This window comes from Mustela nivalis (assembly GCF_964662115.1).
Source record: "Mustela nivalis genome assembly, chromosome: 3".
Lineage (NCBI taxonomy): Eukaryota > Metazoa > Chordata > Mammalia > Carnivora > Mustelidae > Mustela > Mustela nivalis.
Genome location: NC_139022.1, coordinates 54,412,173 through 54,484,261, shown reverse-complemented (window position 1 = coordinate 54,484,261; position 72,089 = coordinate 54,412,173).

Here is a 72,089-nt window from a genome sequence, read left to right as displayed (position 1 = left end):
AGTACATCAATAAAGCTGAAGTAAGGATCAATATGCTGGAAGTTACAAAAATTAATCAAATTGAAATGCAAAGAGAGAAAAGAGTGAAGAAAAACAAAGGATATCATCCAAGAAATAGGAGACAACATAAAGTTGTCTGAATCCATGAAACTGAAACTCCTGACTGGAATATGATTGTGAATACCTTTAAGAAATATTTGAAGAAATAATGTCTAAAAATTTCCCCAAATTAATGACATTCCAAATCAGAGATAAAATAAATTCAGAGAACTCCCCACACTCTAAAGAGCACAAAATCACAACTAGCAAAATCTTTAAAACTGCTGAAAAATAAGAATAAAAAATTCCTCAGAGCTAGAAAAAAAAACTTAAATAAAATGAAACTGGAATAAAATTACATCTTGAAAAGATTTTTTTGCCATTGTTTTCCACTGTGCATAATCCCTAGTTTTTCACATTGCTTGTTTATCTCTACAAATTTTTTAAGCATTATATATCATTTCTTCAGGTAAGGAATATGAATATTTGACATTATATCACAATTTGAAATGCTATCTCTACTAAACTCTGATTTCTAGTTTTTTTAAGACTTTTTTTTTTTTTTTTTTTTAACTTTAGAGAGAGCATGTGCATGCTCACACAGTCTGGGAAGGGCAAAGGGAAAGGGGGAGAGAGAGTCTGGAGCAGACCAGGCTGAACACAAAGCCAGACACGGTGCTGGATCTCGTGACCCTGAGATCACGACCCAAGGCAAAAATCAAGAGTTGGATGCTTAACTGACTGAGCCAGCCACGCACCCTGATTACTAATTTCTAAACTTGGTAGCAACATTATTTAACTTCACAAGAGAATTTAAAAATATTTGAAATTTCTAAAATGTTACATATCTGATAGATGATCGTAACACAGAGTGAGGCTCCTTACTATGGAGAACCATGGATTGTCTCACCAAGAGGGTATTAGAATTTATTCAGTTTGTTCTTTGGTTAGGCAATATTGGAGAGAGTGTAAGAAAGCAGAGATTTACTCTATACTGGGTGTTATCACAAAGGGGAACAATTTCCTGAATGGATACCTCAATAAATCTTATCTGTGGAATGAGCACACTGAACGAAAGATACAACTACTACTAGTAAATGAGTAGAAGTATTTTTAGCAGAGAGCGTATATTTGCTATTTTGTGATTGCACAGTAATGTCTTTGTTCCATTTTATCATGTTTAGGGTGACTGTGTCTGATGTTGATTGTTCTGGGAGAAAATTTTTGTCTATCAGGGAAAAACATGGCCTGTGTTTCAGGCCAATGTGAAATAACACTGAGGCCTTAGCTTTGTGTTAGACAAGCTCCTAATAAGATTAAGGCCTAACTGGGACTGTTATACTGGTTCCCAGATATGAGGGGCTGGTTATTTATTACTCACCAAGAATAACACACTCCATGAAAATAGAAAAAGCTTTTTAATTTCAGCCAAGAGATGCCAATCAAACCTTTTCTGCTTCTTTCCTACCCTCCGCCCATACCCTCTAAATCATTCTTTTAAAAGAAGTCACAACAAGTGTGGTTGGGAGGAAAGGAAGATAGTGAACATGGGCCCTGTCTCTTCCACTCAGGTTTTCATGTTTGAAGCACTCTGGACTTGGGGAGAAGAGTTTTAATGAAATTTGAGTTTTTGGTATTATATGAAACAGTTCCTATTAATTACAGGGGTGCATGGAAAAGACAAAGTTATTTTTAAAAAGATTTTATTTATTCATTTGACAGACAGAGATCACAAGTAGGCAGAGAGGCAGGCAGAGAGAGAGGGGGAAGCAGGTTCCCTGCTGAGCAGAGAGCCCCATGTGGGGCTCAATCCCAGGACCCTGGGATCATGACCTGAGCCGAAGGCAGAGGCTTAACCCACTGAGCCACCCAGGTGCCTCTGGAGAAGATAAAGTTATAATTGCATGTTCCTTTTTAAATAAAATTAGTTCATACATAAGAAATAAAGCAGAAGTAGTAACGATTACCTGGCTTTGTTACTAGGATCAAAGTTCAACTGAGTAGCTTTGCTCCTTTTGGAAGGCAGAAATCATTTTTATTTCATTTGTGCATGGTCTCAATCATCCATGAAAAACAATGAATAGCTCTTTAAAAACATGATTTTCAGAGAAAACTGCAAAAGATTTCTATCCCTAAATCATATTGTCTTTTTAGTGTTCTCTTAAAAACATAGTACCTAACTTTATTGGGGGTTAAGGAAACATTATGGAGTATTCTTGCTTGTCAGTCTAAAGGCATCCTATTTGGATATTAGGTCCCTTTATTATTAGATCACTGTAGGAACAAATTTCTGTTAATTTATTAACAGTCCTCAATAAACACAATTTATGATGGTAGGTAGAATAATTAATTTTTCTTGCCTTTAATAGGTTTATGGAAGTCTATTTCACCTCTGACATGTTTGTGGGGCTATTCAAAAATGGTCAAAGCATAATAGTGCCCTTACCCTTAAGGAGTTGAATTCAAAATGATAGAAACAAATAGCTAAAATATTATGTGGTAAAGAGATTAATAGAACAAAGTGTTAAGGGAGTGCTGAAGAAAGAATGACAGTTAACATTTAAAAGCAAAGTTTTAAAATTAAAACAAAAGCAAGGATTTGAGAATTATTCTCCAACAAATCCAATTTCAAAAACTTTTCTGTAAGAATAACCAGTCTAACGTATCAGAAATGTGTTCAGCAAAAACTAAAAATTCCTAAAATAGTCTGCCTGCACTTTAATCAGATTGAACGCTGAAATGAAGTGGCACAATATGCCAGCACACCTGGTCATTACCCCCTGTGGCTTACACATTTTCCAAAAGGTTGGCATTGATGTGTCAAAGTAAGTAGCAGGTGGTCTCAAAGTCTTAGTTCCCTCTGGTGATGGATGTCAGTTGGTTCTTAATTTTTCCAAAGAAGGTGCCCTAAGCAAATTAGCAAGCAAAACCTACAAACCTTTTTGACCACATTTATGCAAAAGAAAGGCAAGAGAGCATTTTCACTCATCATAAGACGTATCAACTCATTAAAAAGTGCTTCAGTTCCTCACTGGCAGGTCAAGGGACAATACCCGGGAACTCTACAACTTCTAGGCTACTTTATATGCTGTGTTAAACAATTTTTGGCTTCGTACTTCCTAATATTCAAAATTTAATCATACTTCTATTACAGATTAGGTTGTTCATTCCTCAATGTCTAAGACCAGTTCTGTTGTATTTTGATTTAACAGTTATGCAGCACTTACAATATACCAACGACTTAAGGGTTTTACAACTATGAACTCAATCTACTTAACCACATTATGAAAAAGGAATGGCCCTTATTCCCATTCACAAATCAGGAGACTCTGGCATAGAGAGGTTAACTAGCTATTCCACGGTCACAGAGCTGCTAAGTAACAGAGCTGGGAATTGAACTTAGGCATACTGACTGACATCAGGTGAATGTCAACAACTTATTGTAGGGGTTTTTTTGGTTTTGTTTTTTTGTTTGTTTGTTTTACCTTCAATGTATTTTACTAATTTAATTAGTCTCTTAGCAATTGGGTAACTTGTCATTAAAGATCTTCACAAGCTAAAGGTAGACTTTGGATGAGTATGTGGCTAATGATCTTTGTCTCACATCTAATGATCATATATATTGATTTAATGTTGCCTAAGGGTATCCTGATGAACTGGTTCAGAACCTTCATTACAGATTTAAACTGAAATTATATGAGTATAGATGGTGATAAAGTTAATGTTGATTTTGATATTCTATTAATGCCATATTCTTTTTCCAAATATGAATCATAGGATAGCTTTAATAAATTTTCTTGCCTTTATGTGATAATTTAGCACACATAAAAAATTCATAAGCTATACAACTCATAAGCTACATCCTTATGAATACCAGGAAAGCTTCCGGATATAATATTGTAAAGATGCCTCCTACTCAGAATACTTGCAATTCCAATGCCATGATACAATTATGGTTATTTTCATTTTACTACTTTTACTTTTATTATGCACATTTCTACTTTTTAACATAATGTTTTAACTGTATTGCTTAATTTCACTGAGGTCTTCATTAAGCCAGTTCTGATAGCACTTGTCTATGTTACCTGGAGCATTGATGGCAGCTTAATAGTAAGAGATGATCATAAAACACCTATCATCAATGACACTGTTAGCTCATTTATATCTACTTATTGCTGCATTTTTTTCCCTTAATCAAATTCAATGTCCCTTGGTAATAGAAAGGGAGCCCTGGAGTTAAAATGACAGGAACTAAAAAGTAAGTGTTATCTATCAAGAAACCCTGATTTGTATTTTCCTAAACTTAATGAAATCACAAAATATTATTTTCTTGTGCTATTTATTCTTTATCACATAAAATACTACCTTTAATAATTTATTATCCTATAAAAACAAATGACTAAAGTGTATGTGGTTTTATTCTTCAATGCCTGACTTATTCAGTAATAAGGAATTACAATGCAAATATCAAATACTTTTTAAAAATAACTTGAGAGCTATAGTCAATGCTGATGGTTATCCCAAAATGAATTAAAGACACACTTTTTGGCTTATAAGTTAATAAAAAAGATAGACCTACAAATATAAATTGTCAATATCTTAACTTTTTATTTTTGTTTATTTTTTTAAAAGATTTTATTTATTTATTTGACAGAGAGAGAAATCACAAGTAGGCAGAGAGGCAGGCAGAGAGAGAATAAGAGGAGCAGGCTCCCTGCTGAGCAGAGAGCCTGATGTGTGGCTCAATCCAGAACCCTGGGATCATGACCTGGGCCAAAGCCAGAGACTTTAAGCCACTGAGTTACCCAGGTGCCCCTGTCTTAATTTTTTAAAAAAAATTTTCCTACAACTCAATATTCCACATTGTGTTACAAAAAACCTGCAATACTACTTTCCCATTAGAATTTTCTGAAGGACCCAGTTGATCTTAACAGATAAGAAAACTTGTGGATTTTATACTAGTTATCAACACGACTCAAATTACTCTCTTTTGTTAATTTTTCATTGTACATTATCCTTATGAAGAAGCATTTAGGGAAACTTTCTAGCCAGTGGCTGTCCTTGCTCTTTTTGCACTACTAATTTGGAGACCAGAAAACAAAGTTACTATTTATTTCCTTGTATGATCTTCTAGATTCTCTGTATGAGATGAAACCTAAATGAATAGTTTCATGAAAGGCAATTATTCCAGCATAATACATTTCTATGGAAGAAATTCACTTAACAGATGTGCATAATATACTTCCGGCTCTTATCATGATAGTAAGTTGCAGAGTAATACTGAAGATGCAGTTCAAAATTAGAAGAGAATTAGTACTATGTCTTATATAGGTTTCTTGATCAATGTATATTTAAAAGATCAGGTTGATTTCAAAGCATGGTCCAATTACTCTACTGTTAAAACTGAAAGCAAAACAACTATCACAGAGTTATTGGCGAAGAAGAAAAGTGCTAATGAATTAAGATTTTTTTGTTTGATTTTTATCATATTGACTTTGATGTGACTTACTCCTAGATGATTCATATCCTTAACTTTTTAGCTACCTCTGATATGACACTTTAACATTTCATACCAACTCAGTGTCTGCCTGAGCATTTGCAGATCTAGAATCTGGCCTTATGAACAAGTATCACAAACTGATTTTATACAAATGACTTTGAGTATTTTTTCACCACTACAGAAATGTAACAGTTTGATTTTTGGCATAATCCTGAGAACTCAGAAAACTTAATTCTGTAAGAATCCTTCAGTTATTATGGGCTAAACTACAAAGTCCAGCATTTTTTATAACTTGAGATTTAAATTTTAGTTTATATCTTCCAAATATAATTAAAATTATACTGAGATTATAAAGTCAAAATTTTCCTTCACATGGATACAATGTGTATATATACATATGCATCTATCCTACCTATATGTATTACACTGCTGTTTAATATTTTCATTAAACCACCTCACATTCGGAGCATGCCATTTCCAGGATTTTTAAGCACTGAATTGCAGGCAGCTGGTATTTTGTAAAGTGTGGGCAGCAGTAAAAATACTCCTTTTTAGAAATATTGAAAAATAATACTCAATGTTCTCAGCCCTTGTCATTGACTACCAGATTTTAGTTTAATATTCCACAATGAGGCAAGTATTCAAAGTGTAAAGTCTCCCATGATTTTAATTATTGTTGCTAATTATGGATTTCAAAGATTAAGGAAAAAAAGGTAAGACTGATGGCCAGCTCCAAATGTGGATTATAAACATAATATTTATTTATTTATTTATTTATTTTATATTTCATTTATTTTTAAGTGCTGATTTTATTTAATCATGACACTGGCTTAGAAATAGTTGATAAGCTCTGGAGAAACAGATATTGGAGCTTTGAAAGACAATGATCTACATTGTAGAATGACAGATTTCATTGAAATGCTAACTGTGATAACACTGAAGAGAGGCCCTAAACTTAATAATCATGCAGCCCGAGGTAAAATGGCTGGAAAACAGATTATCAATAGCATGGATCAGTTACATCCACCTGTGTTTGTTGAAGAAGTGGGGCGGGGGGGGGGGGGGAAGAGAAGGAGAAGGAGAGAAAAGAAAGGGAAAAGGAGAGGAGAAGTTGGAAGCAGAGTGGGAAGGGGAAAAGAGAATGAATGGACTTTGCAAAACAACTGGAGACTAAATAGGGTCCACAAATTAAGAAACTAGCAGTATAGTTTAAAGCAACAACCTGCAAAAAAATAAATGAAAAGCCTTCGATAACAGTGCAATCCAAAAATCAGCCTGATATCAGCCTTGATGACTATCACCATTTTTTAAATACCTAACTAGATTAAGATATTAAGCAATAACTGCTTTGCAAGAGTATAACACTCTAGTAAATCATTTCAGTTCAACAAAATATCCTAGGTAGGTCACTGAATATTTTTCTATTCCACTACAATCTGAAAGGACAAAATGCTTACAATTGAACCAAGAACGAGAACCATATTATAAAGGTGTAGAAAAGTAAAAGAATATAGTAAATCTAAAATAAATAGCCAAAAAATAATTATGAATTTATTTACTGATATATGGTGCTGTCTGAATTTAAATTAGTGATAAGCCAATTTTTGAGTTACATTTGCAACATACTGATTTTTATGCATCTATACCTCTATCTTAATATATGCATTAATTCACACAATGTCACAGATATTTTGGTATGATGAAGAAATAGATGTATTTCCAGATCAAATGAAGACTAAAGAAATTTATACAGTAATAAAAGAATATTGAAGTGTCAAAATTAAGAAATTTTTGTAAAGGAGAATATTAGTATCAATGTATTTCAAATAATTTAATATATATTCATAGGATATTGCTCTGATAATTTAAGGTACTATTTGGAATACTCTTTTGCCAGGCAAGTTTTACTAACCTTCATGCATTTTTCTTTACCATAAATATGTTGCCAATTGTAACAAATATTAGTTTTCTATAGTGTGATCTCCCTGGATAGTAGAGCAAGATGAATGTGAGCAATGTAGAGTAAAATAGTTCTGATGAGAAGAGCAGCTACTGATAAAATGTCAACCTGATTTTCTACTTTCTAATATATCTACCAATCTAACACATAATCTAATTCAGGGTTTGATTATCATATTTAGGCTCTACAGTCTGATATTGAGAACTTGAAATATCATCTTTCATTTTCTACCTAAATTTAATTGTAATCCAATAGCTGTCCACTCCTTCAAAGTAATAGAGAAATTTTTGCAAAGGTTTCTAGGGTTGAGAGTCCATGCCAGGAGTCCTGATTGTGTTGTCTATATGAAAGAATAATGCAAAAGCTCATTGTATTGTGAAAATAGTCTATGAAAAATACCCTAATAATTTTGATACTATACATGAATGTGTTTATATATTTTATATGATGTATGTATTTATATATATTTATGCATACATATATACATATGCCTATGTGTTTTGTTCTGAAGCAAACTGGGTAGTTTCATTCTTGGATTATAATTTGTTAGCTTGATATTGTCTAAGTGGTCACTTGAAAGTAGCAGACAATAAATTCAATTATATAATTAGATAGAAAATGTCATAAATTCTGCAAAGATCTCTAACTGAAAATACAATAATCTCAAAGGAAAATAGACACTTATTTTACTAATTTCCCTACATTTTAAGCAATAAAGAACACTCACCTTAGCACATACCCTACCCAATCTTTCAGGACCACAAAGTGGTTTTAAAGACAAGGTTAATTTTAAGTATTTTTAAATTGAAGTGAAAAAAACTTGGAAGGAGACAAAAATTTGAAAGTAATGTTATCAAACTCTGTCAGTAATAAGAAATAAACAACCTATTATGGGCAGAGTATATATATATTTTTTAATGCTAGTCACCATATAGTATATCATTATTTTTTGGTGTAGTGTCCCATGATTCACTGTGTATGATGCCCAGTGCTCCATGAAATATGTGCCTTCCTTAATACTTATCACTTGCCCAGCTGATCCCCTTGCCCCTCACCCCTCTAAAACTCTCACTTTGTTTTCCAGAGTCCATGGGCTCTAAATCCCCCTGATTTCCACCCCCTTCATTTTTCCCTTCTTTCTCCTAATGTTCTCTGTGCTATTCCTTATGTTTCCACACATGAGTGAAACCATAGGACAATTGTCATTCTCTGCTTGACTTATTTCACTTAGTATAATCCCCTCCAATTCCATCCATGTTGATGCAAATGGTGGGTATTCATCCTTTCTGATGGCTGAGTAATATTCCATTTTATATATGGACCACATCTTCTTTATCCATTCATCTGTTGAAGGCCATCTCAGCTCTTTCCACAGTTTAGCTATCTTGGACACCACTTCTGTGAACATTGGGGTGCATGAGGTCCTTCTTTCCACTACATCTGTTTCTTTGGGGTAAATGCCCAGTAGTGCAATTGCTGGGTCATAGGGTAGCTCTATTATTAACTTTTTGAGGTATCTCCACACTGTTTTCCAAAGTGGCTGCACCAACTTGCATTCCCACCAACAATGTAAGAGGATTCCCCTTTCTCCACATCTCGTCCAATATTTGTTGTTTCTTGTCTTGTCAAGATTTGCCATTCTATGTGGTGTAAGGTGGTATCTCAATGTGGTTTTAATTTGAATTTCCCTGATGGGTAGTGATGATGAATATATTTCATGTGTCTGCTAGCTATTTGTATGTCTTCTTTGGAGAAGTGTCTGTTAATGTTTTCTGCCCATTTGTTGACATGATTATCTGTTTTGTGTTTGTTGAGTTTGAGGAGTTCTTTATAGATCTTGGATATCAGTCCTTTGTCTGTACTGTCATTTGCAAATATCTTCTCCCATTCCGTGGGTTGCCTTTTTTGTTTTGTTGACTGTTTCCTTTGCTGCACAGGTTTTTATCTTGATGAAGTCCAGAAAGTTCATTTTCACTTTTGTTTCCCTGGTCTTTGGAGATGTGTCTTGATAGGAGATGGCTGTGGACAATGTCAAAGAGGTTACTGCCTATGTTCTCCTCTAGGATTTTGATGGATTCCTGTCTCACATTGAGATCTTTCATTCATTTAGAGTTTCTTTGTGTATGGTATAGATGAATGGTTGAACTTCATTTTTCTGTATATAGCTGTCCAATTTTCCCAGCATCCTTTATTGGAGAAATTGTCTTTTTTCCACTGGCATTTTTCCTGCTTTGTTGAAGATTATTTGACCATGGAGTTGAAGGTCCATATCTGGGCTCCCAATTCTGTTCCATTGATCTACGTGTCTGTTTTCCTGCTGGTACCATGCTGTCTCGGTGATCACAGCTTTGTGATTTGAAATTAGGCATCCTGATGCCCCCAGCTTTTTCTTTTTCAATATTGCCTTGGTGATTCAGGGTCTTTTCTGGATCCATTCAAATTTTAGGATTGTTTGTTCCAGCACTTTTAAAAATGCCATAGTTATTTTGATCAAGATGGCGTCGATTGTATAGATGGTTCTGGGCAGCAGACATTTTAAAAATGTTTATTATTTCAATCCATGAGCAATGGAATTCTTTTTCATCTTTTTGTGTCTTCTTCAACTTCTTTTGTAAGTGTTCTATATTTTCTAGAGTATAGATCCTTCACCTCTTTGGTTAGGTTTATTACAAGATATCTTATGGGTTTTGGTGCTATTGTAAATGGAATTAATCCCTTAATTTCTCTTTCTACAGTTACATTGTTAGTGTATAGGAAAGCATCTTAATTATGTGGGCCTAAATTAATAAAATTGTGAAAGAAAGGGGAGATATCATGACTAAGACTAAGGAAATAGAAACAATTATCAGAAATTATCAAATAACATATGCCAATAAATTAAGCAACCTGGAAGAAATGGATGCATTACTGGAAAACTATAAACTATGAAGACTGAAGCAGGAATAAATTGACAACCTGAATAGACCAAAAACCAGTAATGATTTTGAAGCAGTGATCAAACACCTCCCCAAAACAAGAGTCCAGGACCTGATGGATTCCCTGTGGAATTCTACTGAATATTCAAAGAGGAAATAATACCTATTTTCCTGAAGCTGTTTCAAAAAAATAGAAACAGAAGGAAAACTTCCAAACTCGTTCTTTGAGGCCAGCATTACCTTGATCCCCAAATCAGGAAACAGTCCTATCAAAAAGAATTTCAGACCAATATCTCTGATAAGTATGGATGCCAAAATTCTCAACAAGATCCTAACTAATAGGATCCAACAGTACTAAGGATTATCCATCATGACTAAGTGGGATTTATCCCTGGGATGCAAAGGTGGTTGAACATTTACAAATCAATCAATGTGATAGAAAACATTAATAAGAGGATAGAGAGGAACCGTATGGCCCATTCAATTGATGCAGAAAAAGAATGACAACTATAGCATCCTTTCCTGATTAAGACTCCTTAGGCACAATACCTTTAAAATTACACTTAAAATATTTGGGTACAAAATTATGTAAGAATTTTCCATTACTCACTCTTCTGTTTTGAGGTCTCATTTCTTACTAACTATGACAATTAAGCCAGCAGAATGAAATTCTGCTTCATGTCTGAATAAAGGGTCAAGGAATTTACAGTTTAAAAAGCTGATTAGTATTTTGAATGTTTTATAGACTTTATATTTATAGACTTTATATTTGGATATAGATAGATTTGAAAAAGTTATAACAGTAGGAATGGAAATAACAAGCCCCCCAATATGGAAACATGTTTACTGAAGAAGTGAACAAAACATGAACTAAATCCATTTGTAAACAGGGGCTCCCAAAATGCAATTTAAAGCTAGTTTATTCTTTTATATTTATTTATGCTTTTAAATGAACATTTTTATGTCTACAAATAAATGAAAATGGAGGTAAATATCTAGCTGGAATTATGATAGGTCTGTCATCTCTCTCCCTTCAAAAACAATTAAACAGACATACCTAACTGGTCATGATGCTTTGCGTTGACAGCAGCTGCAGAATCCATTCCCACACCATACGTTTTTGTTGTTGTTGTTGTTGTTGTTGTTGTTGTTGTTGTTTTAAAGTACAAGTTGAATGAATTAGCAAAGAAAATAAGGAAAATCTCTTGTTCTTACACTTCAGGAAATCCACACACATCAGTATTACATGCTCATGGTCACACTACAAACTGGTCACAAAACTAGGTCTAAAATGGAACCAACATAAAATTATGTAAATGTTTAGGGTAGGCCCAAAATCTTTTGTGATCAAGAAAAGGCTCTATTAATTAAGCATGGCACTTTAATTGGGTCAATCAACACATATCAAACAAAAAAACAAGTGTTTTGGTACCAGCACTAAGTTTGGTTTCTCTCTCCTTCCTCTCTAAATCCTCTTCTTACACTCTCATTCTGAGAGAAAAGCCAAGTAAATATACCAAAATTCAAGTAATTCTCCATATGTATTAAAAAAAAACTTTGAAATTTCACAATTTTAAGTTACTTTCTGGTATCTTACTGAAGCAGGAATTTAGCACACATTTTGAGCATCCTTGGATGGCCATATAAACACATGACTAGCAACATTATGTATACTTCCGTAATTAGCTGAAATGCATTTGCATTTATCAGAAAATATATTCAGAATGTGAACACACAGGTCAATGAGAGACATTTTGTACGGAGAAAAACCATCTTGAGAATTTACATTTTAAAGTGCTTCACTTGGCAAATTGGTGGAGGAAGGGCAGTGACAGGAGTAGAGGACAGACCTCATTCTAAACTTGCTTTTTGATACAGCTGGAGTTTTGTTTTTCCTTCTATAAAATAAGCAGGATGGTTTTGTAAATCTTCAAAAATATTTCTAGACCTATGATTCATCAATTGTGAATTTATAATTTATCTAAAATATAATTGTGTTTATTATAATACAATATTCATATAGAATGTATTATAATATTCATATAGAATGCATTAACTAAATAATTTTGAAAAATGCACATCTATATTTAGAACAGATCTCTAAATTTCCTTTTCACATCTGAACTGTTTATTTTATTAAATTATAAAAGTTTAGTGAATCTATCAAAGCAAGAGCTTAAAAATACAGAGAAAACTGTCAAAGCAAGTTTCATTAAATGTCAGTAGGGAATCAAGTGTTAATGTGGTTAAAGCATTTTTCCATCCCTGACATGACTCTGTCTGGATTATGCATTGTGAGGAAAAAGTGTATAGGAGACGTGTTCACCACAGTGGAACAGGAAAGTCTGCCTAAGGACAGTGGAGTGGAAAATAAAGGGCAGAGGAGTGTGGTAGACCAGACAAAATGACAAAGTCTTTGGTGTATTAGTAAATAAAGGTGTTGAAAAAAGAGAAAGCAAAAAGTAGATTTCATTCCTTATTTTAAAAATCTATAAAATAGTTTCAGGATTCTAATGTACTCTAATGTCAGAGTTTTCATAGAGTTGTATTTGCAAGCAAACATTAGCTGCATTTTCAAAGTACAAACTAAAACAATGGGAAAGTATCTTTTGGGATCCTCTTAGTGCAAATAACCTGACCAAATGAACTAGGAAAAACACACATACCAATTTTTTTTATTCTATTATTCTTCTCATATTATTTTTCATTGTCCCCCTGAAAATTAAGACTTTACTTTAGTCAATTTGATGCCAATATGTGAAAATATAGTTAAATTATAGACATTTCCAGATTAAATAACTAGAATTCTTCTGAATTTTCATCATGAAGATTTACTTCCCTGTTTTTTCTTAAGAGTCTTATAGTATTAGCTGTATGTTTAGATCTTTAATCCATTTTGAGTTAACTTTTATATTTGGTGTTAAGTAAGGGCTTAACTTCAATCTTTCACATGTGGTATCCAGTTTCTCTAGCAGTATATATTGACAAGACTGTCCTTTACCAATTGTGGCACCCTTGTCAAAAGTCACTTGACCAAAAATGTGAGTGTTTCTTTTTGAGCACTATTCCATTGGTCTATGTAGCTGCCTTTATGATAGTACCACATTGTTTTGATTACATCATACTCAATGGTGAATACTAAAAACATTTCTTCTAAGATCAAGAATAAGGCAAGAATACCTGCTTTTGCCACTTCTTTTGAAAATAGTACTGGATATTCTAGCCAGAACAATAATCTCTGTTCACAGATCATGTAATCTTATATGTAGTCCTAAAGATTCCACAAAAAAGTTAGAAATAAATAAATTCAGCAAAGTTACAGAATATAAAGTTAATATTAATATCTGTTGCATTTCTATATACTATGACAATCTGAAAATAAAATTAAGGAAACCATTTCTCTTATAATGTCATCAAAAAGAATAAAGTACTTAAGCAGTAACTAAGGGAATAAAAGATTTGTAACGTTGAAATCTATATAACAATGCTGAAAGATGTTAAGATCTGGAAACACATTCCAGGCCCATGGACTGGAAAGCTTATATTTTTAAAATGTCAATATTACATAATAGTACAGATGCACTGTGAACCCTATCAAAATCTTGATTTTTTTTTCCTGACAGAAAATCCATCTAAAATTCATACAGAACCTCAAGGGACCCTAAAAATTGAAATGATCTTGATAAAAAATAAACAGCTGGAGAAGTTATACTTACTCATTTCAAAACTTACAAAGCTACAATATAATTGTTTTTGTGTTTTGCACCAACTGTCTAAGAAATATAGAAATCATTAAAAGAAGATGCAGGAGTGAGGTGCCTGGGTGGCTCAGCTGGTTAAGCATCAGACTCTTGGTTTCGGCTTAGGTCATCATCTCGGGGTCAGGAGCTGGAGCTCCTCATGGGGCTCCCTGCTCAGCCAGGGGTCTGCTTGAGACTCTTCTTCCTCTCCCTCTGCCCCCTCCACACCCCACATGCTCTATCAAAAGAAATCTTTTCTTTTAGGAAAAGAATGGATTCAAGAGTAATGGTCTTATCTTTTTATTATATCCTCCTTTCTTCCTACAATAGTACACAAGTATATATTATAGCACTTTGCAGATTCTGCAGACACTTCCCCCCACCCCACTTGGAGGGAGGCAGAGAAGTTGAGGACAGAGGGAGAGAGAGAATCTTAAGCAGGCTCTGTGCCCAGCAGGGAGCCTGACTTCTGGGCTTGATCTCACAACCATGAGATCATAAGCTGAGCCAAAAATCAAGGGTCAGATGCTTAGCTGACTGAGACACACAGGCACCCCAAAGACACTCTTATTAAAAAAGAAAAGAAGAAAAAAAAAACAGAGAAAAGAAAAGCAATCAGGAATGGTTTTAGATTGCTGGGCTACAAAATTTATTTTATCTAGAACTAATTACTACTGACTTATTCATTTACAAAATGTTTAGGCAATACAAAATATAAAGGCTTAGTGGTGATGATAAAAAATATTTATTTATATCATTTTATTTATGGGTTTTTAGATAATTTTCATCATTCGATTGATAGTACATATTTTATCTAACAATGAAAATTAGATTTACACAAACAATTCCCAAATGCATTAAGTAAACTTGGATAAGTTAATGTATTGAAAATGTTTTTCCCTTCACTTCTATAAAATCTTTTATTATGAAGTCTGACTACACATAATCAAACCAGAGTGACTCTTCCCCACAAAATGACTTTGTTAGTGTTCTATGTTTAACATTTTCCACATAATAATTCATTGCAATTTTACATTTATTCATATTCTCTTCTCCCTCCTTCTGAACCCAGAGAAAAATACTTTTCAGGATGGAAGTACAGTTTTTGATACTTCATTTTGCCACAGTATCTGGGAGAATTACTCATAGCTTTCATAGACCTTTAAAATTCTTATTCAACATATTTAATGTTACAAATTTGGACCCACAATTTGGTCATGCAGTAAACATAAGTGTTAGTGAAACAAAGTAGCTTAAGTGAATCAAGGACTGAATACAATAAAAAGAGCAATAAGAAAATTATCCCTGCCCCAGGAGTTATTTGTATAATTAAAAAACATGAGCCAATGTCTAACTTTGCTAATTTTGTTAATTATGTTAGTTCATATTGAATCATGGATGTATATTGAATGGACTTACCAGAAACCTATTTATTGTGTTGTTCTCCTCTATGAAAAATATAAAACAAGCCTGTGTTAGGTTCTTATATATGATGTATTTGGCCAGTACCATCATTAACAGGCGCTAAAACAAACAACCCACAGTCCAGTGTACTTAGCTTACTCAATCCAGAAATGAAATCAAGTACAGAAATTGTCAAATGCCTTGGATTTCAAGATATCAATATAAACTTTTTAAAAGACTCTGCATCTGTTTCTTCAGCCCCAATGTGGAACCTTCCAATTGTTTATCAGAATAATTGCCTTATGGGTACAAAATGTCAAATGTCAAATTCAGGAGGATACCATTACTAGACACAGGACAATCAGGTTATCAGGGGGATTTAGTAAGCTCTCTCTTATTCTGCCCTCTTCAAAAAGCTGATTCCTCATGCATCAATTTCAGACTCTAACTTTTCCTTGTGGTGCTTACCGTCAGAGTTCTAAATGGTATGTTTGTGTCCATGGGCAATACTGATAATATTTAACAATGCAAATATCACAGGCACTGAACCATCACAAAGAATGCCCATACTGCCATTGTGTTCCAGTTCAACAGTTGTTCTAATTTACTAAAATTTTTTACCCCAATTTTTAGAAATATTTGGTGAATATACTTGGTGGATAAATGACTTGGCTTTATATATTGTATTTTATAATGAACTATTAACTTTATGTCTCAAAATTATAAAATAACTATCCTATAAATGGTCAAATACAGACACCATGGTTAAACATTTTCTTGTTTTCCTTACATCAAGGCTTAATGTCAAATTTAAGTTTTCTTTCAAAGTTTAATAATGTACCTCTAATAACTTTTTTCATTAATATATTTTTAATTGCCTTTCCTCTTCCTTGATGACAGTAGCAATACTTATATTCTGTCTCATTGTTAAATATTCTAGTTCATATTTAACTTTTTTCCTGCAAAGCTCTCATTTCACAACATATTTTACTACACTTTCATTTGCCTTAGATACCACGCCTTTTTTTCTGAGAGCCTCAAATATGTGCCTTCATGATTTGGTGGGAAAAATACCTCAACCTGTGATATTCTGCCAATCTCTTTATTATGATTTCTACTCTAATATTTGTTTGATAATTAATAGATTACATATTCTTAGATTCAAAATCATTTGTCCTTAAAGTTTAAAGGCTTTACTCATCTTCCAGTACCAGTGATACTGAAAATACTGCTGTTAATAATAAAATAAGATTGGGGGGGACAAGATGGAGGAGAAGTAGGAGGAGGCATCATTTCACCCTGTACCCTAAAGTGAGCTGATTACCTACCAAAGAACTCTGATCACCCATGAAATCAGCCTAAGATTAAAATTATACACTTCTGGATCTCTACAGGGGCAGAAGACGCCTGTGGGCAGGTAAAGCAGGGTGGGAATGTTGGACTGATATTGGAAGATAAACAAAAGGGGGAGGGAACCACCAGAAGTGACCCATTGGAAAATAATACCCCAATATGAGAGTGCCCTGTGATTGGGGACCAGCATTAACTTGGAGTCTGGTTGAAAGCACTCAAAAAGAGCAAAGGGTCATGAGGGGAATTTGTCGGAATCGGGGTGGTTATAGACAGGGGCTTAAGTCCCCAGACCCAGGAAAACCACCCCAAGCACAGAGCCAAAGAGTGTGTGGTGCAGGAGCCAGGTCTTGGTCCCTGAGCTGCCAGAGCACCTGAGAGCATCTGGGTGGTGGCTCCCGTGAGAGGCAAGGAGCCTCGCCAGCTGGCAGAACCGCAGCCTTTTACACTATCCACGTGCACCCATGCTACCAGAGTCTGAGTCGCGCCCCACACCACTCCCTGAGAGAGGTGTGTACAGGCACTAGCCAGCGCTCTCTCAGATCCAGAGAGTCAGAGCACTCCAAGCTTGGGCCAGTGGGAAAATCTCAGTGCCCTATAGCTGCTTGGGACCTCTCTGGCAGTCTAGAGCTGCCCAGACAGCCTTGGCTATCATGGTTTTGGGTACAGGCAGGAGTTCCAGTGACCCCAGAGACTGTGACTGGGAACATGCTTTGCCAGCGGCCGAGGGGGAATTTATGTGCTCTGGAGCACCCAGAGGGAACAGACTGAGGCTTCTCTCTAAGAGGGAGGTCTAAGGGTAGTTTGCTTTCTCTAAACCTCCAAAACCACCAAAAGCTGCCAAGGAGAGAGAAAACAAAGAAAGAAAAAAATCTCCAGAGAGCAAAAACCTGAAAAAAGTTTCCTCAGAGCCCACCCCCTTGATGGGGCAGGAGGACTTAACTCTAGAGACATTGCCTGAAAACCCACATGACAGGCCCCTCCCCCATAAAACCACCCCCCCCCCCAAAAGACAAGAGGACAACCACCACTACTTCATAGATACAACTTTTATTATTAATTTGTTCCCACTATTCTGGTTCATTTTTTTATAGATAATTTTTTAACCTATTTACCATCACAGTGAGATGTCCAGTACGTCAAATTCCATAATAACCTTTTAATCTAAACTTTTTGATACATATACTCATGTTTTCTTTTGCTTCTCTATTTTTTAATTCTTTTAATTTTATTTTAGTTTAGCTTATTATTTTTTATTTTTTAATTTATTTTTATTTATTTATTTATTTTACTTTTAATTTTTTATTTTTTATAAACATATATTTTTATCCCCAGGGGTACAGGTCTGTGAATCACCAGGTTTACACACTTCACAGCACTCACCAAAGCACATACCCTCCCCAATGTCCATAATCCCACCCCCTTCTCCGAAACCCCCTCCCCCCAGCAACCCTCAGTATACAGACTTAAACTTCAAGGTAATCCCCTTTCCCCAATCCATGCTACCCCTATAGGTAAACCAGTTCTTAATCCCCCTTTATCTTAGGAAAGTTGAGTCCTTTAACAAAGATATCAAGATACTTTCAAGAAGAATCAAAAAAAGCTTCCTCACCCACACTGAAAATTTATAACCACTCTCTCATCTTTTTCTTCCACCAGTGTTTCTGTGTATTTATGTTTGTCCTGGTAGTATATAAATCTTTTACTTGGGGTTCTCTTTGACAAGGTTCTTTTTTGGTTGTTTGTTTTTATATATTTATTTTTTTTCTCTTGCCATCTACTTTTATCAGTCTTTTTGTTTGTGTACTTCCTAAATCTTACCTTGGGGCCCATTTGGGCAGGGCCTTCTCTCTCTCTCAATCTCTCTTTTTTTTTTTTTTTTAAGATTTTATTTATTTACTTGATAGAGATCACAAGTAGAAAGAGAGTCAGGCAGGGCATGGGGGGGGGGGGGAAGCAGGCTCTCTGCTCAGCAGGGGCTCCATCCCAGGACCCTGGGATCATGACCTGAGTGGAAGGCAGAGGCTTTAACCCTCTGTGCCAACCAGGCACCACTGGGCCTTCTCTTTTATCTTTCTCTTTTTTTCCCTCTCTCTCTCTCTCTTTCTTTTTTTTTTTTTTTTTTTTTTTGTCTTTCTTTTGGGTGGGGACTCTTGATTGCTCATAGGCATTCCAGGGTGAACCTTGCCAGCTATGTCCATTCAGCCATCTCTCACCAAAATGACTAGGAGGAGGAATGCCCAACAGAAGAAAAATTTAGAGGCTGGGCCTTCTGCAATAGATCTAATGGGTATGACATAGACAATATGTCAGAAAAGGAATTCAGGCTAATAATTATCCAGGCAATAGCTAGGTTGGAGAAAGCCATGGATGACAAAATGGAATTGATTAGGGCAGAAGTGAAAACCACCAGAGATGGTGTTAACAATGTTTTCAGTGAGTTCCAATCCAATATAAATTCTCTAAAAGCTAGGGTAACTGAGACAGAAGATATAATTAGTTATCTAGAGGAAAAACAATTAGAGAAAAAGGATCAGGAGAAACCCTGGAACAAACAGCTTAGAAGCCATGAAAACAGAATTAGGGAAATAAATGATGCCATGAAATGTTCCAATGTCAGAATTCTTGAATTCCAGAGGGGGAGGAGAAAGAAAGAAGACTAGAAGATATAGTTGAACAAATTCTCCATGAAATTTTCCCAATCCCATGAATGGAACCAGCGTTCATGTACTAGAGGCAGAATGGTCTCCCCCCAGGATTATAGAATCTAGAAAGACTTCAAGACACCTGATAGCAAGAATGAGGAATCATAATTGTAGACAGGAGCTCCTGAAAGCAGCTAGGACAAAGAAATCCCTTATATACAGAGGAAAGCCCATCAGAATAACGTCAAACCTGTCCACAGAACCCTGGCAAGCCAGAAAGGGCTGGCAAGATGTATTCAGGGCACTAAATGAGAACGTGAAGCCAAGAATACTTTATCCAGCAAGACTGACATTCAGAATGGATGGAGAAATAAAGAGCTTCCAAGACTGACAAGGTTTAAAAGAGTATGTGACCACCAAGCCAACACTGCAGGAAATATTAAGGGGGGTTCTATGAAAGAGTAAAAAAATCCTAAGAATATTATTGAACAGAAATATATGGAGACAATCTATAGAAAGAAAGACTTCACAGGTAACACGATGTCAATAAAGACGTATCTCTCAATAATCACTCTCAATGTGAATGGCCTAAATATGCCCAAAAAATGACACAGGGTTGCAGATTGGATAAAATGACAGGACCCATCCATATGTTGTTTACAAGAGACCCATTTGAACACAAGGAAACACCCAAACTGAAAGTGAAGGGATGGAAAAGCATCTTTCATGCCAATGGGCTTCAAAATAAGGCTAGGGTAGCAATTCTTATATCAGATAAATTATATTTTAAACTAAAGACTGTAGTCAGAGATATAGAAGGACACTACATCATTCTTAAAGGGACTATCCACCAAGAAGATCTAACAATTGTAAATATTTATGCCCCCAATATGGGAGCATTCAATTACATAAGAAAATTGTTAATCAAGATAAAGAGTCAAATTGATATGAATACATTAATAGTAGGAGATCTTAACATGCCACTCTCAGTAATAGATCATCCAAGCAGAAAATCAGTAAAGAAACAAGAGCATCGAATGACACATTGGACCAGATGAACCTCATAGATATATATAGAACATTCCACCCTTAAACAACAGAATACTCATTCTTCTCAAGTGCACATGGAACCTTCTCCAGAATAGACCACATATTGGGTCACAAATCAGGGCTCAACTGATACCAAAAGTTTGAGATTATTCCCTGCATATTCTCAGATCACAATGCTTTGAAACTGGAGCTCAATCACAAGGAAAAGTTTGGAAGGAACTCAAACACCTGGAAGCTAAAGACCACCTTGCTTAAGAATGCTTGGATCAACCAGGAGATCAAAGAAGAAGAACTTAAACAATTCATGGAAACCAATGAGAATGAAGACACTTCAGTCCAAAACCTATGGGATACAGCAAAGGTGGTCCTAAGGGGGAAATACATAGCCATCCAAGCCTCCCTCAAAAAAATTGAAAAATCCAGAATACACCAGCTGTCTCTATACATTAAAGTACTGGAGAATCAACAACAAATTAAGCCAACTCCATACACAAGAAGGGAAATAATCAAGATTAGAGCAGAGATCAATTAGATAGAAACTAGAGATAGAGTAGAACACATCAATGAAACTAGTAGCTGGTTTTTTGAAAGAATCAATAAGATCAATAAACCACTGGCCAAACCCAAAAGAAAAGAGAGAAGGCCCAAATTAATAAAATTAAAATTAAAAGGGAGAGGTTACAACTAATACCAAGGAGATAGAAATAATCATCAGAAGTTATTATCAACAGTTATATGCCAATAAGTTAAGCAACCTAGATGAAATGGATGCATTCCTGCAACTATAAACTTCCAAACTATAAACTTCCAAAATTGAACCAGCAAGAAACTGACAACTTGAATAAACCGGTATCTAGTAACGAGATTGAAGCAGTGATCAAAAACCTCCCAAAAAACAAGAGCCCAGTACCTGATGGATTCCATGGTGAATTCTACCAAACTTTCAAAGAAGAAATAACACCCATTCTGAAGCTGTTTCAAAAAATTGAAGCAGAAGGAAAACTTCCAGACACTTTATGAAGCCAGCATTATCCTAATCCCCAAACCAGGCAAAGACCCCACCAAAAAGAAGGATTTCAGACTGATATCACTGATGAATATGGATGATAAGATTCTTAACAAGATCCTAGCAAATAGGATCCATCAGCACATTAAAAATATTATCTACCATGACCAGGTGGAGTTCATCCCTGGGTTTCAAGGATGGTTCAACATTCGCAAATCAGTGTGATAGAACAAATCAATAAAAGAGAGAAGAACCACATGGTCCTCTCAATTGATGCAGAAAAAGCATTTGACAAAATCGAGCATCTGTTCCTTATTAAAAGACTTCAAAGTATAGGGTTAGAGGGAACATTCCTGAACTTCATAGAATCTATCTATGAAAAACCCACAACAAATATCATCCTCAAAAAAAATAGGAAAAAATTAAAAAAAAAGCTTACAGTCTTCTCGTTAAGATCAGGAACACGATAAGGATGCCCACTCTCACCACTCTTGTTCAACATAGTATTAGAAGTCCTAACTACAGCAATCAGACAACAAAGAGAAATAAAAGCTATCCAAATTGGCAATGAAGAAGTCAAACTCTTTCTTCGCAGATGACATGATACTTTATATGGAAAACCCAAAAGACTCCACCCCCAAACTACTAGAACTCATACAGCAATTCTGTAATGTGGGAGGGTACAAAGTCAACATACAGAAATCAGTTGCTTTCTTATACACTAACAATGAAAACACAGAAAAGGAAATTAGAGAATTGATTTCATTTACTATAGCACCAAGAACCATAAGATACCTGGGAATATATCCAACCAAAGAGGTAAAGTATCTGTACTCAAGGAGCTATAGAACACTCATGAAAGAAATCAAAGAAGACACAAAAAGATGGAAGACCATCCCATGCTCTTGAATCAGAAGAATAAAATTGTTAAAATGTCTATACTGCCTAGAGCAATCTATACTTTTAAAAAAATATTTTATTTATTTGACAGAGAGAAATCACAACTAGGCAGAGAGGACCCTGGATCCCAGGACCCTGGGATCACAATCCGAGCCGAAGGCAGAGGCCACAACCCACTGAGCCACCCAGGCGCACCATAGAGCAATCTATACTTTTAATGCCCTTCTGATCAAAATTCCACTGGTATTTTTCAAGGAGCTGGAGCAAATAATCCTAAAATTTGTATGGCATCAGAAGAGACCCCAAATTGCTAAGGAAATGTTGAAAAAGAAAAACAAAACTGGTGGCATCACATTACCTGATTTCAAGCTTTACTACAAAGCTATGATCACCAACACAGCATGCAGCATGGTACTGGCATAAAAACAGACACATAGACCAGTGGAACAGAGTAGAGAGCCCATTTAGGGACCCTCAACTCTATGGTCAAATAATCTTCGACAAAGCAGGAAAAAATATACAGTGGAAAAAAGTCAGTCTCTTCAATAAATGGTGCTGGGAAAACTGGACAGCTATATGTAGAAGAATGAAACTTGACCATTCTTTTACACACAGATAAACTCGAAATGGATAAAAGACCTCAACATGAGGCGGAAATCCATCAGAATCACAGAGGAGAACACAGGCAGTAACCTCTTCGATATCAGCCACAACAACTTCTTTCAGGATATGTCTCCAAAGGCAAAGGAAACAAAAGCAAAAAATGAATTTTTGGGACTTCATCAAGATCAAAAGTTTTTGCACAGCAAAGGAAATAGTCAACAAAACAAAAAGGCAACACATGGAATGGAAGAAGATATTTGCAAATGACAGTACAGACAGAAGGTTGATATACAGGATCAATATAGAACTTCTCAAACTCAACACACACAAAACAGATAATCATGTCAAAAAATGGGCAGAAGACATGAACAGATACTTCTACAATGAAGACATACAAATAGCTATCAGACACACGACAAAATGTTCATCATCACTACCCATCAGAGAGATTCAAATTAAAACCACATTGAGATACCACCTTACACTAGTTAGAATGGCCAAAATTAGCAAGAGAGGAAACAATGTGTGTTGGAGAGGATGTGGAGAAAGGGGAACCCTCTTACACTGTTGGTGGGAATGTAAGTTGGTGCAATCACTTTGGAGAACAGTGTGGAGATTCCTTAAGAAATTAAAAATAGAGCTTTCCTATGACCCTGAAATTGCACTACTGGGTATTTACCCCAAAGATTCAGATGTAGTGAAAAGAAGGGCCATCTGTATCCCAATGTTCATAGCAGCAATGGCCACGTTCATCCAACTGTGGAAAGAACCAAGATGCCCTTCAACGGACAAATGGATAAGGAAGATGTGGTCCATATACACTATGGAATATTATGCCTCCATCAGAAAGGATGAATACCCAACTTTTGTATCAACATGGATGGAACTGGAAGAGATTATGCTGAGTGAAATAAGTCAAGCAGAGAGAGTCAATTATCATATGGTTTCACTTATTTATGGAGCATAACAAATAATACAGAGGACATGGGGAGATGGAGAGGAGTAGGGAGTTGAGGGAAATTGAAGGGGGAGATGAACCATGAGAGACTATGGACTTTAAAAAACAATCTGAGGGTTTTGAAGGGATGGGGGGGTGGGAGGTTGGGGGAGCCTGGTGGTGGGTATTATGGAGGGCATGCATTGCATGGTGCACTTGGTGTGGTGTATAAACAATGACTTCTGTTACATTGAAAATAAATTAAAGTTTAAAAAATGGAAAAAAAATAAAACAGAAAAATCTTATGTATTGTTTATAAATTATAAATGTACATATGTGTGTATATATATATATCAAAATTTTAAAAACATGGAATACTTAACAGATTAAAAAAATAATAAAATAAGATTGCAGTTAACATGAACAAAGTTTTCTCCATGGAAATTTACAGAAGCTTTTATTTAATTTTGGTATCCAAAAATCTCACAAAAATTTCTCCAAATGTCAGGGTTATATTGTTTAATAATTTTCCCATGACAGTAACAATCGATTGATTTTCCTTCACTGAGTTATGTTTATTATTTCCTTAATTGTTTCTTTTTCTTCACTGTAGTCTTCCTTTTCAATATTAGGGAATACACTTTGGTCTATATAGATTGACACAGCATGCACAAGATTTTTGTCAAATCTTATTTCCCTCATAGTCCTTAACCTCATCTCTGCATTTTCATACTGCCTTTCTAGTAACTTTTTCCATAGGCAAAATTTTCTCAATTATCCTTATTATAAAAGCCTCTTCCACTTTTATGAATACCCTATCTCCCTAATATCATAGCACACTAAATATGTCATTTAAGTTCTCTTCTGTTCTCTGGATTGTGTGTTTCCTCTATAACAACTTGTTCTGTCATCATTCATGCATCTCTTTTTAAGTGTTGATCGTTTTTCTCATTTGCCTTGAGAACTTTGATTAATTGCTCCAAATCAAAAATAAATTAATAATTTTTTCCTCTCTAATACATAAAGATACAGAAAGTCTACTTCTTTTTAGGGATGATCTATCTACTGGCTATCCCTTTGGTGTGCCTAATGCTCAAAGTTGTGTTAACTCCACTCTCCGCTACCATTAGCAATACCCATACAAGAATGCTCTATTCTAGTCCAACAATTCTTGCTCAGGAAGGCTCAGAACCACCTCTCCTAGTGCAACCTTTTTTCAACACTAGTTCTCCAGCTTCAAAATGGTGGTAAGGACCTCAGACATAAAGGTGATAGAGGGATTAAAAGGATGTATGTGAACCTAAGCTACAGTCTGGCTGATACTATTTTAATCTGCCATCTTCATTTTAACACTTTTTTCCTCACTTCTGCTTTTAACAACTAATGATTTCAGTTTTAAAACTGGACAGGGTTCCACGATGCTTCCTAGTGTTTATATTTTTTTCTGGTAATGTAATGTGAGATGGAATTCTCTTTTAATATTTCTATTATTAATGCTAATATATCTTACTTCTCCTCAATGCTTTACTGAATGTATCCTTAAATATATTGAATAATGTACTTTCCGTAGATTTGGGAAGGAAAAATAATTATCTGTGGAACCCATCTATAGTTTGTTACTGACACATTTTAGTTTCTTCATTTCTAGGTAGAAGCTATTTTGAAAAAAAAAGCATAATGAATTATCAGTTAGAAAAAAACGTTATTTTTAAATATCTCCACAAACACAAATTTGTTTTATTATAGAGTGATCTAGATTCCTATTTTTCTTATGGATCAATGATATTCTTATATAGCTGAGTTTTTTCTCCTTACACTAAACAGAAATGGTATGCTCTTAGGTAATTTTTTTTGTTGTTAGTCTTTGACACAGATGAATCATCCCTATTTATTTTAATGATGTTCATTATCTGGTGGTTATTCCATAGCGGAGAAAGTTGATTTCAGGTGAAAAGCTTAGAAAATAAATTGAAAACCGCTATGATTTATACACAAATATATCTGAACTATGTATTATAATTTCTTTTTAATTTTAGGATTATGAAAACTGCTAAGGAACACACTTAGCAAATGAGATCACTGAGGGAATGATTACAAAGAGACAAGAGAAGATAATATCAGACATTTTTAATTCCAAAGAATGAGGACATATATATTAGAAAATGTAAATGCAGTCAGGAAATGAGAATGGGGAATAAATTTGGTAATGTTCATGTTACTTGATTTTCTTCATAGAGGTAAAAGTGACACATAGAGGTAAAAGTGACACATAGAGGTAAAAGTGACACATAGAGGTAAAAGTGACACAGAGGTATAAAAGTGACACATATATCAGTGGATTAGAATAGAGAGATCAGAATAAAGCTTTGCTTATATAGTCAATTAACCTGCAACAAAGGAGGGAATGGAGGGTAATGGAGAAAAGACCATCTCTTTACAAATGGTATTGGATAAACTGAACAGCTACATGCTGAAGATTAAACTGAACCACTTTCTTAAACTACACATAACAATAAACTCAAAAAGGATTAAAGATTAAAAGTGAGGCCTAAAACCACAAAATTCATAAAAGAGCACAGGCAGTAATCTGTTTGACATCATCTGGAGAAATATTTTTCTAAATAGGTCTCCTTGGACAAGGAAACAAAAACAAGAATAAACTATTGAGACTACACCAAACTAAAAAGCTTTTGCACAGAGAAGGAAACCATCAACAAAATGACAAGGCATCTGACTGATGGGAGAAGGGATTTGCATCTGATTTATCTTATAATTGGTTAATATTCAAAATAGATAAGTTATTCAACTCAAACAAACAAACAAAGAAAAAAAAAAAAAAACCCTCACAAATATTCCAGTTAAAAATGGGCAGAGGACCAGAATAGATGTTTTTCCAAAGACATAAAGATGGCCAGACACACGAAAAGATGTTCAGTATCATTCAACATCAGGGAAATGCCAATCTAAACTACAATGAGATATTACCTTACACATGTCAGAAAGACTAGAATCAAAACAAACAAACAAACAAGAAATAACACATAGTGGTGAGGATAAGGGGAGGAAAAGTGGAGGGAGGGAAGGAACCCTCAGGCACTATTGGGGAGAATGGAAACTAGTCCAGCCACTGTGGAAAGAGTATATGGGTGCCTCAAAATATTAAAAATAGAGTAAAATCCCACTACTGAGCATTTAACCAAAGAAAACAAAATTCAAAAATATGTATGCATTCCTATGATTAGTATAGCATTATTTACTATAGCCAAGATACGGAAGCAACCCAAGTGCCCATCCATTAATGAGTGGATAAACAAGTATTGTTTATATACAACAGAGGATTAGCCATAAAAAAAGAATACAATTTTTCCATTTGCAACAACATGGATAGACCTAGAGAGTATAATGCTAAGTAAAATAAGCCAGAAGAAGACAAATATCCTAAGATTTCACTCATACATGGAATTTAATACAGAAAATAAATGAACATACAGAGAAAAAAGAGACAAATAGGCTCTTAAACAGGTGGTTCCCAGAGGAGAAGTGGGTTGGGGGGGATGCGTAAAATAGATAAAGGAGGTGAAGCATACTCTTCCAGTGATAAGAAATCAGTAATGCACAGAAATATTGAATTATATTGTACTGAAACTAATATAACATTATGTTATTATTACTTCCTAAAAAAATTTTAAGTGTTTTGGACTAGGAAACTTAATATAAAATGTCGTGAATATTTTTCAAAGGATAACAAATCCATGAAACAAAATTTAGTAATAAAATATAGACAATAAATCTCAGTAATACATGCATGTATTTTTAAATAATAAATTCTATTTCATGTGGAATCCATTTCTTCTTGTCTACAATGGGAAAAATAATTACGCCACCTTAAGGGATGTGTTTAATTAAATTTGATAATACAGGTAAAGCATTTAGCATAATCTCTGACATATTCCAGGTCCTCAATGAATGCTTTATCTATTTTTCATCTTACTAATATTAACCACTTGTCATTTTACTACACATTGTGACTATTATACCACTTTACAGATCAATAACCTGAAAGATTAAGCATTATATCCAACACAACATGCAGTATTTATCAAAGCTAATCTAATGACCAACTGTTATTTTATTCCCAAGTACCATCTCCGGAGCTCTTTAACTAAACTTGGGAATTAATACTTCTTTCATTTAATCATGACCAGTTTCCCTAGCTAATATAGGTGGAATATTTTATCTACTACCTAGGAACATTGATCATGATTATATAAAAGAAGTATTAATTCAAATAGCCAATAAGCTATTGCTATATTAGAGGCATTAATGTGGGTTCAGTGAGTTCAGCAAGCAGAAAAAAAAAAGCATTTTCCCTCAAACAAGTCACATTCTAGGAAAAAAAATTAAGTATCATAATGAGTACACTGAGCAGCTCTGTTTTCTGGTGAGCTAGTTTACTTGCATTAAATCCTTATGCTGAATATACTACACAGTGATAAATGTGACTTTTGTTATTTGTTTTAAACACGAAGGCATCAAAATGTTGTCAAGTCCTAATATTTAATGAAACAAGAGTTTTGATATGCAGCCAAACATAAGAGCCACTCTTGCCATAAGGGTATTTTCCTTCTCCATACCTTGAAAACCTGTTTGATGGATTCTCAGGACAAGAAGAATATCAAAGTTCAGTTTAACACCCAAGGAGATGAAGACACAAGAACAAATTTCCCCCTCAAACATACAAGGTTAAATTGTATCAACTTCAGGGTAATGGCAACCCATGCAAAAATCATAAACCATTCCGATTCCCCCCAAAATTTAGTCTTAAAATTGGCTTAATGTGATCTTTAATTGGGAAAGCCACCAGATGCCCTACAGAAGCAAACAGTTATTCCCATTCAAAGGGGATTTGTATTCCCTCAAAGTAACTTTACTGTATTCTTCAAATGATTTATAAAATATATTATTTTTTCAAATACTTTGTTCAGCCAATGGCTAAAAACAAAACATAAGGGGAAACTAGATTCAAACACAAAGAGCCAGGCAAAACACCGGGGACACACTTAATTTCTAATAATTTTGGAAAGATAATATATACAATACCAAAATATGTTGAAATAAAAAATGAGTTTAAGGTCAGAAGAGGTGGAGTGGAAGATGTTTTGTGATTTGGAATATGTCAGAAGAAATTTGTGAGAATGTGTAGGCAAGAGAAGAAAAGAGGGGGAAATGCAGAAATAACAGAAATTTTGCAGAGCAAAAATAAGCTCTATGATGAATAAATAGTACAGTATTTTTGTGTTCTTCATACGGGTCTAGGTGAAGAGGACTTTAACACTAAGTTGCATTAGAGATTTAGAATAAGGGACTGGTTTTTAGAAGTTATTAAAATCCACTACAAATGAATTTAAGTAGTAAAGAAGATGATGGAATTGAGCATCACACTTTAGTATTTCAGTTTGAAAGACTGGATGAGCTACAAAATAGGGCACCTGCATTTTCCCCTTGTATTACATACAAGGTGTGTATTAAATACCTGAAAAGAGACTTTGAACAACAAAAAGCAAAACAAAACAAAATAAAAAGTCGATATGGCAAGAAATCATCATATCGTAGTTTGATCAGCCGATCTGCTCTTTTTCTTCCTTGGTACACATAAGATAGTGATTGCATTTTGGGATGTCTGGGTGGCTCAGTCCGTTAATTGTCTGCTTTCAGCTCAGGTCATGATCCCAGGGTCCTGTGATCCACTTGGGATCAAGCCTGGCTTCTGGTTCCCGCTCCCTCTCCTTCTGCTCTTTCCCCTCCATGATTTCTTTCTCTCTCAAATAAATAAATAAATAAATAAATAAATAAATAAATAAATAAAATCTTTTTTAAAAAATAAAAATAAAAAGACTTTGATTTAAATATTATAGAAATTAAAGTATAAAAATCACAAAGGCACTAGTGGTACCCTGTACCATGAAAAGTTCACATATATACAAATTCTATACTTTATCCTCTATAGTTCTGAAAACTTATAAAAAAAATTCTCTAAAGTATGTGTTCTTGCTCTCCCCTGTATTAGTCAGTGAGCTAAAATCTCAAGAGTCATTTGGTAATTCTGCCTTCTGATTTATTCTAAGTTTAATTTACTTATTGTATTTTAGAAGTTTACTTAGAAGTTTACAGCCTATTATAAGTAAATCTGAAGCTAACATTTTTTTAAAAGATTTTATTTATTTATTTGACAGAGAGAGATCACAAGTCGGCAGAGAGGCAGGCAGAGAGAGAGGAGGAAGCAGGCTCCCTGCCAAGCAGAGAGCCTGATGCGGAACTCGATCCCAGGACCCCGAGATCATGACCTGAGCCGAAGGCAGCGGCTTAACCCACTGAGCCACCCAGGCGCCCCTGAAGCTAACATTTTTGGTAAAACCAAGATTTGGTGCTATATATATTATCATTGCCAGAGAGTTTCTTTTCACCTTTAGAAACAGTGGTTGGCTAAAAAACTGATTTTACCAAGATGTAGTTGATTGTCTCGTAAGTTAGATACATTGATGAATCTAAGTACAATTCAGATGTGAAGGGACATTATACTCTCATTGAGCACTGGAAAATGATTTCATTGTTGAGCACACCTAATATCAGTAGCACCATCAACTGTTCTGCAAAAGCTGAAAATGAACATCCTTCTGTGACACTGAACCAATATGCCTCAAAAAATCTAAAGCAACAAACTAAGAAACTATTTTATCAATTACTTGATGTTTTACTCTTCAGAAGAGAAACTTTAAAAAATAATATTAATGATTTTTAGTGCTTATGCACATGGGTCCTTGTATTACATGGTCCACATCCTAAACTTAACATTTCAAATAAAAATTTTTCAATAAATTCCAGAAAGCATAACCCAGATGAATGATATCAAAGATCCGAAAGAATTTAAAATACATGCTAAGTTAAACTTGAGTGCTTTAAATTAGAAGCAGATTGATGAGTTTTGCTTTGGGAGTTAGCATTATCAAGGCATTTGTTTTCCTAATATGAATTCAAGAAAATGATTTTAACCAAACATTTAAGGAAAACAAAGTAATTCTTCCCCTAGTCTCTTCATTTTAGTTATAAAAATAATTCTACTTTGAAGTAAGAAGTGAAACATGTGGGTGTCAACAAGTTATGGATTTGGTATGTAACAAACAAACTGGCACTTTGGGAAAAAATGAAGTGTTACGATTAACACTTCATTGATTATCAAACATGCCCCAAATGAAAATTTCTCTATTGTGGCAATGCTTAAAAAGGAAAATGTCATTAGCCATCAAAGAACCCCTAACATAAAAATCAATCATTCATTTCATTTAATAGACTATTCTTGAAGGTATTTCTAACCACATTTAGCTAATCAATGTACAAACAAAAAGAAAAAGAGTAAGTCTGACTAGAATATTATTTTGTATTTTTCTAATAATTTGGTTACACTCATTATACACCTTAAAGGGAATACAGATGCTCTGAATCCAGGTAGAATGAAAAAATATAATTAGGCAGTATAATTATGAATTTGTTCCTTCTGGTTTGATGAAATGCTTCTTTTCTGTGCTGTATAGTCTCCACACTCAGGAACATCAGTACTTATATTGTTGTGTAGAATGAACAGCTACTGAGCTTTAATGCGCTTCATTCTGGGTTCTAAAACTCCTCAAAATGACTTTAAGATCATTAGCTCCGTAAGCACTAATGCATGCTGCACTCATAAAAGAGTGTAATAAAGAAAAACATGAGTAGCGAACCTTAAAACTGCCTTAATTCTAAGAAAAAAATGTGTACACATTTTTGCCATCAAAGCAAGGAATAAAAAAAAAAACAAACCCACATGATTTTTTTAAAATTTAGAAGTGTCAGTTAGGGGTGCCTGGGTGGCTCAGTGGGTTAATCCTATGCCTTTGGCTCAGGTCATGATCTTAGGGTCCTGGGATCCAGCCCCACATTGGGCTCTCTGCTCAGCAGGGAGCCTGCTTTCCCCTCTCATTGCCTGCTGCTTTGCCGACTTGTGATCTCTCTGTCAAATAAATAAATAAAATCTTTAAATAAATAAATAAAAATAAATAAATAAAATGTGATTTAAACAACAACAACAACAACGTAATGGATGTGTAGTAAGCAGAATTTTGCCTGGGTAAATTGAAGGAAATTCTCCTTGAGGCTTTTTGGGTTGAACTTCCTTATTTGGACCACAGCTTATATACATATCCAGGATCGTGGTGATCATATCTCTAGTGGCTAGACACTAACTCATCTTTTCTATAGCTACTTTTTAGATTTTTTTATTCATAAAAATTAGTGTTGTGAAAAAGTTGCTCTTACTAGTTAATCAGTTACCAGTTTGATAATCCTATCAAGTGCCCTCCTCTCTTTCCTAAGCAATATATTAGCCTTAGTGCATGGCATTATAGCAAAGGAAATAGATTATCTGCATAATGTATATAATGATTACATTCTGTAAAGCCTGCTAAACAGTGGAAAAGGAAGTGTTTTTAACATTAGATCCAGATCGTATGCTAACTCTGCTTCCAGACATTACCATTCATAGCCTTGAAATGTTGCATAAAATGTAAGTAACTCAACAACTTACTAAGTATACAAGTCTCAATTAGGTGATGTTCTATTTACGGAATAAAATGACCAAATTAAAACTACAGGTTATGTACTATTTTTATATTAGAATATGATTTTTACAGCTGAAGTGGATAAATATGAAATTTCCAAATATGTCTGACAATGGAATATAAAATTATGATATTATGATCCTGATAATACAAAAGAAAATCGTGACTTCAAATTTAAATGCTATGTACACCAAAACTCTAGAATTTTTATTTATAAGATATTAAATATTGTGAATTTGTTGGCAACTATATTCCATGTACGCTTGAAGCATTATTAAAAGAAAAATAGTCATAAACTGTATTATAATCAAAGGTTAAATAATTGCATTAAAATATATCTGTTTAAAGTCTATCAGTGTTTCATTAGTGTTTTTTCCATGCAGGTGAGTTCAAGTTTCTAAAATGTGTTCTTCTTCCTCTCCTCCACTGAAATAATCCCCCTCCTAATGACCAAAGAAGAACATACTTTGGTATTGAGAACCACTAGAAGAGTGTTACCAATATATACCAAGCCTTAGCGTCTTTCTGCTAGATTGGTTAGATATTCAATAGTTTCAGTAGGACAGAAAGAACTAAATCAATGTTATGTTCCTAAAAAAATATTAGAATTAGGGCGCCTGGGTGGCTCAGTGGGTTAAAGCCTCTGCCTTCGGCTCAGGTCATGATCCTAGGGTCCTGGGATCAAGCCCTGCATCGGGCTATCTGCTCAGCGGGGAGCCTGCTTCCTCCTCCCTCTCTCTCTTTCTGCCTCTCTGCCTACTTGTGATCTCTATCTGTCAAATAAAAATAAATTTAAAAAAATATTAGAATTAAGTAAAAGAGGTATTAGTGGACTATTTCCATATACTCTAAATTAAAGATACCATGGTTGGAGATTCGGCTAGGTGATGAGAAAGATATAGTCTCCTATTACATTTTTTTCCCCACAATTTAGAACAAGCTTCAATGAAAAGCCCAAGGACAAATAAATCTCACTCCAAACAGAAACCAATTAGGTTACATGGATTATTTCTCATGTATATTCTTCCTGAAGCAGTAGGTTAATTTTTTTTGAAAGTGAGAAATAGAGGGTGTGCCCAGGCACAAGCCACCAAGGGACCCCAGAAGTTTCTTTTTTATATTATATGTAATCACTGTAAGAAGGTGGTGGAAAATGCCACAAGGGAAAACTAGAGTGATGACTCAACCATGTAAAGCAAAAGGAATCAAGATGTCCCTTTCTTTTAGTCCTCTCTAATCTTGAATATGTACAGCTAGAAGTAAAACAATTTTGTATAGAGAATATGACTGGTACTTTTTGAGGCTTTGTTTTTGAGCCACACTAAAAGCAATATGCAATTCATCTTAACAGTCTGTAAAGTTCAACAAATTATTCAGTCTAATTCATGTAAAAGATGCCAGTAGAGTACTAAGGTTACTTCTGCATGCATGCTTCTGAAACTCAGTGCATAAAGGTCATTTTTAAAAGGGAAAGTTAAACTAATGCTATACGTTTGAATATTGATCTATTTATTCTTCCTCTATTTTTAAATTCCATTATGGTAATAGTTACAGAAAAATACTAAGAAAGGAAGTGTAGTAGTTTTTTTCCCTTTCTTTTTCAACTACTCAGACAAGCAAACTGGAACACTATATTGTTATTTCATTAATATGAATGAAAACTCTCTTTTTAGAAGGTAGTATGAAAAATGTGGTATAAATGCAGAGGTCAATGTTCATATGTTTCCCTACATAAAAACGTAACTCAGTAGGCACCATTTTTGGAAAAAGGCTACCCTAACTCACTGCACTATTACATCACCTTGTTTGTAATTCAAGTAAGTTTGTATGTGCCTATGGGTTTGTTACTGGACTCTGTTCTGTTGCTATTTGTGTCTCAATCACCTTATCCTACCTTTTGAAGTGTAACAATTAAAATTTTTCATTGATGTTATGGACAAAATGTCAAACTCAGGAAATTTTATTCCTGTGGAAACTGAAAATTGGTTATTTTATGTAAAATATAAGATTACTTAAAATTTGGGGATGGTAGGGGTTTTTTTATATTTTAACTAAGCATACAGAATGTACTTGGTTTTCATTAGGATTGCCTTGAATATTAGAAAATGGTTCTATTCATTTATATTATAAATTTTATACATATAGTATATACATTTAAATTTTATCAAAACTGTTATATAGTTTGGAATATTTTACATATCATTTGTTAGCTTTATTCATAGTTACCTTGATGTTACTGTAAATGACAAAATTCATTAAATGTAATTTTCTAGTTGTTTACTTCTGGTTCAAGGACTACAATTATTTTCTCTATATTGACCTTGTAACTAGTGACCCTACTAAATTTACTAATTGGAATGGGGAAATTTTGATTTTCAGATTTACCATATTATAGTATTAAAATATCCAGTGTTCAACAACCACAAAAAAATGACAAGGAATTAAAACTATCAGGGCAGTGAAAAAGTATTATACAACATGACCAAGTGGGGCTTAGTTTATAAATATGATTAGTGAAATATGAAAAATCAGTGTAATGTGATGTGTTAACACTCAAAGACCTCCACTGTCAGCACTCTTATTCAACATTGTGCTGGAATTTCTCATCGGTCTAATAAGAGAAATAAAGGAGATATAAGACATATAGATTAGAAAGATAAAATTGCCCCTATTTGCAGATGACATAATTGTTCAGAATATCTCAAAAATTTCATGTACATGCACAACTAATTAGCAAGTTCATTCAGGTCACAAAAGACACGATGGAAAATTTTAATTATATATACTAGCAATGACCACAAGTATACCAAAATTACAAATATAATGCTATTTTCAGTTGTTTAAGAAATACATTGCTGTAAATCTAACAAAACATGTGCAGGACTTATGTGCTGAAAAATCACAACACTGATGAACAAGTCCAAAGATACAAATGAGTCACTCTCTCTTTAGATGGGAAAACTCAATTAAAATGTCAATTCTCTGCAAAAAGTTTTAATCTAATTGCTCTCAAAAATCACATTTTTATACATCTAGACAAAATTATTTTAAAATTATACAGAATAGAAAACAAAACTAGAATAGCTCATACAAGTGTATACAAATTCAAAACTTTCAGGACCACATAATCAATCTGGTATGATAATGGTGGAGGTATAGACACACAGATCAATGGATAAAAGCGCCCAGAAATACACTGAAAAAAATAGACCCAAATGAGTAAAAGTGAATCAATGGAGGAATAATGACTTTTTATTTTTGTTTTAAGTGGTGAGCAACTGGACTCCCAGAGATTAAATAGAAATAAACTTTGACTTAAGTTTCACATCTTACAAAAATTATTTAAAATTGATAAGAGAAAGATCTTGAATATAGATTATACTTATAGAAAAATATATAGGGGAAAACATTTTAAATCTTGAGATGGGCCAAATTTTTTAGACTTGGCACCAAAGTACAATACATAAAGGAGAAAATGAAATATTAGATTTCAAAAATTAAAAAGTATGGCTCACTACAAAACCCTATTAAGAAGATGAAGGAAAAAAAAATGTTTTCTCTAGTAAGAGAAAACATTTCAAACTGCATATTTGAAAAACACTAGTATCTAGATTAGGTCAATAATATTGTGACAAAACATAGTAATAAAAGAACAAAAAACTTCAATTAGAAAATGGGTAACAGGGGCACCTGGGTGGCTCAGTGGGTTGGGCCACTGCCTTTGGCTCAGGTCATGATACCAGGGTCCTGGGATCGAGTCCCGCATTGGGCTCTCTGCTCAGCAGGGAGCCTGCTTCCTCCTTTCTCTCTCTGCCTGCCTCTCTGCCTACTTGTGATCTCTGTCAAATAAATAAATAAATTCTTAAAAAAAAAAAAAAAAAGAAAATGGGTAACATACATAAGAAACTTTTCAAAGATGGTATACAGAGGACCAAGGCATGTAAAGATGTGCAACATCATAATTATTAGGAAAATACAAATTGATACCACAATGGGAATATCAGTACACACCTATCTTAATGGCAGAAATTAAAAAAAAAAAAAAAAGAAAGAAAAGTGGAGGAGAAAGGCAAGATGGTAGAGGAGGAGCAGACTGAAAGGACATCAGATCAGATTAATATGCTGTCTACAAGACACTCCTTTTGGGTGCCTGGGTGGCTCAGTGGGTTAAGCCGCTGCCTTCGGCTCAGGTCATAATCTCGGGTCCTGGGATCGAGTCCTGCATTGGGCTCTCTGCTCAGCAGGGAGTCTGCTTCCTCCTCTCTGCCTCTCTGCCTACTTGTGATCTCTTTCTGTCAAATAAATAAATAAAATCTTTAAAAAAAAAAAAAAAAAGACACTCCTTTTAAACCTGAAGACACCTCCAAACTTAAAGTGAGGGGTTGGAAAACAATTTACCATGCTAATGAACATCAAAAGAAACATGGGGTGGCTATTCTTATATCAGATAATTAGATTTTAAGCCAAAGACTATCATAAGAGATGAGAAAGGACATTATATCATATTCAAAGGGCCTGTCCAACAAGATGATCTAGCAATTTTAAATATCTATGCCCCTACCATGGGAGCAGCCAACTATATAAACCAATTAATAACAAAATCAAAGAAACACATCGACAATAATACAATAATAGTAGGGGACTTTAACACCCTCCTCACTGAAATGGACACATCACCTAGCAAAAGATCAACCAGGAAATAAAGGCTTTAAATGACACACTAGACCAGATGAACATCACAGATATATTCAGAACATCCCATCCCAAAGCAACAGAATACACATTCTTCTCTAATGCACATGGAATATTCTCCAGAATAGATCACATCCTGGGTCACAAATCAGGTCTCAACTGGTACCAAAAGGTTGGGATCATTCCCTGCATACTGTCAGACCACAATGGTCTGAAGCTAGAACTCAATCACAAGAGGAAAGTTGGAAAGAATTCAAATACATGGAAGCTAAAGAGCACCTTACTAAAGAATGAATGGGACAACCAGGAAATTAAAGAAAAATTTTAAAAATTCATGGAAACAAATGAAAGTGAAGACAACTGTTCAAAATCTTTGGGACACAGCAAGGGCAGTCCTGAGAGAAAGCAATATATAGCAATACAAGACTTTCTCAAGAAACTAAAAAGGTCTCAAGCACACAACTGAACCCTACACCTAAAGAAGCTGGAGAAAGAACAGCAAAGAAAGCCTAAACCCAACAGGAGAGGAGAAATAGTAAAGATCAGAACAGAAATCAATGAAATAGAAACCAAAAGAACAGTAGAACAGATCAATGAAACTAGGAGCTGGTTCTTGGAAAGAACTAATAAGATTGATAAATCTCTGGCCAGACTTATCAAAAAGAAAAGAGAAAGGACCCAAATTAATAACATCATGAATGAAAGAGAGATCACCACCAATACAAAATAAATACAATTATAAGAACATATTATGAGCAATTATACACCAGCAAATTTGACAATCTGGAAGAAATGGATACATTCTTAGAGATGTATAAACTACCAAAACTGAATCAGGAAGAGACAGAAAAGCTGAAAATACCCATAACTACTAAGGAGATTGAAGCAGTCATCAAATATATCCCAACAAACAAGAGCCCAGGGCCAGACAGTTTCCCAGGGGAATTCTACCAAACATTTAAGGAAGAATTAATACCTATTGTCCTGAAACTGTTCCAAAAAATAGAAATGGAAGGAAAACTTCCAAACTCATTTTATGAGGCCATTACCTTGATCCCCAAACCAGACAAAGACACCCACCAAAAAGGAGAATTACAGACCAATATCCTTGATGAACACAGATGCAAAAATTCTCATCAAAATACTAGCCAAGGGATCCAACAGTACATTAAAAGGATTATTCACCACAACCAAGTGGGATTTATTCCTGGGCTGCAAGGTTGGTTCAACATCTACAAATCAATGTGATACAGTACATTAATAAAAGAAAGAACAAGAACCTTATGATACTCTTAATAGATGCAGAAAAATTATTTGACAAAGTACAACACCCTTTCTTGATCAAAACTCTTCACAGTGTAGGGATAAAGAGTACATACCTCAGTATCAAAGCCATCTATGAAAAACCCACAGAATATTATTCTCAATGGGGAAAAACTGAAAGCTTTTCCCCTAAAGTTAGGAACATGGCAGGAATGTCCATTCTCACCACTGCTATTCAACATAGTACTGGAAGTCCTAGCCTCAGCAATCAGACAACAAAAAGAAATAAAGGGCACCCGAATCAGCAAAGAAGTTGTTAAACTCTCTCTTTTCAGATGATATGGTACTTTATGTGGAAAACCCAAAAGACTCCACTCCAAAACTGTAAGAACTCACACAGGAACTTGGTAAAATCCCAAGATATAAAATCCATGTACAGAAATCAGTTGCATTTCTATACACCACCAGCAAGACAGATGAAAGAGAAATTAAGGAGTTGATTCCATTTACAATTGCATCCAAAACCATAAGATACCTAGGAATAAACCTAACCAAAGAGGAAAAGAATCTGTATTCAGAAAACTATAAAGAAATGAAAGAAATGAGGAAGACACAAAGAAATGGAAAAATGTTCCATGCAAATGGATTGTTAGAACAAATACTGTGAAAATGTCTATGCTACCTTAAGCAATCTACACATTTAATCCAATCCTTATCAAAATACCATCAACTTTTCTCAAAGAAGTGGAACAAATAATCCTAAAATTTATATGGAACCAGAAAAGACCCCAAATAGCCAGAGGAATATTGAAAAAAAGAAAACCAAAGTTGGCAGCATCACAACTACCGAGCTCTATTACAAAGCTGTCATCATCAAGACAGTATGGTACTGGCACAAAAAACAGACATAGCGATCCATGGAACAGAAGAGAGAGCCCAGAAATGGACCCTCAAATCTATGGTTAACTAATCTTTAACAAAGCAGGAAAGAATAGTGAATGGGAAGAAGACAGTCTCTTTAACAAATGGTGTTGGGAAAATTGGACAGCCACATGCAGTAAAATGAAACTGACCATTTCCTTATACCACACACAAAAATAGGCTTAAAATGGATGAAAGACCACAATGTGAGACAAGAACACAAAATCCATGAGGAGAACACAGGCAGCAACCTTTTCGATCTCAGCCACAGCAACTTCTTCCTAGAAACATCACCAAAGGCAAGGGAAACAATGGCAAAAATGAACTATTAGGACTTCATCAAGATCAAAAGCTTTTTCACAGCAAAGGAAACAATCAACAAAACCAAAAAGACAACTGACAGAATGGGAGAATACATATCAGCTAAAGGGTTAGTATCCAAATCTATAAAGATTTATAGGTCTATAAATCTATAAAGAACTTCTCAAACTCAACACCCAAAGAACAAATAATCCAATCAAGAAATGGGCAGAAGACATGAACAGACATTTCTGCAATGAAGACATCCAGATGGCCAGCAGATACATGAAAAAGTGCTCCACATCCCTCGGCATCAGGGAAACACAAAACAAAACCACAATGAGATAGCACCTCACACCATTCAGAATGGCTAAAACTAATAAGTCAGGAAATGACAGGTGTTGGAGAGGATGTTCAGAAAGGGGAACCTCCTACACAATGTTGGTGGGAATGCAAGCTGGTGTAGCCACTCTGGAAAACAGCATGGAGGTTCCTCAAAAAGTTGGAAATAGAACCCAAAAAATACGACCTAGCAATCACACTACTGATCTTACCCTAAAGATACAAATGTAGTGATCTGAAGGGGCACGTGCTCCCAAATGTTTGTAGCAGCAATGTCTATAATAGCCAAAGTATGGAAAAAACCTAGATGTCCATCAACAGATGAATGAATAAAGAAAATGTGGTGTGTGAGTGTGTGTATACACACACACACACACACACACACACACATACATACATATAACGGAATACTATGCAACCATCAAAAGAAATGAAATCTTCCCATTTGCAATGATGTGGATGGAACTAGAGGGTATTATGCTAAGCAAAATAAGTCAATCAGAGAAAGACAATTATCATATGATCTCCCGGATAGTAGGAATTTGAGAGGCAGAGTGAGGGGTTTAGGGGGTAGGGAAGGAAAAAATGAGACAAGATGGGATCAGAAGGGAGACAAACCATAAGAGACTCTTAATCTCATGAAACAAACTGAGGGTTGCTGGGGGTGGGAGGGTATGGAGAAGGTGGCTGGGTTATGGACAATGGGGAGGGAATGTGATATAGTGAGTGCTGTCAAGTGTGTAAGCCTGATGATTCAAAAACCTTACCCCTGGGGCAAATAATACATTATATGTTAATAAAAATTAAAAAAAAATTTTTTTAAAAGTGACACCAAGTGCTGACAAGGGTGTAGAAAAGAACAGAACTCTCTACACTGCTATTGGAAAGGTAAAATGGTAGATTAGCTCTGGAAAAGGGTTTGACTGTTTCTTAAATATAAATATACAATGACTATACAAGTAGTGATTGCACTCTTGGGTATTTGTCCCAGAGAAATGAAGCATTATGTTAGCACTGAAACCTGGACCAAATGCTTTTTAACAGATTGATAATGTCCAAAAATGGGAAACGCAGATACCTTTCAATAGATGAATGGGTAAGAACACTGGTACATCCATATCTTCAGAGAAAAAAAAAGGAATGGGTTGTTGGTATGTGTAACACATTGGGGATGAATCTCCAGAGAATTATAGAATTATGGAATATCTTGAAAGGTCTTATAGCCTAAGATTTCACTTTTTAACCTTGTTAAAATGACTGAATTGTAGAGATGGAGAATCAATTAGTGGCAGCCTGATGTGTCTGTAAAAGAGCAACATGAGGAATCTTTGGAGGAGTGATGAAAATATATGAGATTCTAACTGATTAATGTCCATCTCCTGGTTGTGATATTATAGTTTTGTTAAATGTTGTCATTGGGATAAAGAATGCATGGGATGTCTATTATTTCTTAAAATTTTATGTGAATCTATAATTATCTTAAATTTTTAAAAGAGAAAAACCAATTGTTTTTCAAGCATTGGTACAGATTAATCACACACAGAGTTCAAGCATTAACATCTGATTTAGTTTCCTGTCTCACGTGCAGTACCTCTACTTTCTTTTATTTGTAAGGAAGTAAACATTCAGCTGCCACTGCCTACTTTCACACCTAGAGTGTAACAAGTCTATGTTTTCACTATTGTTTATGCTTGAGTTTCTGTTCCTTTCCATACAAATATGGTTTTTAAAACTACCTATTTTATAGTTCTTAAAAATTAGTATCCTTTAGTATCTTTTTCTGTGTATGGGTAAGTGCTTCATAGTATTTGTTATACAATCTTGATGGGAAGTACCTCAGTGTGAAAATAAATGTTTAGAAAATTTGCTGGCCCTAAACCCTTGCTCAGTGTGGAATAAAGAAACTTGTCATATCTAATAATATTCAGAATAGAAAATTTGTTTGGAATCTAGAGTTTCTAAGCTTAAAGTTTCATTGCTTAAAATAAATGGTGGCTGTTTGAGATAAGAAATTTTTCTTACCTGTTTTCAGTGTTTAATCAGTGTGGGGAAAGTATATTCAGAAAATATCCTCCCAGAAGGGCATAGACCAGGACAGGAGTTAGATGAGTGTGATTTCAGCACAACACAGACAAGTAATATTCCAAAGTTTGAGGAAGCCAGCCTTTGTCACCTATAGTCACACTGATAGTCGTGGCATAGATCATCTCTGTTGGCATTAGAAAAATGCCTAACATTTTACTTCTGATCAAATACAATTGACTCAAGGTGATAGAGTGGAATACCCCAGTCAAATGACTGGTCGGACTTGCTACATTCTTCCAGTTTTTATTCAATAATTAATATTGACTCAAAAATATTGATAGGATGACTACTTGATATTAGATATGGTTTTAGATAATGGAGATAGAAAAAAACATTCATTCCTCTACTATGATGTTTATATATAATTTTATTTATCTTTTTATTAACATATAATGTATTGTTTTAGGAGTATAGGTCTGTGATTCATCAGTCTTACAGGATTCACAGCGCTCACCAAAACACGTACCTTTCCCAATGTCCATGACCCAGCCATCCCATCTCTCTCACCCCCTCCACTCCAGCAACCCTCAGATTCCTGAGATTAAGAGTCTCTTATGATTGGTCTCTCTCTTGTTTCATCTTACTTCATTTATCCCTCCCTTCCCCTATGATCCTCTGTAATATTTCTGAAATTCTTCATATCAATGAGATATGATAATTGTCTTTCTGATTGACTTATTTTCCTTAGCATAGTCTAGTTCCATCCACATCATCAAATAGCAAGATTTCATGTTTTTGATGGCTGCATAATATTCCTGTGTGTGTGTGTGTGTGTGTTTACCACATCTTTTTTTATCCACTCATCTGTTGAGGGACATCTAGTTTCTTTCCATAATTGGTTATTGTGGACATTGCTGCTATAAACATTCAGGTGCACATGCCCTTTCAGATCACTATGTTTATATCTTGGGGTAAATACCCAGTAATCCAATTGCTGGGTCATAGAGTAACTCTATTTTCAACTTTTTGAGGAAGCTCCACACTGTTTTCCAAACCTATATGTCATTTTAAAGATAAACAACACTCAAGTAAACAAAGGTAATAGGAGACAACAGAACAGCTCTGACTTTAAGACAGGGATGTTTTACGTGGTATGTCAGGGGAAGAATTCTCTCTAGTGTTGATAATTTAGCTGAGATACATAAAAGAAGAATGGTCTATCAATGAAATCATATGTGGAAAGATATTTTTGTGGAGAAATAACAAGTAAAAAATTCTGAAAACAAAATGGTAATTATATTTATACTCAGAATGTGTTTTCATTAAACAAATAAAAATATAGATTGTTGAATTTTAATGGTAATTATTAAGAAAGATGAAGTTATTTCTATATTAGTCCCTGAGATATATTTTTAAATGCAAGAATTCGTAAATTGTACCTGAGAAAGGTACAAAGTTGCACTCAGCTATCATCTCCTAATGCATAAATGTACAGTAAGCTATGTGTATTTCTGCTAATCTTGTGCCCTAAATGCTAAAAACATCTCTTCTTAGTAAAAGATACAGATATTTTTAGGCCTATAAATGTCTATAAACATAATAAAAATATTTACATAAAAATAAAACTTTTTATATTTTAAGGCAGATTAACACTACCATTTCCTCATTAAAATATGTATCTGTATGATAAAGTTCTAAATTATTGGCAATTTTCTGGAAAAATAACAGCCAATCCACAAATGTAATAAGTAATCACATGAAAACTTTCCACAGGGCTTATGTATTGACCCCATATTTACAGGTTAATATTTATAGGTTAATATTTACTGAATTATTTCCTACCATATTCTAAAGATAGAGCTCACATCTTGGAGTCAAATAACATCACTAATATGTCGAATGGGTAATAGTGGAAGACTTGTCTGAGACAAATTGAGTTATTCTTAAGAAACAAAAAACAAAAAACAGGAAGAGAGGTAAAGAAATTTAAGTTCCCAAGTTGGTAAGTATTAAAAATTAAGTGCTGTCATTAAAAAAAAAAGTAAAAGAAAAAGAAATCTTGTCATTTGCAACAATGTGGATGGAACTAGAGGGTATTATGCTAAGTGAAATACGTCAGAGAAAGACAAATATATGATCTCTCTGATATGAGAAATTTGAGAGTCAGGAAGGGGAGTCATGGGGGGTAGGGAGGGAAAAAAAATGAAACAAGATGGGAACGTGAGGGAGATAAACCTTAAGAGACTCTTAATCTTGCAAAACAAACTGAGGGTTGCCGTGGGGTGGGGGGTAGGGATAGGGTGGCTGGGTTATGGACACTGGGAAGGGTACGTGCTATGGTGAGCACTGTGAATCATGTAAGACTGATGAGTCACAGACTTGTACCCCTGAAACAAATAATACATTATATGTTAATAAAAAGATAAATAAAATTATATATAAACATCATAGTAGAAGAATGAACATCTTTTTCTATCTCCATTATCTAAAACCATATCTAATATCAAGTAGTCATCCTATCAATATTTTTGAGTCAATATTAATTATTGAATAAAAACTGGAAAAATGTAGCAAGTCCGACCAGTCATTTGACTGGGGTATTCCACTTTATCACCTTGAGTCAATTGTATTTGATCAGAAGTAAAATGTTAGGCATTTTTCTAATGCCAACAGAGATGATCTATGCCACGACCATCAGTGTGACTATAGGTGAGAAAGGCTGGCTTCCTCAAACTTTGGAATATTACTTGTCTGTGTTGTGCTGAAATCACACTCATCTAACTCCTGTCCTGGTCTATGCCCTTCTGGAAGGATCTTTTCTGAATATATTTCCCCCACACTGATTAAACACTGAAAACAGGTAAGAAAAATTTCTTATCTCAAACAGCCACCATTTATTTAAGCAAAAATTAGGTGCTGTCAACATGAATACATTCTAAATATAAAGAAAATTAAACACAAAAGTAGCTCTAAGTATGCAATATGCCCTGATCACTATCCTTTTCATAGTTATCATTTCTGTTATTTTCTTAGACACTCATGTCATATTTTACATTTTTTAAACTCAGGAGGAATAGTTAAATATATTTTCAGTGTAAAAGTATTCAGAGAATAAAGATGAAAATAAAAAACCAGATACTATCGTTAACCCTTGGTCTTAAATCCTTGAGTTAAATAGGTTTTTTTTTTGTTTTTAAAGTATGGGAAGAACCCAGATGTCCACCAACAGAAGAACGGATCAAGAACATGTGGTGTACATATACATGGAGTATTTATTACTGAGTCATCCATTGGTAACCGTTTAGAAATGTTCTTTCCAAGCCTTTCCATTCAACCTGTTAGGGAATTTTGGATTCTCAGGATGGCTAATTCTATATCTTTGCTCTTTCCTCTAATACTTTGTTTCAGGAACCTCCTTTCCCCCTGGATTTATAATAATACTAATATAAATATAAATTTTACTTTATCTGGTCTGTGAAAAAATTGGAAGTTGAGAGAATCTATTCAGCGTTCATTTCACTTTGCAATTCTTAGGAAGGAGAAAATAAGATGCACACTAATCTAGACATACACATACAGATAAATGAAATGTTAAACATTAACTTATTTAGGGAGCCATGAATGCCCAAGTCTTGCCTCTAGTAATACCTCCCATGCACTGACTTTAGGTTATTTATTTATTTATTTATTTATCAGAGAGAAAGACACGGCGAGAGAGGGAACATAAGTACTCACAGGATGAATGCATAAAACTGAATAAAACTTTTGGAACTATGCTGCGGCCCCACAGTCAACAGCTGACATCTCCACTGAAGCAGGATAGACATGTAAAAACCCATAAAGTCCCTAGCAAGACATCCATATTGCTTTCTCCCTTAAATTTAATACCCAACCTAGGATTCTTTTGTTTGTTTGTTTTGATTTGTTTAATACATCCTTCTAACTACCTGAGACCAACTGTTAAGAGGATAGCTGAGAGCTAAGAAAGTTGGTCTTTCCTATGCCACTTTGAGCTTAATGGTTCAATCTATGAGTGATCCAAAAGAGGTCTTTTGTGAAAAAGAAGATGAGTTGCATAGTAGGAAAGATGTGCCTAAATTGCGGGCCAGCAGTTTTAGAAACCTTCAGACAAAGACAGTCCCAATGTAGCTTCTAGAAACATATAGAATGGGTGCAAATAAGTCAAGTTGAACAGTTAAGTCTATAATTACTCTGATTTACTATCTGTCTCCAATTATAGATAATTACTGAATTAATAGAAGTTTATAAGGTAAATGTAACATTAGAAACTGAAAAAAAATGACTGAAATTTTCAATAATAGCAAACTCATATCAGATATTAGAAGATGTAAACTAAAATACTCTTTTCATTCAGGTAATCAAAACTATAGATACTCTTTATCTAATTTCTTCTTTCTCTATTCAGTCATATTAGAACAATCTTCATCAAGGATATGGTTTTTCTCAATTGCACTGTGAATCACCTCCAAATGGAAATTATATGGTTCCTCCAATATCTTGTAGGGTTATCTTGATCTCACTATCTTGACATTTTTAGAAGTATAAAATAAAATATTTAATGGTATATTCTCTGAACAGTATCTAGATTTAGAGTATAGATATTTTAATAGTAATTTGACATCTAAGAATGAAATACACCTATGAAAGTATAAAAATCGAGCAAGTACTCACTTGTGCAAGGTTTAGAACTAATAAAGTATCCATGAGCAGGAGCATATTTATCAGAAAATTATACTGTGTTTCAAAATGCAGAAAAACATAAATATTTGTCAATGAGTATGGCTATATTTTTCTCAGATAAAAATTTAGATTGACTAATGAATACATTTAAAAAAGAAAAAAAATCACACCAACAAATATTAATGCATTCAAATAAACTATAACTTAAAGTTCTATAAACTACCAGTAAACTATCAAAGGCTCTATAATCACAAAGTACTTCTTTGCATAAGCAACTGAGTTGCTTGAGAGAAAAAAAAAAAAAAAAAAAAAGTTTTTAACATTCAGCTTTCAAAGCTTTGAAAATAGATGGTTTAATGGCTTCCTGGTAATAATGAATGGCAGAACCAGTAGCCCATCAAGGATACTACTTTTTCATAACACTGTGTAATTGGGCTCTTGGGTAGTGTATTTCTCTCCCTTCAAAGAAAATACAATGAATCTGTGATATAAAACTTGAAAACTTGAGTCAAGAACCATTTAAAGAAAAGTGTTTGGGTTAGCAAATCACTGGATTAACCTTCTGAACATCATTGCTTAATCCAAAGGCCAGGACTTTTCATGGACTTGAACTGGCTATAATTTCCTAATATATATTTGCATCAACTTCTCTGGGACAAATGAGAGCCCAGTTTTCATGCAAGTAGGTTTTCAGTAGCTTAAGAGGAATAGAATAAGCTGGCTATTGATTCTTTCCAGTTGAAGCTCCAAACATTGTAAAAAGAAAAAAAAAAAATGATGCTGTGTACCGTATGTAAATACAGAGCTTAAAAAATCCATGAGGGCAATAAAAAATTTTACAGCACCATAATTTTCTGTATAGCAACAGTATATGGAATAGAAATGATGTAAGCATGAAGGGGGAAAAAAGATAAATCCAGGGCTACAGTAAAAAACCAGGGGAAAACAGAAGGCAAGATTTATTTAACCGTCTCTATGTCTTCAAATTGATAAACTAAAAGGTGTATGATAATTGTGCATTTTTTTAATGTGTTACCTCCCAGACACTAAAGCCTTTGAATATTTTGAGCATCTTTCCTTCTTTAATGTAGAATTACCCAGATAATTAGAAATACAGAGTTAAGGGTAAAACTTGGGAGTAGTATGCATTTCTGCCTCCTTTTATAGGTATTAAGGTTAGAATCAATTTCAATTTGACTTCTTTCATCTCCACACCAAGAAAGAAAAGCCTTAGTAAAGAGATATTTTTAAAACGTTTTCCTGAAGGTTCACCAGGTCATTCAAACGAATTGTTCCACTGAGGACACTCAGAGAAGCTAGGGGACGTGCCTTTTAAGGAATCAGAAAGCTAACAATATAGTGAAGAACTACCATGCAAAGATACAGGGAGGAGATAGATATTTTGGTTACTGAGCTCATCATCTGGAGCCATTTGTGCCCCAGGGACTTTAGCCTCTCCTGATTCTCATGAAATTGGCAAACCACAAACTGTAGGATAAACTTCTTGTGCACAATCAGAAGAAATTAGAAAGGACCATACACTGAAGTCGGAGAAAATTCCGGAGAACTTACAAGATCGGATGTAATATATAAATTAAGCTAGTATTTAACTACATAAAAATGTAACTATAGTATTCTTCTAGGTTTGTTATGTCCTGAATTGTATCCCCACCCCCCCAAAGTCCTATGTTGAAGTTCAAATTCCCAATATGACCATATTAGGAGATGGGGCTTTTATATACCTAATTAAGGTTAACTAAAGTCAGAAGAGTGGGTCCCTCCTAAGAGGAGAGATCAGAAGTAAATACAGAGAGAAAAAGCCATGCGAGAACAGAGTGAGTGCACAGTCCTCACCAAAATTAAGACCACTGTCACCTTGATCTTAGACTTCCAGCCCAGAACTGGGAGAAAATAAATTTCTATTATTCATCTTCCCCCACCCTCTTTTTCCTGTGCATCATGATTTCATTATTCTGTCTTCTGGGTTGATAATCTCTTCTTAGTTAACTATTTGTTCCTGTTTGTGGATTTTAAATTTCATTTTTCTTCTTCTCTGATCTATTCTTTTTTGTATTTTCTATCTTTTTCTTGAGAAAAGAGTAAATCATCTCAGTGAGACCCTCATGTCCAGTGATTATGAGCATTACTTTAAACACTTTCTCAGGGATATTACTTACCTGTTCTGTTTGGATCTCTTGCTGTGATTTTGTCTGATTCTTTCATTTGGGACTTCTCTCATTTTGTCTAACTCTTTGCATCTGTTTCTTCATGTTAGGGAAGTTAGAGACATCTGCTCTTACAAGTTGGGGTCTTATGAAAAAGAAATCCCTCAATGTCTCTGTTCACTTGGCACTTCAGGGGTATCTCCTACATGTGTTGTGTATGCCCTACTTTTGTGGCTGAGCTGTCTTTACTTTCACTCCAGTCATTCACAAGGATTCTCTTTGCCTTTTGTGAGCAGGGTTTGGCCCCTGTGTTGTTAATGGGTTAGCCTGGGGTTACCCTGGGCTAGAGTTGGGCTATTACAACCAGTAGTCAGAGTTGAGATCACAAAGAACTCCAGGGCTCTCTCCCTGTGTTGATCCCTGAAGGCTTTTGTTAGTGGGCAGGGCCTGTAGTCAGCCAGGCTGTCTGCCCCTAGCCCACTACTGGGGCCACGGTAAAACTGATGTGTGTGGCTAAGTGGTGCCACAGTTCTTTTGTTCTTAGAGAAGTCTCCCAAAGATCCCTGCCCTTTCAGCACACACTCTGAGATTAAGAAACAGATCTTCCTCCTGTATACTCTACATGTTTTTCAAACTGTTTCTTCTATGCTTTATGTCAGTGAAGCAGTTGGTTGTTACAGCTCTCTTAGGGCAGGGACTCAGTGTCCTCTTGGCCTACCGCTCTCTGGTCCCCCATATCTGGTATGGGGTTTACTTCTCTCCCTTCTCTGTGCCTGCAATACCCCTCCCCCTCCCACAGACAGTTCTCACAGGTCAGCTGGTCACTAACTGCATCTCAACCCTCCTTACCATTTTCCATATGACCTCTTCTGTACATTTAGTTGTGGAGAGTCTGTTGTACTCATCTTCCAGTCATTTTCTGGTTTATTTACATGGATATGAGGATTATCTGTTATCTATAGTCATGGGAGGAGGGAAGTTAAGATCCTCCTACTCCACCATCTTCCCCGGCAATACCCACAATTTTTTCAAACCAACTACTCTGTGGTATTTTGTTATGGCAGCCCAGGGAGACTGAAACAGTGCAGGAAATATATAATGCAGTTTTCCCCAATGTAGGAGATTTACATTTCCAGCCATGAAGGAATGAAATGGGCCACTATTATCCTCCCAGCATAAACAAATAGAAATATGGACAAAATACAGGACTAACAAAATCATTATTTACTTCAATAACAGGCAGCAAAAAGCAGATACTTGAGAAAAGGGAAACAAATTTGGTGAGGCCTAGCATTATAGAGAATTTTTGGACGCAAAACTGTTCTCAGTAGAATCCTAAGAGGTTACAGACCTCTTTCTTGGAAGAAAATACAGAGAATGGAGTCCACGGAAAACAAAACAGCTAGAACTCATAGGGCAAAGTAGCCAAGTTGCTAGAGCCACACAAAGGAAGAACTGTAGAAATCTGCATGGAGGTCCCACTGAGTCTTTGGCTGAATACCAGTCTGCAAGCATAGGGTGAAACAAACCAAGGGTAGATAAGACAAAGTTTAGAAAAAGAAGTCATCAGTACCTCATTACTTGTTAAGACTAACAACTACCTGTGTTAAAATAGGACTGGGGATTGTTAGTTTTTACCAGCCCAAGTGATGACTCAATCAACAATATAATGAGCAGAAAATGAAGTGTTCTGCCTTAGAATTAGAACTCACTTAATACTATAATAAAGGCAACCATAGAACCACACAAAAAGAGCATTAAAACAAGCTGAAATGATCAAGCTGTTATTATACAACCTAACTACCTGCAAGAAAAAGTCAAACACTCCTTAAAGATATAAAACAAATTACAGCACTCATTATTTAAGATCTAGTAATTACTACACTTATAAAGAATAAATAAAAATCAAAAGAAAAAAAATATAGAGTAAGGAATGAAATAGATAATGAAATCAAAAGAAAGTGAAAGCAATTTTAGATGTGTTCCTTGTGTATAAAAATCTAAGCCTTCATATAAATAAGAAAGTAACAAGATCCAAACTCAGATTATAAAGATTAAAAATACAATATAGCCAAAACCACCCCCATATCTCCAATAGATGGAATTATAGCTGACAGAAAAGAAGAGATGATTAGTGATCTTTAATCTAATAGTAATAGACATCCCAAATAAAGAAAACATTGAAAAATAAATGAACAGAGGATCAGTGGTATGAAGGAAAATTAAGAAATGAAGCTCTAAGCAGTATAATATATATTTAACTAAAGTCTCATGCACAGAGGATAAGGATGCTGGATTGAGGAGAAGGGGGCAATTTATAAGAACATAAATATAAGAATGTCATCTGAAGAAATAGGTTATAAAAACTATTAATACATACATCTTAGAAAAAATTTCTAGGCAGAATCAAATCCTAACCAGAATTATAAGAAAAATCCACTAATGCACATAATAAATGAATTGCTGAGAAACAGTATTAAAATTATCTTTCTAAGAGTAGGCAGAAAAAGTTGCATATAAAGGACTATGTATCATTACAACAGACTTCTCATCAAAAAGTATGTAATCCAGGAGACAATTAAAAAGCAGCTTTAAAGTGTTAAAAAAAAAAAAAAAGTCAACCCAGAATTCTTGACAGAGGTGAAAATACAAAAATTAAAGAGAAATCAAGTCTTTTCCAAGCACAAAAAAAGGCTGAGAGAATCACTGGCAACAAGATGAACTCCAGAAAATGATAAAGGCAGTTTTTCATAGAAAATAAATTATACTGTTAGTTCAATTAGGGTGAGAGACAGAGAGATGATACACAGAGACAGGGAGTCAGACAAACAGGGATACGCACAGAGACAGAGACGTGCCCGGGCAGAGAGGCGCGGACACAGGCAGAGAGGTGCCAACACTAGCACAGGAGACAGAGAGAGAGACATGTTCACAGAGACAGAAACACAGATACATGTACATGTGCAGAGATAGAAACACACATGGACGCACACACAGACGCATGCCCACACAGACCAAGACAGGCACGTGTGCACAGATTCACGGGTCCACACAGAGACGCATGCACACAGACACACAGAAGCATGCAGAGACATATGCACAGACAGACACACACACAAGCATAGACACACACACACACACAGAGGCACATTCATACATGGACACACACAGATTCAATTACGTGATTCTTAAGTATTCGGAAGTGAAGGGAAAATATGGCAATTCTACAAAAATATGAATAAATGAATTAATGAATTATTTCATTGTAAGTTACTAACATATATATGATGTGGTATAGTATTTTGAGGTAGATTGTTATAGTTTTAAGATTTATCATGAAAACCCTAGAGCAACTGCATTTATGCACATACACATGAAGGTGCATTTCATAACTCAATAGTAGAGATAAAGAGATTTTTTTTTTTAAAGATTTATTTATTTGACAGAGAGAAATCACAAGTAGACAGAGAGGCAGCCAGAGAGAGAGAGAGAGAGGGAAGCAAGCTCCCTGCCGAGCAGAGAGCTCGATGCGGGACCTGATCCCAGGACCCTGAGATCATGACCTGAGCCGAAGGCAGCGGCTTAATCCACGGAGCCACCCAGGCGCCCCAAAGAGATTTTTAAGAACACTAAATTAATAGAATGAATAAAAAATAAACAAAACCAGACACCAAATGGAACAAATAGAAAATAACCCACAATTGGGGCACCTGGGTGGCTCCGTGGGTTAAGCCTCTGCCTTCGGCTCAGGTCATGGTCTCAGGGTCCTGGGATCAAGCCCTGCATCAGGCTCTCTGCTAGCAGGGAGCCTGCTTCCCCTTCTCTCTCTGCCTGCCTCTCTTCATAATTGTGATCTCTGTCTGTCAAATAAGTGAATAAAAATCTTAAAAAAAAAAAGAAAGAAAAGAACCTGCAATATACTTAAACATACCTCTTTTATAAATTATGTGAGAACTAAATGGCATAAATATTTCATTTGAAGACATGCTACTTAAATATAATTATAAAGTGATATCCAGTGTACACTGCTTATTACCAGCCCTCATAAACAATAAAGTCATGGAAATGTACAAAGCATAAGAATGTGGGGGGAAAGCACATTACATGCCATTACTGATCAAAATATTAAGTGGAAAGAGAAATATTTTATGATAAAGTGGCAAAATTATCAATAATATGTAACAATCAGAATTATGTACAAAGCACCATGTTATATGTATGAAATCTAATAGGACTATAGGGGAAAGAGAATAATCCAATATAGTTCAAGATTTCAAAAATTTCTCTTGAATCTATCTAGTAGACCAAAAAAAAAGAAAAAAAAATCAAATACATAGAAACTTTGATCAATATTAACAGTCCTTAAGAGGATAGGGCACCATTATATAACAGGTTGACTTTTAATTGCTAAAGAAAGATATACTGATACAGTTAACAGTGTGGGTTTTATTAAAGTCTTCTTTAAAAAGTTTCAATAACTTTAAAGCAATTTGAATCACAAAGAGTAAATTTTCTGATCACAACTAAATTCTCAAACATCAGAAAGTTTAAGTTCATCAATTGATACCCACAGGTCAAAGAAGAAATCACAAGGAAATAAAATAAAATAAATAAAATAATTCATTAAAATGAATCAAGAAGAAAATATAGTTATACTGAACACATTTTGATATACTAAAGTAGTGCTTGGAGGGGATATTCATAGTATTAAACCTCAATATAAAAGTTTAAATGCCACCTTTTAAAAATCTGAACTTCCACCATAAGATGGAGATCCAAATTAAGTAGAATAAAAAAAAAAATAGATGAGCAGTAAAAAAAAAAAAAAAAAAATCAATGAAACAAAAGTAGGTTCTTTAAAAAGATAATTAAGATTGATAAATGATTAAAAGTGAAGATTAAGAAAAATCAATGTAGGAGAAATTACCAATACTAATAAGGGACTAGAGCCAGTCTAAATATTGAAATACTAACTGTATTTTCCTGCCATTGGAAATTGGGAATGAAACAAAGGATTCAACTCCAATGAGTTCTATGTAGCATTGTCCGTAGAGTCTAGAGAATGAAGTTAACAATAAATACAGAGGGAGGGAGGGAGGAAAAAAGAAAGATCAGAAAAGGTAAAAAAAAATTATAAAGTCAGACCATTTTTATTTTCAGAGAACATGATTATTTATATAGAATCTTAATGAATTTTCAAAAAAGTTATCATGATTTAAGTATATTGACTTCAATATGAACCATAATATTACACATAATTGAAGAATACAGTTATAATTAAAAAGAAATTTGTATTCTTTAATCCTTGTCTTTTAAAAGAAGACAAAGGCTGAAAACAATGTCCTAATTTTCCCTCCCAGTATTTTAAATGCAGAATAACAGATTAAACCAAAGGTGATAAATGTAAATATAAGATTTTCAGTGCAGTTTTCTATATTTGAGACAAAAAGAGAAATTTGTTTCTTTGATTAAAAATTAATTAACTTTTGGTAAGTATTTCAGGAAATAAAATATTTCTTTCACTGCACTTCTCTTCAATACTTTATTGGAGGTCCTAACCAGTACAGAAAGATGAGAACTGAAAACAAAACATCAAGATTAGAAGTATTCATGATTTATATGCTTATGTGAATATAATCCATAAATAAATTATTCACATTAGTAAATTAGTATAGTCATATTTACAAGAAGGAGGTAGTTCAGCAAGTTTGCAATCTATCCGTTGCATCTGCTTATGGCACAGAGATTGACCTCCCAGGAAATAGCGCAGCCTACTCAAATCTCCTTGTAAGAGTACTGACGGACCTCTTAGCAAACAAGCAAATGTTATTTTCTAGTATGACAATGTTTGGGCAACATACATGTAGCATATTCATATTGCTTATGGAATCTGTAGATTATCACATAAGCCAGGACTCAAACTTCTTTCTTTAAAGGGGGTCAGATGATAAATATACTAGGCTTTTTAGGCTACATGTGATCTCTTAAAAAAAAAAAAAAAAGGATGAATTTTAAGAGTAATTTACAAATATAAATGGGATTTTTAGCTCATGGGCCATAGAAAAACATGCTGCAGGCGAAATTTGGGCAATGGGCCATAATTTGTAAACCCCTCATGTAATCCAGGAGAATAGGTGTTTTATGTCCAAAATGACTCTACTATGAAAATTACGTAACTGCATACTTTATCCTGGACAAGGTTTAAGCTGTTCTCGCTGCAGCCCAAAATGAGCAATTTAGTTGTGTTGCTCTTCTGTCCCTCTTCTCCTGTAGATTGCAATTACTTACGTCCTTGAAACAAACAGTAATGCCTGATTCAAGGTAAGATCCCTGGGTTGTTTGAATATCACTGAAAATCTGAGTCTTCAAAATATCCCAAGGTCAGTATATAACAAATTATAATCTCCCTCATTTCCTGATGAAGTAACAGAAAACATACGTAGCCTACCTTAAGCAGCCAAAAGACCAGACAGATCAAGAAAACATGCTTTTTAGGCATTGATCAATAGGAAGCATAGGATAACGATCCATGAACAAAGGAGAATAAATGAGTAGAACCCTAATTAAGGAAGCCCTTTGCCTAGAAAGAATTTCAGGCCAAGCAGAAGGGACTTCAACAGAGCTGGGCTAGCAACCTGATTTTAAGGTAAAATTGGGGGGCAGGGAGGGATCTAGGTTTTCAGAAATCCCAGAAAATAGTCTTCAAGAAAATCACTTTAAATATAACAAACTCAGGTTAAGTAACAGAAGATGGAAAAGTACATATATATACCATGCAAACACCAATAAAGATAAATGTGGACTAGTACATTAAGATAAAAAAATATATATTTGAGAGTATAAAATTTAACCAAATATGAAGAGGATAATTTCAAGTAATAAAGGGGTCAATTCACCAATAAAACCCAATAAAACTCAATGTGTAAATGTCTACACACCTAATGAAGCAATAAAACAGTCACAATAAATTTAAAATAATTAAAGGGCAAAACATTTCCATTGATAACATTAACAAATTAACTACAGAAAGTAACCCATGTCAAAATATTTGAAAATTAAACAATTTCTGAATCCTCTATGAGTCAAAGTATTACAAGGCAGATTACAAAATACTTTGAGCAAAATGAAAAGAAAATATGATATGTTCAAAACAGTTGGATGCAGATACAGCATCTAAATACCCATATATTTTTTAAAAGAACAATTTCATATGTATGATCTACATTTACTACTAAGAGCAGTCCAAGCCCTATGCTAACAGAAAGACAATCATTTTTAAGACAAATAGAAAAAAGAATCACAACAGAACACCTAAAGCTCACTATTTGAAAAGATCAATACATTGGATAAGTCTTTTGTCAGAATTCTCAAAAAAGGAAAATTAGAGAAATAATAAGCAGATACTATCAAGAAGATAGAGTTATCACTACAAATCTTAAGGATATTTGAAGTATAACAAAGGATTATTATAAAGAATTTTGTAGAAATGCATTTCATAGTTAAATATAATAGATAAATTACATAAAGACAAACCACCAAAATTCTTAAGAATAGGTAGCTTGAATAGTCATAAATATCTTACACAGATAGATTCATAGTTTAAAACTTCCCATAAAGAATATCCCAGATCTAGATGGTTTCACAGGGAAATTCTACAAAACTTTTAGAGAAGGAAGTTCAAAACAAACTCTTTTCAGGAAATACAAGGAAGCCAACTTTCTCTAACACTTCTCTCAAACCAAAATTATCCTGATATGAAGACGAACAAAAACCGTTATAGCTGAATTGTAGACCAATATCCATCAGCATACATAAAAATTCCTTAAGTTGAATTTAAAAATATATAAATAGGTAGATCATGACCATCTGGTTTTTATCCTGGATATATGAACTTGATGCAGCACATGTATTTTATATATCATGTCAACAAGTAAAAAAAAAAAAAAAACACAGAATCATGTCAATAGGTACAGAAAAAGGTTTTAGCAAAATTTAACATCTTAACATATTATTTTTTATAGAGGTTTATTGATTTATCTGAGAGAGAACAAGGGGAGAGGCAGAGAGAGAGCAGACTCCCCGCTGAGTGGCAGAGGCAGACACAGGGCTTGATCCCAGGGCCCTGAGATCATGACCTGACAACACTGGTACCCATAACACCTGATTCATTAACAGTCTGTTAACATTATAGTATAATGTCCAAATAAACATATCCCCCTTAGTGATTATGGAAATCGTCATTCATTTAAAAATGAAACAGGTTACTCGGCATCAGGGAAATACAAATCAAAACCACAATGAGATATCACCTCACACCAGTCAGAATGGCTAAAATCAACAAGTCAGGAAATGACAGATGCTGGCGAGGATGTGGAGAAAGGGGAACCCTCCTACACTGTTGGTGGGAATGCAAGCTGGTGCAGCCACTCTGGAAAACAGCATGGAGGTTCCTCAGAATGTTGAAAATAGAACTGCCCTATGACCCAGCAATTGCACTATTGGGTATTTACCCTAAAGATACAAATGTAGTGATCCAAAGGGGCACATGCACCCGAATGTTTATAGCAGCAATGTCCACAATAGCCAAACTATGGAAAGAACCTAGATGTCCATCAACAGATGAATGGATCAAGAAGATGTGGTATATATACACAATGGAATACTATGCAGCCATCAAAAGAAACGAAATCTTGTCATTTGCGACAACATGGATGGAACTAGAGCATATCATGCTTAGCGAAATAAGTCAAGCAGAGAAAGACAACTATCATATGATCTCCCTGATATGAGGAAGTGGTGATGCAACATGGAGGCTTAAGTGGGTAGGAGAAGAATCAATGAAACAAGATGGGATTGGGAGGGAGACAAACCATAAGTGACTCTTAATCTCACAAAACAAACTGAGGGTTGCTGGGGGGAGGGGGCTTGGGAGAAGGGGGTGGGATTATGGACATTGGGGAGGGTATGTGCTTTGGTGAGTGCTGTGAAGTGTGTAAACCTGGTGATTCACAGACCTGTACCCCTGGGGATAAAAATATATGTTTATAAAAAATAAAAAATAAAAATAAAAAAATGAAACAGGTTCACATCTGTTAAGAACACTAAAATTCCAAAGTCTGATGATACTCAGTGCTGGCAAAGGAATAGAGCAACCGGCTAAACTATTGCTGTCCTAACATTTGTATTAACCACAACCTTGAAACAACCCAAATGGTCAACAGTAATATTGTGTATATTCTAAAAATGGAATGTTGTGCACTTAGGGAAGTTTTGAAGCCCCATGTTAAAGCAACAGATTTCAAAAATGTAAATATAATAATTTTGAGTGAAAGAAGCTAGACACAAAGTAATACATGTCGTGTGATTCCACTTATTCAAAGTTTACAAACACGTAAACTAGCTTATAGTCCTGAGGGATGTATACTTAGGACAGAAAAATAGAAATGATTAAAAAAAATAGAAGGGATTACCTTAAAAATAAAACAGACATTTTCTCCAAGTAGAAAGTAGTGGAGAAAGCAGATTGATGTACAAGATAACTAGTGTTATTAGATGTGGGCAATATTAAACATACTAAGTTGAGACTTAACAAGCATCTATGTTAGGTACCTCGTTAGCACAATAGGTAGCGTGTCAGTCTCATACAAGCATCTATGTTGTAATGAATGAGATACTGTGCATTTACACTGCAGTTGTTATATTTATATTGCAACATTTAGGCCTTTATCACACTGGTCTATTCTTTCTGGAAAAGCTGAGACTTTCTTCTGGATCATTTGAAAGGCTATGGCAATGCTTTGGATGGGCAGATAATACCAAGCAGACGACATTCTGAAATTCTGCCCTCAAACTCATGGACTTCCACCCTCCCATCAAGCAAAATGTTTAACATCAATTTTTTTTTAAAGATTTTACTTATTTGACAGAGATCACAAGTAGGCAGAGAGGCAGGCAGAGAGAGAGAGAGAGGGAGGAGAAGCAGAATCCCTGCAGAGCAGAGAGCCGGGTGCAGAGCTTGATCCCAGGACCCTGAGATCGTGACATAAGCTGAAGGCAGAGGCTTAACCCACTGAGCGACCCAGGCACCCCCAATTTATTTTTTCTTAACTCGATTAATTCTAGATTACCTTTGTACTTGCCAAACCAGCAAACTACTAGAGTAGCATCGGACTCTGTGTTTCCAAGTGGAAAGGAGGAATTAGTAAAAGAATCGCAAATACAAACACACTAAACACTGTAAGCTAGAACTAAAGGTATGATGGTTTTCTTTGAGCACTCTTAAAATCATGTCTACATAAATTTGCTTATTTGATAAAATCAAATTCCTGTAATTCCTCATGTTATCATTCTTTTCTTTCTCCTGATTCTGCATTTTGCCTTGCCTTTGTTATCATCAGAGAAAGAGTACATGCTTTGTTACAAGGGGATTTTTCCACTATCTTGAGGATAGAGACCTTCTTCAACTGGTAAACTGAGGTCGGTTTCAGAAGGTTCCACAAGGCATTCCAATTATTAATGTTGTCTGTCCTGATCAAAATGTTAATGTCACTTAAAAGATTCTAGATGGTTGTGATTTGTAGAGTTAATCTCTGGATTTTATCCTTTAGTATTATACAAGAATATTTAGTCCATGATAAAACTTCCTGAGATTTTTATTCATGATCTGAGGTGAAAAGGTGAGATATGTGCCAAAAACTCATCTGTCATCTTTACATTAATTTATTTTCCATCTGTTCATCCATTCATCCCTCATCTATCACAGTACTGTCCTAAACAACCACCCTACCACCAGATTTGTTATTTCCCTTTAAAATGATTTCTAACCACTATTTCTTGGCCCCTAAAGTTAAATTCTCAGAAGCCTCATGTTTTAGGGTAAACTATGTATGATAAAACTTAGTTATTTCAGTACTAGTATGAAAGGATCGCAATTTCAATAGCTGTACTCATGAGACGTTTCTGCCTCATACTGTCGTAACATGATTAAGTGCTAATAGAATACTGTCCCAGTAAGTCAACACATAACTTTACAGTAAGTAAAATTTCCCCAAAGAAACGTACTTGACTGAGGACCTAGGTCAGAAGCCAGTTCTTCATAACTGAGGTTCTGAATTGGTAGATAATCAGAAACATCTAATAGAACGGTGACAGTTCCTCAAGCAAATTGATTTAAGACACAAGCATGAGATGCGTAGTCTGTTAGGGAATCAACATGGGTTCAAGTTCCAGTTTGGTCTGTAGTTGGTTGTTTTTGAGTAAACAACTGAGGAGGATAGTATCAACCCACAATGAAAAGACAAGATTGTGCAAATTGACATTTAGGCCTCTTTCTGGCTCTAAGAGTTTGTTAGGTCTAGTGGTAGAAAATAGTCATTTACGTATGTTGATGGAACTAGTTTCCCTTTGTCGGGCCTAAAGCTGAGCAGATAATTCTTCTCCTTTTCATCTCCTTTTCTCCAATGAAAGTATATAATTCTGCAAAGAAACTAAACTGGAAAAAATGTGGATTTACTACTTCATAGTTCACAGTTGACCTCGTGACACGCTTAAAATTGCTTTCTCTGAAAGCATAGAGGCTGCATAGACTAGGAAGGGGGTCAGCTTTCGTAAATTTAGCTCTTTATGTGAAAATTTTAGTGCTTTTACAAACTTCTCCTTTAATTTTTAAGAGCTAAGTTTTACCAGAATCAGGCTTAGAGATAAGCTCATATATAATACATAAAATTTTATATAGATTGTTTGTTGTCATCTTTTTTCAGAGCAGTATTTAATCACAGCATTTGTAATCATAAGCCTAGAATTTCAAAAGCTCTAAGAGTACTTTAACATAGTAGATTTATATTCATGAATCTCAATCCTTACTAATTGGAGTGTAAAGATATGTTTATGCATTTTCTAAACATTTTGAAGTACTTCAATCTACATTGTACCTTTTTGAAAAAATTAAGACAAAGTACTAAATTTAAACTGGTAACTTTTCATAAATCATGGCATCTTTTTTTAGATTTATTAGAGAGAGAGAGAATCTCAAACAGACTTCCCACTGAGGGCAGAGCCCAATGTGGGGCTCAATCCCATGACCCTGGGATCATGACCCAACCCCAAATCAAGTCAGATGCTTAACTAGCTGAGCCACCCAGGTGCCCCCAAAATTCATGGAATCTTATCACAGGTCAGTATCTTCATTCTATTAACCTATTGGGTACATTTGTTAGTACTATTCACCGTCATGCATCCTAGTCCCTATTATGATTTTTTTGTTCGTTTCTTAGGTCTCTCAACATTAGACTCGTTTTCATTTTAGAGAAAATAAAGCTGTTCCTCCAAGCTCTACCCCAACAAGTGCCCAGCGACTGTGTATTATCGGTTTGTCTGGCCCACAGATACGGGTCTAGCCTGTATGGCTGCAGGTCCAGGACCCTTAGGGTTGTTCTGCAACACATGAAGCCCAAGCACTTCCTAGGAGGTTCATACAGCCATCCACCACAGTATTTTTGTGGGGAATTTGGAACTGAGATTAAATTAGCTGCTTCAAGTTTTCAACCTGATAAATATTCTTCCAATTGCTGACTAGAGACATTATCTGAGGTTTTTTTTTATAGCTTTGTCGCTGGTTGAAATGCCAGAATAGTCAAATGGAACCCCGTGAAACATGAAACTGTTTCATTGGGAGAGTTTCCATTCCTCCTTTTTTTTTTTTTTTTAAAGATTTTATTTATTTATTTGACAGACAGAGATCATGAGTAGTCAGAGAGGCAGGCAGAGAGAGAGAGAGAGAGAGAGAGAGAGAGAGAGGAAGAAGCAGGCTCCCCACTGAGCAGAGAGCCTGATGCGGGGCTTGATCCCAGGACCCTGAGATCATGACCTGAGCCGAAGGCAGAGGCTTAACCCACTGAGCCACCCAGGTGCCCTCCCTTCTACTTTTAAAAGAAGTAGGTGTAAAGGGATGATTTTTTTTTTTTTTTTAACCATACCCACAGCACAATTTAAAGAGATCTACCCATACAGTCATCTCCTTTGGAACTTCCCAAGTGAAAAATTACAATTCCGCTTCAGCACAAGCCATTCCTTTGTTTTCATTATTTTTTTATGCTGATACACCTGAAGACTAGTCCATTAGAAGGGCAATCAAAGAGCCAATGACTTCTGTCTGTTCCAAACAAGATACTTATCTGTTGTTCTGCAGTATGTTTACCCAGTTTCTCATAATCTTATGACAAAGAAAAATGTTGTTAAAATTTTCTCTCATGATTTATGTACAATATAAGAGTAGGTCAGCAAAACCCAACTTTACCCTCAACAAAAAGTGGCCCTTAGCTGGAAAAACAACTATACTTAAGTTTCTGATTGTCACCCACAGCTCTGCAGCCTTTAAAATAATTACCCTCCAAAAAAAAAAAAAAAATTACCATCCATTAGCCCTGAAGTGCAAGACATTAATTTTAAATTCATTTCCAATAAGTTGTTTGTACACATGGTAGAATACAAAATTTTTCAAAAATTTGTACTTTTGAAAGTAATTAACCTTCATGTCTCCATGCACCAATGTATCTTTGAAGTGATAGCTGTTTTAGTCTATAAAAGCAATACACTCACACAAACGCCAATGAACATAAAACTTTTATCTCTTGATTTATTTTGTTATTTCAAATATTTTAGTTTAAAAAATTTCTCAAATCCGCATTTTTGTGCATATATCATTTTCTGTATGTGTAAAAGTAACTTTAGGATAAACTCCCAGAAATGGAATTATAGAGATCAAGGGCATTTTTTAACTTGTCAACAGTGTTATCACATTGATTCAATTAAGGTATTTGTCAATTTACATTATGCAATAAATATCTATACAGATTTGTAAGATTTTAGTCATTTTCTTCAAGATACAAAAAATATGACGTATTTCAGTAGTTGCCTCTGATATTTTGACAAATCTCCACACATTTAGTAGCTTCAAACAAACAAACAAAATGTATCACACTTACAGTTACGTAGTTCAGAAATCCAACCGGGGTCTCACTGAACCAAAGGAAAGCCAGGGTGTCAGCAGTGCAGTTCTCCTTTTGGGGTCTTCAGGGCATGACATGTTTCCTTAACTTTTGTAGCTTCTAGATGATGCCCACATTCACAGAACCTTCCTTGATCCCTAGTAATAGCAGGGTTATACCTCAGTATGCACTTCCCTAGTCACACCTTCTTTTAACTCGTGTTTTTGCCTCCCTCTCCTACTTATAGGTACTCTGGAATTTAAATTAGATTCATCTGGATTATCCTGGGTAATCTGCCTATTTTAAGGTCAGCTGAGTAGCGACTTCAATTCTATCTTTGATCTCCATTCCCCTTTGTCATAAAACTAAATATATTCACAGGTTCTGGGGACATTTTTGCGGTAAGGAGCATTATTCCACTCTCCACATATATAATTGCTTTAATTTCCATTTATCTTATTTTACCTTATTTTATTTTTTGAAACCTTATTTGTTATTCTTAGAGAGTCTCATTTTTGAGTGGATTCAGACTTAAAGGTAGAAATTCCTGGAGAGGGCAACTTCTATCTCTTGGCAATCTGTTCCTGGCATTTTTCTTTGGCCTCCTTCTTTCTCTTGGTCAAAAGTTCAGCATATTCTGCTGCCTCTTATTTTTCTTAATACGCTGTTTCTTCAGGGTAATATGCATTTGTTGCAAGACACGTGGAATAACAAGGCACTGAATCGTGGGCACTTTGGTCCTAGGTTTACCTATATTTATAGGCTTTTTCACAACATAGTGATGATCATCATCTTTAGAGAGATTTAATATTAATTCTGCTAGCTCTTTTGGGCCCCAGGAGGGAATTATCACAGGAGTATCAGTAGGTAGGTTTAGGAATATCGTTCTCTCCTTTTTGTACACTGACCAAGGTCAGAACCATTAGGTTGGCATCCACAATGCAAATCTAAATGCACTTGGGTTTTCTTCTCCAGCCCTTGATATGTAACAGGAATCATTCTTGCCCAGCAGTAGGCAGACAACCACGAGTCAAGACACCCTGCTTCATGGGAAAGCCTTGTCTGTCATTCCCACCACAGATTCCAAACACATAACCCACCTAGAATCTTCACCTAGAATATCAACAGTAACTTCTCTGGCTGCATACTTGTCATAAAAGTTACAAAGTTTGCCTTCATCATACACTTCAGTGAGTTTCTAGTAGCCAGTAGTTGGGAGGAGGATGTTCAGCTTCACTACTTCACTACTGAAGCACCCGACCACCTCCAGGGCACCACAAAACAAACAAACAAACAAACAAAACAAAACAAAACAAAAAAACCACCACCAAAAACAACAAAAAACCTCCAATTCTCTTATTTTGAACAGGATTGATCACCACATTTTAAAGAAATATTTTGACTCCTGAAAGTAAAAAACAGTGTCCCCTATATTTAATGTGTTTTATGGTAAGATTATTCTCTAAAAATGTAAAAATGAATCAAGAGGCTTGGAAGTATCTTTCATCTGATTTTTTAAAAGATTTAATCATTTATTTATTTGAGAGAGAGAGCATGAGCAGGGGGGAGAGGGAGAAGCAGGTTCCCCACTGAGCAGGCAGTCCAATGTGGGGCTTGATCCCAGGACCCTGGGATCATGACCTGAGCTGAAGGCAGATGCTTAACCGACTGAGCCACCCAGATGACCCTCTTTCATCTGATGGTAAAGTGAGATACTTGATAAAAGATTTTAATGAAAATGTCTTGACTATTTTATTTATTCAAATATCAGCTATGATGAGTCATTTGGGTACATTTTCTTTCATGTTTATCCAAAATAACCCATTTTACATCATCATTTATTAGCTTTTCAAAGCTGTCTTAAGCCCCTAAGTTTAAAGAAAAAAAATTTTTCTGCTGTTGTTTTCCAAAAGACTTGGCAAAGGAAAAGTCAGCTTCAGCTGGACTATGTTAGATTCAGCTTGTTTCTTCCATCCCAGCTTTCAGTGGGTGCAAGGAGGAATGAGGAGCAGCTGAAGATAACAGCCATCTTCTCAGTGAGCTTGAACATTTGCTTTTAAATAAGCCCCCTGAGAATAAATTCAAATGCAAAAATGAAACATTGTGAAGATAACACATTAAGATTTACTATTTGTATTATCAGTATTTTAGTAATATATCAGAATGTTAAAATACTAACAACTGGTAATGTGGTTTATGTTAGATTCATATGAAAGGCTCATTTATAAATTACATATATATGTGTATATATATGTATATAGATATATATATCTATATACACACACAGACATACACACATTAAAATTCATCTAGGTTTTCTAAAAACTACAAGTCCACAACTGGTGTCATAAAAACATTATTTTCTGTGAGGAAATTTTTAGGGGGAAAAAGATGTGTATTAGCATCAATCTAGAGAATACAAATGTATGACCATTTCATATCTTGTTATGAAAGCAAAATAAAATAAACAAAAATATGGTGTGGAAAATAGTAATAAGGCCACAGTTGCTCTTTGTATTTCCATACTTTATATTCTGTGCAGTCTATTTTTTCTATTCCTTATTGTAAAACTGAAAAATGAATACACATTTTTGTTATGTATAATGTCCTGGTTAATGTAACAGTTTTAAATAAAGATAAAACATCTCCGTAGGTATTGGACTGATAACTTTCTTCTCCCTCTATTTTGATGGCATTTCTAATAAAACATCACATATTTGGTAGATAGCAAATTGAGAAGAGTCTTTTACAAGCCAAACAAATCTGTTTTTCTTTTTGTGCTATAGGCAAAACATTTCCCTTTGATTTATAATTCTCATATAAAATTGCAATGCTCTATTATTATCATAAGTAGAATCTAAAGTCACATTATTGAATATAGTCATAAAAAGGGACTAGCAGTGTTATTTTTTTATTAAGTATGAGTAATTTTACACACTTTAGTTTATCAATTTTGACTGGTTTCAGTTTCTCTGACTAAAAACATTACAGCTTAAATTTATTTTCTTTATTTTTTTCTGACAGAAAGGTATAAAAACAAAAATGATAATAAACATGATTGTTTGACTATTTAAGTGAATCTCTAGTTCATGTGAAGTTGCATTAATTCAAACAATCAGAAACTAGAGTATATATTGTAAGATTAACAAGGTGAATAGTGTCAGAAAGAAAGAGCTAATATCTGTCAACTTTTTTGCTAATGCCTTTATCAATTTTCATAATAAACTAATTCTATATTCACTTACAATTAATTATTTTTATAATACAAAGAAGCAAATTTCCAAACATTTGAGCTACAATGCTAGGTACAAAGATCACAAAGGCATTATCTTGCTATTAGAGTGTCCCTGCAAGATGTATTTAAAATGCTGGCAGAAGTTTAAAAAAGTGAGATGACAGACAGTACACATGTAGCACATGGCATTTTCAATTAGGATTTTAATTACGCTTTGTGAAATCTAGTGATACTTTTTTATTTCTTAAAATAAATGAGGTAAATCTCATCAGAATTATTTACTCCTATGGATACCAATTTATATGATAAACCACTTTGTTCTACAACTGCATTACCAAAACCCAATTGTCTCATGCTGTTCATGGAAGTCAGTAATAGGACACAGACTGTGATGCTATTAAAGCAATTCAATAACAGAATATTAGAATGTCTACTAAAATATCACAAATGAGTATCAGAATTTTACATAATGCTGCTAGAGTATTACAGCATTGCGGTGTTTCCTTTTGTTTTACAATTTAGGCAGTAATATTACTGATGTAATTATGTTTCCTATCCGTATAACCCAAGTTTAGACCTAAATCATAGTATTGCCTTCATCATACTGAAATGCATTTTTTCTTATTCTAGAAATGGCTTGATAATTCTGCATGATTTTCAAACTGTAAAAACTTCAAATTTGCATTTATTACATCATGACAATCTAAGGACTAGGTATTAAATCTTAGAAAATTTTCTTAAATGATTTCAAAATATGTCAAAACTCAGAGCACCAGTTTTGTTTTTATTGTTAAAAATTTAAGCAGAGCAATATTGTCGGAAAGTGATGCTATTATTGTCCATGGCCATGAAAATTTTCTTTAAAAATAAGATATTTACCATCTTGCTTACCAGAAAATTTTCGTTTGATTTCATCCAGTTCAACACCAGTTAAAGATATTTACCCACAATAAAAATTTTTCTGCTTTTATATGTGAAGAAACTGGTCCATTAATATTGAATAATTTTTCAAAAATCAAACTCAGTTATTGAACCTATATTAAAGAATATATTCTAAACTGTTTCTTAGCCATTAAGACAAAACCACTATTTCTTTTTGATGATGCAGAAATATTTTTGTGATGCTTAGACTATGAGATATTATCAGTTATAAGGATTTTGGTGTTGGTCAAACTCACGGTCAGAAACATGGATTATGGAGAGAGTATGGGAAACTTAATAATTGTGGGGGAGCCTTGGGGGTGAGAGTATCCTAAGAATGATAAAAATAATTTTGAAAAATACATAAATATAGGTAAATGAGGTACAATGTATTGTAGAGCACACTGCATTCCACTGGAAGAAGATAATGATATTTAACTCAATAAGCGTGGTAGGAAACCGTCACTTTTAGTTCCCACAATCTTCTCCATAACAATATCCTTTGGTAATTTTGAACACTATCAGCGCTCTTCCCCTGATGAAATTTATGGGCAACTGGACAGACAAGCTTCTGAACATAGACTGGGATTGTTATCATAATACTAATAGAAGCTGAATGAAAGTATCTCATAAGCCCAGATGGACTAAGGTTATATTAGAATACTTGGTGTTTCTGTGGTAGCTCAGACTATGCTGCTAGTTTCCACAGAAACAGTATGTCAGGGTGATATGCCTTGAGGCAATGTAAGGTTTCTGTGGAAGAGTGTTTACCAATGAATCTTTTGGACTTCTCAAAAATAAATATGGGGAGTTATCTAATGTGATTTTTATCACTCATAAAATACTCAAGAAATTTCCCTTCACGTGGCAGTATCTACAGCAGTTTGCCTCCTTCTCCCCTGGACAAAACATGTTTCCAATGCTTTCAACAACTAATGTTTCTACTAGCTTTTGACCACAGACCAGAATAATCTAAACCACAATCATACAGCTTACTGGGATTTTTCTTTTTTTTTTTCTTTTTTCAATGCAGGAATATATCTTAAAAAGCTCGGCTAGTTTTCCATTCTATATGCATAATGATCACGATGTATCTGCACTCCTGCTGGGGGCCATTTTCACAGCTTACTCTCCAATAATTAAATGACCACCGGTAAGCATATTGCCCATCAAATTTAGAGAATCAAAACGTTTTTCTTAATATCCCTTTCAGCAAAAGTGATTTTATCGTCTTCCTACCATTTTCTTAACATTTTAAATAAATTTACCACTGATTAAGGCAAAGGTTATTTCTTAGCACTTTAATCCTCTTTACATAGCTAATTAGCATCAAGTGTTTCTATTTTCTGGAGTATAAAGCTCTGGGTGTGTGTCTTAAATGTATATGATGAGGTTTTGGTCATGAAATATAAAGCATTCATAAAATAAGTGTCTTTCCTGTAAATCATTTCTGAATATGAAAAAGGATCTGAATCATTTTACCAATCTGAAATATATACATTTTAAGAATTAAATGATTATATTGTGTATTTTTTATTGTAATAAAATGTGATGAAACCACAACTTTCAACAAAATGGAAATTATATTTTCCATGTTCTCTTGTTGAAAAGTTACTCTCTATATATTCAGAGATCTTGTACACAATCCTATATGATGAAGTGAAGGAATATTGTGAGAAACGTATTGAACAAGGGGAAACCTTTGTCTCAAACACTTTAGGAGGAAGAAGATATTTAAAACAATTTTAAACTAAAAATTAAATTGAGAAATTATACGAGAAAATTACTAGCTACTAAAAATATGATGCGTCCTAAGGAAATTTTATAAACATTTTTATGAGAAAATCACTCAAAATTTAGAGAAAGTTGGGGCGCCTGGGTGGCTCAGTGGGTTAAGCCGCTGCCTTCAGCTCAGGTCATGATCTCAGGGTCTGGGATCAAGTCCCGCATTGGGCTCTCTGCTCAGCAGAGAGCCTGCTTCCCTCTCTCTCTCTCTCTGCCTGCCTCTCCATCTACTTGTGATTTCTCTCTGTCAAATAAATAAATAAAATCCTTAAAAAAAAAAGATTTAGAGAAAGTTAGGTACTTGATGTGGTAAATATTTACTTGGTGTTGTGCTTAATTGCAAACATAATGGATTCTTCCAAGGGAATCAAATAAATGCTGTGCATCATCCAGAACAAGAAAGACCAATAAAAAATAGACTTGGTTAAAGAAACCTCACTTCTCAGGAAGGAGGCAAGGTTGACTTAAGGAAGGACTACTAGGTTCTAAGAACATACTTTATATTTAACTTATTAATGTCTGCATAATGTCCCTGTGTTATATCTTTTTAAAAAGTATTTTTCAAATCAGTATAACTCTTCGTATACCGTAATGCCAGTTAATTGCATCAGAGCCGTAAAAATAGGACAATAAAGATCTCATTAGACCATAAAGAAGAAATCATTTTCTTTAGATTTAGAATAGAAGCAGTAGAGGGATCAGGGCAAAACATGGGCCTTCTCTGAAGTTATCATGGGTATTTTATCGCTTAAAACACAACATAACAGAGTACTACTCAATAATTTTATACTCTTATCATTGCAATCTAAGAAATTAATTTCTAAGAAAGCATATGATTTTAACTTCCCAAATTCAAATCTGTGATTTCTGTTAGGACTTTATCACTATGTAGATCTATTTTTTTTTTAAGATTTTATTTATTTGACCCAGACCGTGAGAGAGGGAACACAAACAGGGGGAGTGGGAGAGGGAGAAGCAGGCTTCCCGCCCAGCAGGGAGCCCGACAGGGGGCTTCATCCCAGAACCCTGGGATCAAGACGACGTGAGCCAAAGGCAGACGCTTAATGACTGAGCCACCCAGGTGCCCCTAAGTAGATCTGATTTTTAAAAACCCTAGAAAAAAAAAGTACTACAATAATCCCCATTTCTAGAAACGAAGCTTAGAGCATCTTAGTTTACTTTACTAAGAGAGTCTAGTGAATAATGATAAAAGACTTGGATAAACTTCTTTTTCTTGTGTAGAACTTTTATATATAAAGACTTTTTATTTTTAAACACTTAAATTTTGAGACTTGTGTGTTGTATATATTTTTTTCTTCTATTCCCAGTATTATTTCTTAAATGTGATTTTTTCAATTATTTTCTACACAATTTAACATGTTTGCAACCCAACTGCTATATTTTAATAGGGTTTTTCAAGCCTGAGTTCAAGCTTTGTTGGGCAATTGCAAAGTACATACCATAAAGTAAAGATGAGGCCATCTTCAAATACATTTTTATATATCTCAAAGAGCAATATTCTAGACATAGCTGGGAAGGAAAATCTATGCATACTTGCACAGTTCCATTTTCTTAAGATCATTTTAAAATTACCCCAGCAATATCTTTTTTCCTAGAAATCTTATAAAATGTTTTTATTGGGAGAATCTATGGGTTCTCTGCTATCTTTATGAAGCAAAGGAGAAATGCTTCTCACTTTTTTCTTTTTTTTAATGTGGCATTCTCCTCACCTCTTAAAAGAAAAAGAAAGAAAAGTGTTCATTTTGAGTGTGACTTTTTAGTTGCTACTCTACTTTCTTCACTTTCTCCTAAATCACTAAAAGGTTGGAAAATAGTAGGAAATTTCAGAGTTGCACGGGCACATGAATCAAGTCTTCAAACTTAATGGTGAAATAGTATTGTGTATGAATCTAGGAGCTCTGATGAAGGGTTATTTTCAGTAAATGTTGAAAGGTTGACAGTAGTTGCTTTGTAGATGTGGAAAAAAACATGTTGATACCAATCATACAAAATTGCTCTTTAATGGTAAGAATTTTTTAAAAAGAGTTTCTTTGAGTACTGATTTTAAGCCAGGGAATACAGTTACTGGAAACTTCCTATGAAGTTATAATTGACTCAAATTAAAAATGTCAGGAAAGAGAATAAAGTAATACAAAATTTTCTCTTCTTCTGTTCATTATTGTATATTATTCTCTCTTCTTCTATTTAACTCTTATGATAAAAATACTAGTTGGAGAATTACATACCCGCGCATCAGTCTATGTTTATACACTTTAAGCATGTTGCGTCTAAAGTAGTTAGATTGACAAATCAATCTTAGGGCATAAATTTGCTAAGACGAGGATGTCAACTAATGCCATTTTCAGAAAAGACAGCTTTAAAAGCTTTATTATTTAAGGAAAAAAATAGATTTTTTTTTAGCTGAATTCTATATTCTCTAAGAGATTAGAATGAATTAGTTGACTGGAAGAAGTAACACTGGCTTATTTGAGAATGATCTGTTAGTGATTCCAACACTGTATGGTCTGAGTGTTCCTATTTTCTTTCCACCTTCACTCAGAACAAGGCTCTGGGGAATCATATGAAGAAGTCCAAGATGGAAATAGAAAGAGAAAAAGCAGAACATGAAAAATGAAGAAGGAGTGATGTGGAATCCAAAAGTATTGTCTCCAAGGCCCACTCTAATGTCTACTACATAAGATGTTTGAAATAAACCAGTTAGAACCCATATCCATACTTTTTCCTTTACCCTCATCATATATTTATTCATTTCTCAAACTTTTATTATACTTACTTTAAAAAAATTTTAATACATCTTTCCTTTTCAGACAATGTTTGCTGAAACAAATTTTTTCTATTGTTTTTAAAAAATATATTGAATTAAACATAAAGCTTAATTCATTTACATTTTAACATTTTAAAAATTATTCTATTTTAAAAAAATTATCCCAGAGGAAGGTATAGCTAATAATTCTGCATTTTTCTTTCTTTAAACATCTAGCACAATATAAATACAGGTAATTTAGGTTTGATGTTTACAAAATCAACTGAATTAAG